This window comes from Dunckerocampus dactyliophorus, chromosome 7 (assembly GCF_027744805.1).
Source record: "Dunckerocampus dactyliophorus isolate RoL2022-P2 chromosome 7, RoL_Ddac_1.1, whole genome shotgun sequence".
Classification (NCBI taxonomy): Eukaryota; Metazoa; Chordata; class Actinopteri; order Syngnathiformes; family Syngnathidae; genus Dunckerocampus; species Dunckerocampus dactyliophorus.
In genome coordinates this window covers 14261722-14331398 of record NC_072825.1, presented here as the reverse complement: position 1 = coordinate 14331398, position 69677 = coordinate 14261722, and the positions used below count along the sequence as shown (strand labels likewise).

General features: G+C 42.2%; 2 protein-coding genes and 1 long non-coding RNA gene across 5 annotated transcripts; 2 read left to right on the top strand and 1 right to left on the bottom strand.

Moving 5' to 3' along the window:
• Nucleotides 1–12730: 12730 nt before the first annotated feature.
• On the bottom strand, nucleotides 12731–16984 carry LOC129184783 (prostaglandin reductase 3-like). The gene is made up of 2 exons (XM_054781088.1): nucleotides 16033–16984; nucleotides 12731–14341 (listed from the first exon to the last, which is right to left on the bottom strand). The coding sequence occupies exons 1-2, from the start codon at nucleotides 16317–16319 to the stop codon at nucleotides 13411–13413; spliced, it is 1218 nt and encodes a 405-aa protein (XP_054637063.1). The 5' UTR covers nucleotides 16320–16984; the 3' UTR covers nucleotides 12731–13410.
• LOC129184782 (teashirt homolog 1-like) lies at nucleotides 15702–53202 on the top strand. Of its 3 annotated transcripts, none has more exons than XM_054781085.1 (3): nucleotides 15702–15913; nucleotides 17593–18099; nucleotides 47703–53202. In XM_054781085.1, exons 2-3 carry the CDS (start codon nucleotides 18060–18062, stop codon nucleotides 51236–51238), a joined length of 3576 nt encoding a protein of 1191 aa, XP_054637060.1. In that variant the 5' UTR covers nucleotides 15702–15913; nucleotides 17593–18059; the 3' UTR covers nucleotides 51239–53202. The 3 variants fall into 3 exon arrangements, with proteins under 3 accessions (XP_054637060.1, XP_054637062.1, XP_054637059.1); XM_054781087.1 differs by lacking the exon at nucleotides 15702–15913 and adding an exon at nucleotides 16155–17435; XM_054781084.1 differs by lacking the exon at nucleotides 15702–15913 and adding an exon at nucleotides 16155–17439.
• A 9735-nt stretch (nucleotides 53203–62937) lies between these two features.
• LOC129185458 (uncharacterized) lies at nucleotides 62938–68488 on the top strand. Its single transcript, XR_008572073.1, has 4 exons — nucleotides 62938–63018; nucleotides 64466–64573; nucleotides 65610–65661; nucleotides 67789–68488. It is a non-coding gene; the product is annotated as an uncharacterized LOC129185458 (long non-coding RNA).
• Nucleotides 68489–69677: the final 1189 nt, after the last annotated feature.

Here is a 69677-nt window from a genome sequence, read left to right as displayed (position 1 = left end):
GTGCAGCACTGTTGTGTCTATCACGCTTAACATCTCTCTTTCACCTTGCATCTGTGTAGTATCGCCCAAAAATTGGAAAATTTAAGGGTTGGACATTAGTCAATTAGATGTCAAAATGTGTATAATCCAGTGGTTCTCAGTTTTGATCATGACCGCCCTAAACATTTACAACAACTTCACACAATATGTAACATAACAAGACTGGTCAGTCTGTGTGATTCTCGAAACAGAGAAAAAAGCGCAAATTTTTTACAGCAATGTGCATTTTTATAGACTTAACACAGTAACATTCAAAACTACTGTAAACATTGGACCGTTTCATCAGCTTATCCCTTTTCAAAAAGCTATATGACATTGTTTTTTGGTGCAAAATTTGCAACAATACTACTTGCGTTATATGAGTCTCATTTGCAAGTATGCATTTACGTTCAGTTTGTCCGAGCAACGTGCGATACCATTGAATTCCTTTCCAATCCCATACTGAGTCAAATTCAGGCTACACCTGAATACACCTAATGTGTCTGGTAAATTTAAAAAAGTCACGTATCTCAAATCATAGCACAGCTCATAGCATGAATAATTCAAGACACCAGAGTCATTTCTTTATTTTAAACTGAAGTATATTGAGTAGCGGTGCGATTTACAATACAGCCAAGCTTAAAAACACAGGACAGAATCATATCAAATATGTGAAAATGGTATTTTAAACAATTGCAAAGAAAGTAAGTAAAATAAATGATTCATTATTAGGAACTGCTATAAGAATGAATTCTCGATTCTCAATTTGAGAATGGATTTTAGAGCATAAAGATCCATGTTATTGGAACGTGCAATGTGCCAGCCTGTCTCTTGTTGAGCCTTAAAAAATGTTTGCCTGAAAGTATGTTATACTTTTATGCATCATCTGTTAATGAGGAATGTACATTTTAGATGTCTGGTGCATTTGTTTTAATGCATTTTATTTATGTTGAATGTCACAGCGAAACAAACAACATACTATCTATCCACTTAAAAATGGCTGAGGACTCAAATGTCTGGAGGATAGTTTTATTTAGGTAAGCACAGAAGCTGGATGCTGTTTTGTACTAAAAGTAAGGAAACAATTCTAGATTCAAGATGTCTGCCTTCTTCCGCACCTTCTCAAGCTGTCATTTATCCTCTCACCTCTGTGGATTGCGTCTGCAACAGTGGAGGGATGATGGAGATGGAGAGAGCAGAGAGAAGGGGAGGAAATGAAGGATTATATAAAGAAGAAGCAGCACTTGACGGTAACTGGTTGAGATTAGTGCCTTAGGGGTACAGCAGTGGCTGTGATTTTGATACTGCGCCCCCAGCTAAACGCTGAAGGCCGCCTTGCCTGGAGGAGTCTGCCTTCACCCACAGGCAGTCAAAGATTGTTTTCTTACCATCTCCTCCTCCTCCTCCTCCGCCCCACAGACACCTGTCATCTCCAATGTCAAAACTCCACTCTGAAAGGAAAAGACATAGGAAGGAATAAACAAAAGAAACATGCTGTTTTAAAATGGCACACTCTGCATACAGATGTGTGAGGGAGAAGCTTGCAGGAGCTCAACGCAGCTCACCACAAACGGTGCCCTGATGGCTAGTAGGGGTTAGCAATACACAATTAGAGCATGATCGATTAGTTTGTTAAAAACTAATGTCATCGTCCATGGACCAAAAAGTGGTCTACTACACAAATGGACAAAGACGGTGCTTTAAGGTTTTGTTTTTACTTTTATGAGCACCTCAATCTGTGGCCCACACTCAATTTAGTGTCTCATGACACACGTGCACGTAAACACATAAATTAGGCCTGTCACGAGAATCAGTAAATCAATTCATCATCATATTTTTTGTTTAAATTAACAATTTTGAAACATAAAAATGGATAAATGAACTAAAATACAAATAAAGTCCTGATAAAAATGTTAAGACCAGTTGAAAAATTATAAAAATGTACATTTTGCAACTGGATCTTAAGGAGGTTCTAAGGAGAACTTCAAAATACAAAAATAAGAAATGGGAGTCAAACCAAAAAATGTTGGCGTAAGCGGTTAATTTCAAACAACCATTAAGGTGAAATAGGCTGTTCATCAGCCGATCAAAAGATTAAAACCACAGCCTTTAAAAGCCAAAATCTTGGCAAAAATGTGGATTCAATATCATTTTGATGGCAAAGGCAAAAAAGCTTTCTCTCTTTGAACGCGGTCAGATTGGACCTGAGTCAGAGGATCCGTGTCTACCAAGACACAGGACGATGCTCGGCCCAAATGAAGGTTGTTACTGGTGCTAAATGCAATCCAATAACCATCAGACGGCATCAGCGAGAGAAGGCTTTTAAGAACAAAAACGTCTTCAAAGGCCTTGTCTCCTTCAACGCCACAAGTGCGGCCTAGGGTGTCCTGGTGCCAAATGCACATGTGGACACCCTTATGCTCGAAGATACTGTCTGTTATTGACAATCTGTGACGAGCACAGAAGTCCAATAACAAAGCACCGCTCGGGTTAAGATCAGGGGGGCCGTTCCTCCCAAGCACGCCTCTCCAGGTCTCACTGTCGCTGCCAACGTGAGCATTGAAGTCCCCCAGCAGAACAAGGGAATCCCCTGAGGGAGCACTATCCAGTACTCCCTCGAGAGGCTCCCAAAAGGTCAGGAACTGTTCCTCCACCCGAAGAACGAGGGAGACTACCCTCTCGTTCACCGTTAAACTCTAACGTACAGGCCACAAGCCGGGAAGATACAAGAATTGCCACCCCTGCCCGTCGCCTCTCACTGCTGGCAACGCCAGAGTGCACCAGCACCAGCTCAGGCTCCTTCCCTCCCAGAGAGGTGACATTCCACGTCCCAAGAGCTAGCTTTTGTGGCCGAGAATCGGACCGCCAAGGTCCCCGCCTTTGGCTGTCACCCAGCTCACTCTGCACCAGACCCTTTTGGCCCCTCCCATGAGCGGTGAGCTCATTTGAGGGTGCTGTAAAATGTTTGATTTATAAATAAGGAATGCTATTTGGCTGAAATTCACTTATCACAGACGGGTCTGGAACTTATTAACTGCCATAAATGGGGGATTATTGGACATTCAATGTTAATACAGTGGAATTACCCCTGATGCCCCCGATGTTGAGAAAATCTGTTTTGGGATGACCACCAAATAAAAACATCCCATTGAAAATAAGGGATTTTTTTGGTGTAGGCGTCTATTTTTATTGTTCCTTTTTCACATTTTTCCTGTAAATCCCGCAAATAAGCCACAAAGAGCCAAAGAAAAATCAAATCTCCTCTTGATGCACACTGAACTGAGGTCTTGTGAGTCAAACTGAGGTCATGACACTGATTCAATGCACCTCTCAGGGGCATTTGACTTATGAGCTTGTTGATATGTTCAAATAATCCCAATGATCTAAAATCATGGTTGTGTACAGGCACATTTTTAATGAATTTATCCTCAATTTCTCATTAAAAATGGAACTCACTTTGGCCGGTTGAAATAGTACCTGTATGGTAAATCAAGGATCAGGGACCTCGGCCACCTTGAGCAAAGACAACAAGGCCGACAGTAAGAAAAACTTGGCCCATCGTGATGGTGAAGTCGGCCATGTCTTCTTCGCAGACGCACAAGTTGACGTGACACTGGCAACCTTGCCAGGCGGTGTTGTAGCAGCCAATGGGGGGCAGAGGACACCACGGAGAGTAATGGCTGCTACATGTCATCAACCTCACACTGATAACAACGCGCCGCTGTTTCGTCTGCTCTCTTTTTCTCCATTTTAATTCCTTCTGTTTGTTTGTTTGTCGACCTTGCCATGTCATCTGACCTCCCTCCATCCAGGGCCGTGAAAAGAGGAGGGGTACGCTGACATTTCTGCAAAGAGAAGGAACAAACAGCACATACAAAATGCCCACAGCCCCTCCCCTCTGATAGATTCACTCCAAAATATGTGCATGCCTTGGATGTCCGTGACTGTCCGGCCGGTTCTCTGCTGCCATTGCCAAGGAAGTGTCAAGGTATTGTGACAACTTCAGCGACTGCAGAGACGATGGGTGACCCTCAGCCAGCGGAGGGGGGGTGCTGAATCCCCCACCCACCCTGGATTCTGACAGATGTCATATACCTCCTCCATGGGCACCTTCTGTTTCCTGTTCACCTTTCTCCATCCTGCAGCGTTAGGGCTCCTGTCTCCACCTCGTCAAAACGCGCACACACCAACAAACACACAAAGAGGGAAGGAGGGACACGAACATACTTCAACATGGTGTTTATTTTTTAATTAACAATGATAATAGAACATTGTTGGCAAGTTATTCACAAACAATGAATATTTCCCATTTCAATCAACATCTTGAGTGCACAGCTGCATCGCCATATACTTACGGACAGCATGTTTTTGATAAAAGCCCAACATTGGCTTGATGCTTCCATTTCATTCTGTTCATCTGTTTGCACTGAGTCTTTTTCTTTATTTATGTGTTTAAATACTTGTTTTAATAGACTGTCTTGCGTCTGTGCTCTCTGGCGTTCACATCGCCTTCTCGGGGGTCGTTTCCTGTTATTTACCAAAGGATTTTCGCTGAGAACAGTTGGTATTTTAGTCTTAGCACACCCCACTCAAAACCTGTTTGCACAGATTTTCCCATCATCCTTCAGGCCAGTTTGACAGAAACACTTCAACAAAATGAGATTCTGCCTCGTTACATTGTCTTATACTGTTATATCAAATGTGTCGCCTGCCCACTCTTTGAATAACAAGTCCAACAAAGCAAAATGGCTCATGATATTAGATTTCCATAAACCTTCTGTTGGCTGCCTCCTTGCAGACATTGTGCATCATCCACTCCAAATGCTCTCCTAGATGGAAATGCGCAGACTAAATCAGATCACAGCGCTAGATAATGTTCACTTGTCACACCCGAAACACTGACACGGGGTACAAGACGAAGGGGATCCTGTGACTAAACCATCAGTCATGCTGACGTTTTGCACGAGTGATGGATATTCTAATTTCCATTTTCCATACAGGTACGAAGGATTGATGACGATTACTGGTTGGGCAAGGTTATTTCAACCAAACAAAGGAAGATGCCTCCAGTGTCACTGTAATATAAGGAGCGCCATTTTCCTGAGCTTTGACAATGATACTGCACGTTTGGGAATTGATTCAAGATAAATGAGCTAAGACGAAGTAAACCCGCAACAAAGGTGACAAAGGTGTTGCTAACACAACAATTGCCTTCCCTCTGAGGGGACTTACGACGAGTTCTACCGTCACTTTTGTGATGGGCCTTGACACCCTCACCTTATTTCACACAACCTGTTTCTCACATTCTGTCATTGCTACCACCTCCATAATTATTTTTTTTTACTTTCAGCTTCAAACTGCATAGACCGCAGTTTATTTACCACAGCATCCTCCTCAGGCCAACTCCTCCAACGCTTATCTGTCAAACTCTTCAAAGACAGAGTTCTGCCAGTGATGTGTTTGATGAAATCCTCTGACATATCAACGCTGCAGGCTTGTAGAACTCTCCACAACAACAATTTTGAACATTTTTTTTTTCTTTTCATGCTTGACTTTCACTTACAAAAGTCTCTCACATTGGTGAGTTTAACTCTTTGAGCACTGAATATGCCATGCTGGAGAATACATTATTTCTAGAAACTAAATGGTCAAACATAGGGACGTCGACGCGCGAGTGATGACGTCACGCTCCACACAGCAACAAGATTGCTACCTCAGTATGTCCGCCGTCTGGATTTATCTGTTTCGCCTTTGGATTGTAAATATCCAATTGACAATGACTGTAAAGCGCTGCAAGGGGGGAGTTAGGCATTTACCTTTAATACTTCTTACCTAAAATACGTATTTTTCGTTTTCACTGACTGTATTAGTCCAGAGTTTCATACTTTGCACTTTACTTTGTTCTTATGTGGATGTTTGTGCCACACAGAAATGTATTGTTGCTAGCCTTATTCTTATTTGTGAATGTATTAAGGCGAACTACGTGTACTTGTTATTTTTGTAACTATTGGCCATGATTTTTAAAAAAAATGATGTTTAAAATAAATATGGCACTTTTTCTATCACTTGTATTGCATATTGCAGTTTTTGTCTGACTTTGTACAAACAGTGTTTATTTGTGAGATGCATCCTGTGGCATCACAGTGAAAGAAGCGTAATGTGTTCATTCATTACACGAGATGTCACCTGACAGCCGTTTGCCTATGTCGATATCGGTAATGAAGTGCTGGACGATATCAGTATATTGGATATCGGTAAGAAAGACAATATGGAGCATCTTTAGTCAAATGTATTTAAAAAAATAAAAATATAATGAGCTATATAATCAGATTTCGGTCACACATGGATGAAGAGGTTGTTGACATTTCTACTGTCTTCTTCTTTATATTGTGATCTATTATTAACAAAATGGAATTATTTTTAACCTCGTTTCAAATTGTGTTGTCCTTAAGTGTACGGAGCTATGCAAATGTTTTCTTTTCATGTACCGTATTCCCACGTTATATATTGACTTATGGTGGTAAACTGGACCGAGCTCCTTTGTTGGACAACAGCAGCAAAGCATTCCATTTGTGAGTTCCAGTTCTTCCTTTCACAGCTGAATCTGGACATCAGCGTTCATAAACCATTCTGCACTCGAGACTTTTCATAAGAGTGAGAGCTTTCTTCCACCTCTGTCCTTCCGCCTCTCAGTATCGCACTTTATCTCTCACTCTCTGTGCAGCCCCCTTCCCACCACGTCCCTGTCCGATGCTGTCCTCCCAACCATCTGTCATGTAATGTTTATGGGCCCTTTTGCTTTTGTGTCTTGATGACCACTGTCACAGAGACCTACCCATTACCGATGCGGCCTGATGAACGATGTTACCCAGACGCGAAGCTGACACCCTTGTGTCCTTGGCTGCAGAGAACGCTGTCTGGCTAGCCTTCTCGGCCAGTAAAGAATGAGGACAGGGGGACCTGGGGGAACTGGACTGAGGACCTGTCCGTTATCCTGACGACAGGATGCTCATATTTCTTTCCTCCTTCCAGCCCCGTCTCTCATTTCCTCTTTATCCGGCCAATGGAATGATGGGGCTGGTCAGCATGGCAATGGCAATGATGCTGTCATTAATCGTAAAAGTGTTGAATAGTGTCCTTACCTCTCACCTTAATGCATATCTACATCCTCCACAGATGTAGTGTGGCATCCCCGCCCCCCTCAAGAGGCCATAGAAGTTGCCAGATAGGGTTAATGTAGGTGGGGAAATGATGAATGCCATGTGCGATTTTATCTGTCAAATGAAATTGTTTGTATTTGTTTTGGTCTTTTTGCAGGCCGTGCAGCCAGCTGAAAGTAAGTTTTATCTCACCGTGTTATTGAATATGATTCAGTTAGCATGCACTTGTATCATATTATTAAAATGCTCTGAAATGATCTAGACACTCTTGCACTTGACCACAACCACCCCAACATCCTCGGTTTTCCTTTTGACAAGTTTGAGATAGAGACAATTTAAGTTCTCATCACAACAATGGTACAACAATGTAAGACTATTCAATGATCACACTTATGCATCCATTTTCAACACGGCTTGTCCTCAGTAGGATCGTGGGTAAACTGGAGCTTATCCCAGCTGACGAGAGGCAGGGTACACCCTGGACTGGTCGCCAGTCCATCACAGGGCACATATACCCTGTAGATGAGCAAACATTCACGCTCATATTCACACCTATTGACGATTTTTTGTTTTGTTTAGTTTAGTTTAGTTGAACATAAAGGTTACAATGGAATACATCTCATGAATCATTTTCACAGTTCCACATGTCCAAAAGGAGTAGGAAGAAGCAGAGCTTATTTAATCCCCCCCCCACTCCCCCCCCCCCCCCCACCCCCCCATCTATTCTACATCTAGTACAGTACATGTTGTTCACTTCCTGCATTCATATATCATGTTTTCTGTGATAGTCAGAATAATACATAATCCATATCGGTAAGTCCCAAAAATAAGTAAATAAGTAATAATAGTAATAATAAGTGATAATAAATAAATAATTAGATAAATATGAGTAAAGAATTTTTTTTTCTTTAAACAAAACAAAACAAGAAATAGCAAACCTGACAGAACAATCATTGTGATAATCAGGACTCTTCTTCCTTGTATTTAGCAAACACCAACTGCTTGTATTGTTTTTTGAATTTACTCATCTCTGTACTTTGTTTGAGTTCCTTACTCAATCCGTTCCATAATTTAATTCCACACACGGAAAAGCTGTGGGTTTTCAGCGTAGTTCTCGCATATAAATGTTTTAAGTTTTGTTTTCCTCTAAGATCATATTTCTCCTCTCTGATTGAGAAATACTGTATGAGGTTTTTGGGTAACGAGTTATTATTAACTTTCTGCATTATTCTAGCGGTTTGAAAATGAACTAAATCTGCAAATTTTAATATCTGTGATTTTAAAAATAGAGGGTTTGTATGTTCTCTATACTTGGCATTATGGATGATCCTCACCGATCTTTTTTGCAGTACAGTGAGTGAGTGAAGATTACTTTTGTAATTATTTCCCCATATCTCCACACAATACGTTAGATATGGTAATACTAAGGAACAGTACAGAGTGTGGAGTGATTTTTGATCAAAGACATATTTTGCTTTATTCAATATAGAGATATTTCTCGCCACCTTTTGTTGTATATATTTAATATGAGATTTCCAACTCATTTTTTCATCTATTATAACCCCAAGGAATTTATATTCTTCCACTTTTTCAATATCCACTCCATTAATTTGTATTTGCTCGTACATCTCCCTTAGAGATTTAGAGCAGGAGTGTCTGGACTTCTTCCTCAGAGGGTCGCATATTGAAAATAAAGGATGCGAGGGTCCACTGTGATATTTTTATATATTTTTTATTTTGTAAAAAGGCCAACAAAAAACTTCATATATATTTAAAGACAAGCTTTATTTTATTATTTGTTATTAGTATCAACACTTCAGATTCTTCTCTTTACATTTTGCCTTTTTGCTTTCTTTTTTTATTTCTACAGTGTGGCGCGGGCCAATAAAAAACACGCTGCAGGCCGCATTCAGGACCCGGGCTGCACTTTGGACACCCCTGATTTAGACTTTCCAATTAGCCTAACGTGCATGTTTTTGGGATGTGGGAGGAAACCAGAGTATGTAAAGAAAACATGGAAAGAACATGCAAACTTCACACAGGGATGTTCCAATAAGAAAACCATAAAAAAAACACTTTGTTAAAATAATATCTGCATATTTTGATATTGTTGCTGATTCCATCTTTGCATTTTATTGATGAATTCGACAAAAATGATTTTGTCCCTGTCACTGATCAACTAGCAAATATTTTTGAGTTTTTGTAAAAATTGTTCTAGTTATTTCCGGTAAGCGAGGTGAGGTATATCAAATCAACGGGGACAAATTTGAATGACAATTATTTATGTAGTTTTTGTGTAATCCTGTCAACTAACTAACTAAACAGCCAACAAACCATGATCAAAATATAACCTCTAACAACATGCTTGGCAGTTGTAAGAATTCTCATAAGTAGTACCTCTCAATATTATGCAATGCAGCAAACAACAATTACAATAAACATTTATTAAATGAACACCTCTCGAGTGTCAATTAACATGTACTTATTATATTTTAATACATCATTTTCATATTTGTAATGAACCTCATCATTTTACGATGGTGTGTGCACATATTTCTTCATCTTAAATGATCCAAGGTATCACTTTAATTAGTAGGTTTGAGCTCCAAATGCACGAGTCATGACTTATTAGGGCCCGAACGCACAGAGTGTGTGACGGCCCTTTTGTATCCATTGGGTGAATTATGTAATGCACAAAAAATCCCTAAAATTTGCAGGCGCGTCTGCAGGAAAGGCGAAAAATGGTCCCGAACACGGATGTCTAAAAGTCACTCTGAACCGGGCCATATTCACTTTTTGCTACATTTGCCCCTGCAACCTGTCGTAACAGGATGAAAAAAAAAAAAGTCAAGTTTGAAAACTCACAAGAAGCCAGCTATTTTGGTTAGAACCGGTCGTTTCAGGTCGCAGACCCGGGTTTGCATTTTGAGAAAACTCCTACAAACTTTGACCAAATGAGCCCAAATCGCAGACGTCGGTTGAAGAAAATAAAAAATCTCAGTTCATCAGCGGGGCCCTCTGCCGTCACATGCTAGACCTCCACACGCCTCCCCCTTCCCTCTCCATCTCTCTCTGAACATCTTCACCGGCTGCTAAGGCCACTGATGAATTCTTAAGCAGATCACACTGATAATTGTATTTCATAACTGTCACTTGTATGAAGGCTGCCAGTGTGGCCAGGAGCTATTTGCGTCTCAGTGTGTCTAACCACCCCAATCACCCCCCAACATCACCAACCTTCCCCACTCTGTCCAGCACCCCAATCACCAGGGATGTGTTTACTGTCTCTGCCGCTGAATTACTCAATCAGGGGGACACATTTATGGATGACACCTTTATTACAATTAATCAGGGGAACTTGATTAAGAAAGTTATTTCTCCCCTTCATTGAGACTTACACAAGTGGCGCCGATGAATATTGTAATTTATGTCCCACTGAGCTCTCAATGCTGATGATGGACAGAGGAGCTGACGGATTTCCATTCGTTCGGAGACATGTAGAAGTGTGTGTATAAGAGAGGGAGAAAAGAGATTGTGTGCACATGGGGTGGGACCCTCACACCCATGCAGAAATGCAAGCGGGGCCACAACAAACGCATCCCCAGTCATTCTGTCATGCACAACTCAGCAGCTTTTGCAGAGTTTAATAAATGACTTTAATTGGCTGTAGAGATGTGCTCACTAAAGGAGGCTGAAATAATCCATTTCACCGTCTTTCCTGTCTCTGTCACACACACGCTAACTCTCTCACACACTCACACTCTTGAATGAAGCCATCTCTTTACCTTTACTCACAGTTCCTGGGTCTGCTGTGGCTAATTAGTTGAGTGGGGTTTTAGGTTTGGTAATTAGACAGAGGCAGGAGTGACGGGGGCTGTGGGAGTTGGGGAGTTGAGGGTGTCTGACTGACTGCAAGGAAAGAGAGTGGACTGTCTGGATCCTGGCAGCACCAAGCAGCCAGCCGGTGTCCCTTAGGCATCTGGTGGTGGAGCACCAGTCCACACAACAGCAGTGATGTCTTTGTTTTGCGCCACATGTTATAGCAGGCGGAAACTGTGGGGGAAAAACAGGTTTGTAGAGTAAAAGGAGAGACCTTTGAGAATTCCGCTTGCTTTTGGATGGGACATCATCATCTGGGACTGGAAATTAAAACGACGTGAAAAAGCTGTCATTTTAGAGCTGTTTAATTTGGAACGTAAATGCAAAACCTTTTAGATAAGACTACTATTACTCTTTAGATAAATACAACCCTGTGGATAATCCAGATATGATGGTCAAAACATTAGGTACACCCACAGAATGGGATGCAGTATTGGAAATGTATCTACCGGCTCTGAATATTTATATATATATATATTTAATATTGAAAATGACACATTATGATGCAGTCCAGTTCTGCTGCAAATTGTAGCTGTACAAAACAAACTGTTGTAATAGCTCTTTGACATTGTCACTCAAAACTGTTAGCACAAAGATAGCATTTCTGATTCAGCTTATTAGATAGTGCACCTAATGAAGTGGCATGTATTTAAAACTAAGTGAAAGTGGCGTGTGAATTAACCTTTTATGGGCAATACAGCAATATTTTTTAAGTAAATGACAATTAGGCTAAATCTTTGAATCAATAAGGACACAGAGGCATACAAAAACTGTCCCAGGAAAAGACTTTCTCAGTCTTTAATGTCTTGTTTACTCCCAACAATTCCAGGTTGCTTCCCTGTTGCCGGTAAGGAGCCTCAGACTGCAACACAATCCAATTAAATAAAGAGTGTTGTCTCTCCAGGTTCCTGTGTTCTCTAATTGGGGCTGTGACTGCTCACTAATCAGCCGAGGTACAGGTGGGCCCTGGAGGACACACAGACAAGGCTTCTCCTGTTAATTGAAGAGATGCTATACCTGGCCTTCTCATTGCCATGCAACATAGATGCAAACAGAACTGTAGCATGCTAAATTTATCTAAACATCCCCGTGCATCATCTCCCCTCTCACCTTTTGTGTGGCTGCTGTTTTTGTCTTCATAGAAATACACGCACAAACAGTGGTGTTACAGAGGTGGTTGTGATAATTAAATGATCACCTGTGCTGTTGATCAAATAATCTTGTGTTTCGACCTTAATTATACTCTTTAAACCAGTCAGAAAAGGACATTTTTGACTTGATGGTAATTATGCACATGAAAGCTATTAGGGGCCTCAAGGACCCTGCAGGAACAATACTTAATTTTAATTAACCTCTGTTAGTATTTCCACTTTTTTTTTTCTCCACAAGCGCTGACGCCATCTTGGCCAGGTGTGTTGGTGATTTCCTGTCCCGTCTGGTGATAGTAGCTGCCGCGCATGCTGGGTCACACCTATAATGTACATCACGCTGAGTTATATTGTGAGTGGCCACCTGGATGAGGAAATAACATGTCCGCAGTACGCAAAGTCTACATCCATACTTGCCAGGTAGGAACAGTTTTATTCACTACTTGATTGGAAACCTATTTTCTTAAAAAAAAAAAAAAAAAAGAGCTTGGTAACTTTTAAAGTGTAAGCTCTCAATACTTGTTTCAAATACAGTCAGTGGCCTTTATGCAGAATTTAGTGTGGTTTGTCTATGTAATGATAATAAATAAAGAGCAATCCACAGTAACCTTTTTTTTCAGCATTTTGAGTGCCAGTTAGGTGGACACACTTTTTTTTATTATTATGTACAGCTTTGGGGCATGTGAAGGCAAAGATTGATCGTGTGGATTGTTTTCCTGTCAGCAACACACAGGCAATAAAATATAAGGCACACCTGGAGCAATACTAACATTTGACATACCAACGTGAGCCCCTAAAAGACAAACAATGAAGTCTATAAAACATTTATGGTAGATAAAGTGCTGTAGAGTGCTAAAAGCAAGCAGAGGGAGGCATCTGGTCTGAAATGAGTGAAAGTGGGTATGAACATTAAGAAAATGTTGCGGCATCCACTGTAAAAGAGGTTAGCTCTATAAATTAATGAAACACTCGTCGATGCACATTTATCTATAATACTAATTTGTGATTGTACAAAGAAAGGGAAAACTTTACAAAATGTCTGACTCACTTTTTTAATTGCAATTATATTCTCAGTAGCACAAAATAAAGTTGTCATTAAAGCCTTGCATGGCTCTTGTTAATCTTGCAAAAATAAAGTTATGCTGATTTACATCATCAGATACCTTATAAAAATCATTCATGATTTTAAAGTGGCGCAAAGAAATTTACAATTTACTATCAGAATTAGAGGGAGGTGCCACTTCCACTACAACTTTGCCCAGGTTCTTCCCTGCGTACATGTAGTCTACTGCTCTGAAGACTGACTCCAGGCCAACAAACCTCCCCTCTTGAGCCAAATCCCCATAATCCACCTCACACACAAGCTTCCCCTTGGCAAACATCTGCATCATGCTGGCCAGAGCCTCCTTGTAGTCACTGATGAAGTGGGGAAGGAAGAAACCTCGAATGCTGGCTGATTTCTGGAGAAGTTTTATGGGTAAAGTTGCTCCTCTGACCTGGGGGATCCCAGACGCAGACTGGTATCCTGAGATGAAGCCAATCGCTATCAGCCGTCCTTTTTGAGCCAAACGGTTGACCGCGAGTTCGAAAATGTTGCCACCGACTGATTCATAGACCACGTCTATGCCTTTTGGGTACTCTGTCTTCAGGATCTTGGCCAGGTCCTCTGTTTTGTAGTTGATTGGCCTGTCGCACCCAATAGATTTAAGGAAGCCTGCTTTCTCATTGGACGAGCAGGTCCCGATCACGTGACAACCGACATGTTTGGCAAACTGCACCGCAAACTGTCCCGTTCCTCCTGCAGCTGCCGTGACCAGAACTGTCTCGCCCTTTGCCAGGTCACCCAGACGTTTCAAGGCAATGTAGGCAGTAGCACCGCTGACCAGAAGGGTGAGGAACTCAGGCCTCACTGAGGGGACAGGCACACTTATCTTGGCGGGAACCACGGTGTACTCAGCAAAGGCGCCGCTGTTGAAGTAGGCCACAGTGTCCCCGACGGTGTAGCGGGAGCTGGCACTGAGGCCGAGGCCGACCACCTCGCCTATACCCTCAAATCCAGCATCGAAGGGAGGCTGCACAGACGGATCATAACGTCCTGCCGAATAATTAATATCAGAGGCGTTGATTCCCACAAAACTGAAAGACAATGAAAGAAACAGAAAGCTTGGAATGAAAGATGAGACAGAAATAGTTGACGTGATGACCCGACTTGATCTGCACTTAGATTTGTTCTGGCAATGATATTCTTTTTCTCTTGAAAAGAGTAGCAAACGCCACTGACAGGAAATTCTTGTATCGCCCAACACAATGCATGATATTGTGATTCATTGCCTTCAGACACCCACAACAAACTGCACTTTGGAAACCATGCATAGTTGCCTCAACCCGAGGACGACTGTTTTCATCTTTGGCAACATGATGGAAAAAAACATGCGAGAAAAGAAAGTGTATAAATAAACCATTTACTGTGTTACATCAGTATTGGGATCTTATTATTGTGCAAGTTGCATGCGCACTTCGAGCCTGCAGATAATGCTTCTGCAGATGAGACATGGGTCACAGTGAGAAAACAACTCCGTTGGACCAACTTAAATCTTGAAATAAATTTAATAAAACTATTACCATAAAAAAATGGAAAATACTGAAGTTAAATGAAATCAAATAAGCAGATAGTTATAGTATAGTTTGTTTCAAACATACACTTCACTTACAGCTTTAACAAAAACCTGTTATAATTCATTGGTTCATCAAACATACACAACAAATACAAATCTTATTTATCCAAACACTATTATAACAATTATTATATTAATTTATTTTGGTGGCTCACTGCGATATTTGTTTTTAATTCGAAATTGTGCTGCGTATCATCACAATGCTGAAAAAAATAGTGATTATACTCTCACATTGACATCATGTATTTAGCATTAATACTACTTAATTTGCTTTCATTAAAAAGGGTGCAAATGTTGATTCGATTTGTTGTAAATACTTCTCAATTTCATCACTACTCTACTTCCTCACTCCTTGCCCAGTAACATCTTCCAAGGTACGTAACTTTGATATCGTTGAGACCAACAACCGCCGAGTAACCTGATGGTCAAAGGTCTTAGTTTACAAGCAAATAATCACAATCCTGCAAGGCTATAATGTGATCTTCACTCAGACTGGTGCAAAACTACATTTTATTGGGCTGTAAATGCCACAATATAAAACCTAAGCGGATTGTGAAAGGCGTATTTAACATAAAACCCCAGGTCAAGCATGCATATCTAATAAAAAGCAAAAGGTAGGATATTGCTTTCAGCAGGATTTATCACTTCAATCCTACTAGTGTGTTTAGTGCTATCATCTTTTGACCTAAATTGTGGAAAAAAAACAGGTGCTTAAATTGGCTTCAGGCATATAACCAGTGTTCTGCCACTTTGAAGAGGAGAGAAGACGGTGCAGCATCTCCTTCCCCCCCATCATTTCATCTGCTGGTACCAGTGGGCCCCCCATGACTTTGTGTTTGCAGGTTGGTGACGTACACAGACATGAGGACAGAGAGAAAGGGTGGGAGGGAAGAGAGAGAAATGCCGAGATGGATTGATAGACAAATGCAGAGAGGGCGGAACTTGGAATTACAGTACAGCTCTTATTCCTCACGTATTTTGCCATCTTGTGATGAGGATGATTGCTGCTTCTGGCGGACATATCTGAATCGAGGTAAGTCAGGCTAAAACCCGTTTCCTCTTCTACAACTTCTAAACAGCCACCAACACACACCTAGTGAGATTACACCATACGGGTGTTTGTATTTAAAACATACAAATATGACAACTTACCGATTTCTGACGAGCAAGTCCGCGTCCCCGGGTGTCGGAACCGGGACTGTTTGCACCGATGCAGCCTCTCTAAAATTGGGACTCAGCTTGTTTACAACCACCTTTTTCATGCTGCTCGGTATGGAGGATCCTTTAAAATCAATGAAGTGCGCCGAGTAGGACATGTCGATGATAGGGCGCCTCGGAACCGGAAGAAGTCCACAAAGTGAATCGGTGCCTCTCCGTCTGGAACCGAGAGAAAACAACACCGCTCTCCTAGCGTTTCTTGCCCATACTAGACCGGACATTGCCCCCGAAATGTGACAAAGTTCACGGGCAACTTGACGTGCTATTAGCCTGCTAGAGGCTCGTCCTCCGCGCTTACATCATACAGGCCCGGGCCGTGTTCAAACAAGCCAATTATTGTTTTCTGCTTCGAACCGAAAATAAACGTGCCAATACCGATGGTTTGTAAACGAGTCCACAGTGGAGTGGAGATGGAGTTAAACCCAAAACGTTTTGTGGTGGTGAAGCCGCGGAGAAGAGCACAGCAGCGCCACTGACTCGCTCGTCGTCGGTGTAGTCCTGTAAAGTCCCTCCCCCTTCCTCTTCTTCCCGGACACAACATTCACTTCCTAGTAAGGTGAAACAAACCACCTCCTCTCCAAGACATCAACAACGGGACTAACATGCTTAATAATATTACCACAATAAAGAAAAAGCGTGTTCAAGTGACGTCTTTGAAGAGTTATGTGGCGTTCGCGGTCCCATGTACCTGTAACCTTAGCTTGTATCGCTAATTGAACGGGCAGCTGCTAGCATTTGAGATTCACCTCACATACATAAATATATCGTTTTAAATCACATCGTAATGTAGAATGTGTAACGAAACGAACTCAGACTTGGTCGCTGCCTTACTTTTCTGGTGTTCTTACGAATATGACGTGACATTATTTCAATGTGGTTGTCGTTGCTGTGCTTTTAATGGCTACAAGAGGATGTGCTGTGCCGCTATTGTCGGCGTTGATTTTTGCAGCAGGGAGAGAGAGGAGAGTGTTGGTTGGGTAAGGGGACAAGACAATTAAAAAGATTGACAGGTAGCCTCCTCTGTCAGGGCTGACGCTTGTGGAGAAGGGGAGGAGTAAAAAATGTAGCAGGAAAAGCCACTCGATGCGTCTGTCTATCAGTTGAGACGGTCTGAAACAGCTTCTGGATCCATTGCGTTTCCATTTTGACTTATTTTTTTTTAGCAAGGGGGTTAGAGCTCGGATGTGTCCCCCTCCCTCCTTTCTTTTAAGAGACAAACGTGTTAGTAGTCCATGTCGCCAAAGCTTTGGATGCGTCTCAAGTGTTCCTTCTCGCCGCATCAAACAGACTCCGTCCTCAAGATGCAATGAGATAATCATTCGCATCGTTCCATAATCGTAGGTAAGAGATAAATATATTTATATTTGTTATATTTTCTTAATTGGAGAGAGGGAAAGTCCGAACTAGGGGGCTGAATCCGGGATGAGGTGGCGTAGTGGTGACTGGACTGACATTAACCCATCTAATGCCTGTCTGTCTTGTATCTCTTTTCAGGTTTCTGACTCATAACGGGGACAAAACGGACTCGCTTCTTATCAGATTGGACTTATTTGTTTTGTTTAGTTATTTTTGAGTTTTGTTGCGCATCAAAAGCGTAGCAAACTATCGCCTCTCAACAACTCCAAAGATTTTTTTTTAATTCAAGCGGAAGTGAAGGGAAAACTTTGGCTTTTGAACTGTTTGTTCTTCTTTCCATGGGGAAAATGAAGGAAGATGACATTTGATGGACAAGAATGTCCTCCGAGCTGCTCCAATCCATTCGTAATTTTTCAGCTCCACGTCGCTGGAGCCGATCCAGCTATTAAGTCTAAAAATATCAGCCAGTGTGAAGAGAAGACTGACTTTTTCAGCTCTGAGATCAAAACGTGCTCCCCCCGAAAAGGGATGATTTTTCACCACTGACAGACTTCCAGTTCGTTGTAATTCCTGCATGAGAAGCACCGTGGAGGCTGACGGTCACTATGCCGAGGAGAAAGCAGCAAGAGCCGCGGCGATCAGCAGGTATAACCCGCCCCCTTCTCCCAAATAATTTCTCACCCCTCGAGCCAAATAGCTTTTTATTATTCATTGGTGCTGTCTATTTCCTCACACACTACTTTCTTTTGTTGTGCTGCATGCGTCAAATCATATGATTACGTTTGATTTACAGTTGTCATACTTTTAACTATGGGACTATACTTTAACCTAACCTCTAGTTGCAATTGCACAAATGACACACACGTCGATCCTTACACATTCAAATCACAGTTTTGTGGATTAAAGGGATCTTTTGAGGTCCAAGAGTGTGCGTGTGTGATGAGTGGGGGGAAAACGGGAGAAAACTGGTGAGATTTTTTTTCTTTGTTTTTATTTTATTAGAGGATTGCCATCCTTGATTTGACTGGTGATTGATCGCCTGTCTTGTGGACTCTCTCATCTAGTAATCCCTGATAAACTACAATAAATTCCTGCATCAATACAGGCATGCCTCTGTCAGGTTTAGCATACAAACCCTGTGATGTCTCAGCCAGGATGGGAAAAAAAGTTGTGCATTACAGTTGAATTTTTTTTTTTTATTGGAAAATCAAAGAAAATGATGGTGTGTGTGTATTGTGCAGAAAATGTACCTAAACAAACTAATTTTGGCAGGTTACAGATCTTTTACTCTTAGTTATAAATGTTGAGGTTTTATGTGTGCCTTCCCATCCAGATTCACCCCACATCCTTTTCAAGAATCAGTCTAGTATCGTAATCGATATCCAGTGCTGGAGGGGAGTCTAATATTTACTGTGTGGCCAGCTGATAAACCCAGGTGTTGGCAGAGGGCTGACACCATTGACTTCTAGTGGTTTGGATCTGGACTCCCCCCTTTTTTCTTCTCGTCTCCCTGCAGCCTTTAAACAAATGTAAATGAGTGACAGGGGTTTCTACCTCTGTGCTAATGAGGCCGACTCTTTGAAGTTAGGCATTAACAACTGGAGTGAACAAAAGACAGTTACAGAATTTTAAAGAGATTTTGAAATATGAGGTGCAAAGCGAGTCGAAGAGGAGGGCCAGCCGACGAAGACTTTGAACTCGGCAGGTTTTTATCTTTTTAAGCGTGGTGCTGCTGGTGATGTTGAAGAGGAGGAGGAGGAGGAGGATGTGAAGGAGTAGAGAACATGCAACCAGTGCTCGCAGTCGACTTATTTTTCTTGTGCCTTTCTAGCAAAGCTATGCTCAAGTGAGTTGTGGTCCATACTTCTATTTGGATATATGTAGGAAGACTTTTCCTTGAGTATTGTGTGCATGTTGGAGTTTTGGTTGTTCCGATATACCACCACTCTGGAAAAGGTCACCCTGTTGGAATCGGAGTGACTCTCATTAGCCTTCTGCATGAAAACATGACATCTCTTTGACCCCTCCATTCCCCACCATCCTGCTTCCCTCAATCCCTCCCTCTCTCATATCACACACCCCATTGATCCATCACATTGTCCACTCAGTGCCATCATCTGTTACTGTGGTCTATCACAACTTGGCATACAGGGTATGTTGTGTTACCCCGTCAAGACAACAGGCAAACAAGCTATCGTCTGATTTTTCCTTCATGATCCCATTATCTGCAAATAACCGCTACACACATGCGGATCTGACACATTTTCCCAATTGGAGCTGGTACTGAACTGTGGCTTCTGCTTAGTACATTGAAGACAGTGCTTATGTGTAGACAATGATTCTAAATCAGAGCTGAAAAGTCAAAATTGTCCCTACTTTTCAACGTATTTAAAGGATATTACTGTAAATATATGGGAGTGTCAGAACTCTTAATTCATTTCTTTAAGTTCTGCAGTCGAACATTTTAAATGTGTTCATTACCAGTATTACATTTATTATAGTGTATGTTAGTTTATCTATATATACCCATCATGTCCATCTACTCTGTGAGAACTCGCTGGCCAAATGTACCCTTTAATTTTCTAAAAATATTATTTTTATTTTTATTTTACAGGAAAATATATAAGACATTACTGCAAAATAATATATTGTATCATAGTTTCAAAGCTGTTGCGTTTTCATATATCCGTATTGTCCAAAATAGAGATTTAATTTGTTGACGTGATACTGCTTTCTTGTCATGTAAATTTTTTCCGCTATGAATTCAATATATACATATAAAAGTGCATCAACAAGTGTGGCAAATGAAAACAAAAAAAACTGCAAAAAATGTATTTATTTCCTTAGAGGCGTGTGTGTGCTAACAAAATTATACACTCAGTGCATCGTCGAGCGACTTTATTAATGAGAAGGCAGAATGAATAAAACAAAATAGAAAGATCAGAGCAATGCTGTCGTGCACTAGGGGTCAGTTTGTTTTAAGGGAGTTGGATAGCAAGGTAAGAAGGACAGATAACACTTTTTTCCGCAGAGCATGGTGATAATTATAAGATTGTGTGTGTGTGTGTATTTGGTATAGGGAGCGATGGGGGTAAGGTTGCTTCCGTCGGCTTCATTAGAGAGAGCCCTAATTATCTGTGTGGCTGATGGATTTGTGACAGGGTCTAACGATTAATGCTGACAAATTCAGTAAGGTGTCAAGTCCGCAGCTGCCTTGATGTAATCAAGCTGATATTATACAGTCCCCATAGCCCCTAGTGCAGCACCAACTCAATTTGCCTGCACAGGTGACAAATGGACTTTGCTACCTGACTAATCACGTCAAGAGACAATGCCAGTTAATGACCTTTAGTAAGCCCTCCCCACCCCCACCGCCACCCCTCCTATAACCTTGTAATAAGCAAGCCGGTGCGACCTTAGCACAACGCAGTGATCCACTTAGACTTTCTACAGTTTTCCTTTAAATGCTTCCATTTTCAAGGCATCTTTTTGAGTACAAGTAAAAGTGTGTTTTCCTTTAATGAAGTGAATGTGGATGAAGATTTCCAGCCTAAAAGTTTTTCATTTTTGCATTAATGACCACTTCGAGCTTCTTGATCTATATGCATTTCTGTGCAATCCTGTGGACCGTTTTAAAAATACAGGCATTCTGTTAATGTGTTTACAGTTTTTGCGTGCGTCGTCCTCCTTGGAGTAAATCACCGCCACATCATAACACGGCCGCCATGTACTTTGACTGCATGAAAGTAAAACTGCGTCCCGACTCAGTTCTGTTGCCGCCTTGCTGAAGGCCTCCTGTTTATTCCCAGCTGGAGGCTCGCTGTGCTCAGGGATTAATGATTTTGCATGCTTGGGGTGGCTAAGATTACACAGCGACCTTTATGCTCTTACTTGACGGTACTGTTATGTGATATTCTCCCCTTGAAATGATCAGCAATACCCAGATTTATGTACCCCCCACTCATCTGTCCACACTGGTGTCCTGAAGAGCGTATCACCTATAGTTATGCCTGTTCCTTTTGATAGTGAATATTATATATATTGTTTCATTAAAAAGTACATTTTTAGCGAAGGAGCCGTCCTAAATTTTAGTGACCCAATGTCCGAGGCTTTACAACTTCTAAAAAAAAGTAAGAACAGAAGGTTCTATTAGAATTAAATGCTAAACGTGTGTTTATGTGTGAGAAAAGTGCAAACTTAAGTTCTGAGAGTGTAGTTTAGTGAGGTGTTATAAGGTTAGTAAGGCAACTATTGGCGTTAGTTTTCCTGGAATGAATAACTTGATCGGGTGGAAAGGTAACCACACCACGTTAGTTATCATCTGCAGGAGGACCCATTTTCAGAATCATCCCCTCCCCCCTTTTTTTTGTTCCCCCACCGGAGCAAAAAAAACAACCTCGAAGAGGAGCTCCACATATTTTACCTCCGACTGTAAAATCTGTTGACTCCTCCCAATCAAACGGGAGCTAGAACACATATTGATCCACTGCCGCCTGTTTTATTTCCCTGCTTTAGTCGTACAGTGTGTGTGTCCAGAGCGTTACGTCTCAGTGTGTGTGTGTGTGTGTGTGTGTGTGTGTGTGTGTGTGTGGCATTCAGACTCAGCTCGAGGTTACTATAATTGGAGCGGTCGTGTTGTTAGCAGGTGGCATTGATCAGCCTCATCGATAGCCACTTTTCCTCCTGGGTCACCTCACAAATAAACTGTTACATTTACATGCGGGGTTCAGGCCATTCAAAGGTGAAACATTGTCGTACTTGCATATCACCACAAATGTGTGTTTCCATTTCTCTGCGCTCGCTGTGCACCGCTAGTAAAAATGATTAAAACTATAGTATTGATTATTAGTGACTAATGGTGGATATTACTGATTTTTTTCATGGATAATGCAAAATATTCATTAAAATACCCCTCCTTGTTCCAGGGCATCCTTTACCCATAGCTGCCCCCAGGCCACTGCCACCACGACTAGTAGTTGTGTTGCCCGTGCTGCACTTTACATACACAATGACAGACAACAATCCATAGACACAAACGCAGACACCCCTACCTAATGCTAAAGTGGAGCCGGGACATCTCTGTGGGAGGTCATAATGGAGGTGGGTTAGTATGATGGGAAATTGTATCATTAAAGTAGCCAGATGTGCCTTGCAACACACAAAAACACTACCAAGTCATGGGATCCTAAAAAGAAAGAGGGGAAAAGAAAGCTGAGAAAATCAAGTTTCATACGGATAGAAAACTGTCCCCAGGGTAGGCTGTAGTCAGGAGTCAGTCAGGAGTAAGGCTGACAAGCAGCCTTACTCCTGACTGCCATAAAAAACAGATTCCTAAATAAAGAATTTTGTTTTCATATTTCAATGTCGCAGCAGCAGAACTAAACTTTTTTTTTACTTTGGTGAAATTTAAGATTGGATTGAAACTTTTGATAAATGATCTACACTTGCTGTCATCACTTCTTTATTAACGGTTACTCTTTTTACTTTGTATCAACAGCGGAAGTGTTAAGATTTAAGCTTCTTTAAAAAAATGTTGATACACTGTTTTTTTACCCCCCCCTTTGGCTCTTAATTTAAGACATGAGCAAGATAAGAGGGGAAGCGTTCAAGAGAAGTAGTCATGCAACATTTAAGGCGCAAAAAATGACATCTCAAATTTTCTTAAGTAAAGTATTACATTTTTGTAGCCAGGGTACATTTGCTCTCTTGATCAGCGCTTTGGCCCCTCAAGAGGCTACGTGGAAGACAGCTAGAGCCAAATTTAACATGTTGCTTCTATCAATAAAATATGAGCAATTACAGAATATTTTGTCTAATAAGTATTTGAATTCCTCAGCGCAAGCAAAAAAAAAAAAAAAAAACATGTAGCTTACCCACTCATTACATCAGTGAGCAGGGGGAGTGAGAAGCAGCGCTTTGATGCCAACAAACAAACAAGACAAACAAGACTGGCCCTCTACAGAAGAGTCCTATCCAGGGACACCCAAACCCTGCACACTCCTCCGTCTCTTGATCCTCTAATGCTGCTCTGCCTCTCCATCTCTCTTTCCACCGCTCAGCTTTTCTTTTTCCTCTGCACTTCCCGCTCCCTTTTTATTCCTTGCTCTTTTCCACTCTCCTGCATGTTTTTCCTCTTACATCCCTCACCCTGCCGGATAAATAGTTGTTTTCTGACACTCAAAAACAGACAAAATAGTCACCAGGCAGCCAGAGCATACGGTAATTGAAATACAGAGATTTAGATTGAAATGTGTTTAACTAAAAAAAAAAAAAAAAAAAAAGTGCCAATTTGCTGGATATGGTTATGCACTTATTATTGGGGATTATTTTAATACTATCAAAAAAAATGTCATGAAATCGTAATCTTCTAGACATTGTTCACATGTGTACAACAGTTAAACATTGCTTAATTTAGCATTACTGTTTATAGAAGGGATGCGAGATTTATGATGGCAGATAGTGTCGAGCAGGAGCATCAATGAGGGCTTATGGTTGGATGCCATTGAAAAGGGTGGGGGGGACAGCTTTTAGGATGGGTATTAGCTCTGACAGATGAATGAGACGATGGACAAATTCTCCCCCAACAGCTGTGACTGCCGCCATTATCTTGACAGGTGTCAATTAAGAATTACTGCTGGCCAAATGCCTCCACCCCACCAACTCCTTCCCCACACACGTACACACATGTAAGTCCCTTCATCCCAGTAACACGACTGCGACACACATACACACAAACACACACACAATGTCCAGCTGTCTATGTGTGAGAGAAATAACATTTTACCCTTGTCAGTGTTGTCACAGACCCTGAAGCCTTACTCCTATTCCTCTTTGAAGCAGCAGCCAGTGGCAGACGCTCACTGATCAATAGCTCAGTGTGCTTGTGATCATGAGGATGGTTTTGTCTGTCTCTGGAGGGGTGGGGTTGTCGACTTTTTGACCCATCATGGCCAAAGACCTCGTCTGTGTCCCTCTGCTTACTTCACCAGAACAATGCAAATATGCAAACGCATACAGTGGAACTTTGGTTAGTGTCATTAATCCGTTCCAGAAGGTGCGACTCAAACCGAAACGTACTCCAACCGAATCAACTTTCCATTTAAAAAAAAAAAAAAAAAAAAAAAAAATCCAATCCCAATTAATCTGTTCCGGACACCCAAAAATGTTAACACAAAACACTTTTTTATATTTTAACAATTATAGTTTTACATGCAGATGCATATAAATGATGAATGAAAGGGATAAATGAACTCTTAACCTCACTTTTACCTTGACTGAAGATTGGAGCTTGTTGACAAAGACGACTGTGAGGCAGCGCAGCGAGGGACGAGCAGCAATCCACACGGACACCTTTGTGCTTTGCTATGAGCTATTTTGTGAGTTCAGTAGTGTCTCTCACTTTATTGATCAAAAATGCTAACCCTTGCAATTTTCTTTGGCTCCATTGTGGGTTATTTTGTCAGCCGTGATCAATAAAAAAATGCGGCGATGTGATGTAACTGTGTTTAGTTAGCAAAGAACTACAGAGTCATGCTAACAAGCTGCTAACAGAGATGTTTTGTGATTTAAAACAAACAAAAAAAAACTTTACGACCATAGTTGGACTCACTTAGTGTATTAATAACACAACAAAACGTGCACCATATGATCACAGGAAATGTATGCAAACCGAATTTTTGATGTAAACACCAAAAATATGCTAACCCAGGTGTATGCTAACCAAGGTTCCACTGTATAAACAATGACGAAAATGTGCATCCACAACATTATGACCACCCCCACAATCTAATGAAATTAAAAATGAGATAATATTCGGAGAGCTATTATCAATGTGTGTTTTTTGTTGTGTGTGTGTAATTTGTAGTGTAGTGCAGATACACTACCAACCTTTCACACTCACATTCACACGTATGGGTAATATGGGAGGAAAACGGCATGCTTGAAGAAAAATTCCACACAAGCACAAAGAGAACATGCAATCCCCCACACAGACGTCCACCACCGTGCGGCCCAAGTGGTCATAATTGCCGCTTGATGTACCAATTAACAAATATGTTTTTGATATACAGTATATGTATGAAAATTAACCTGTAATAAGACGTGAGCTGAAGGCCATTCTTCATTGCTGCAAATAATAAATAGGTCGTGGTGCTCATGTTTTCCCAAACTGCAGTGTTAGAATAACAGAGAAGCCACTTGCCTCCTGTTACCCACCATGTTGGTTTACACATGGCTGCTGTAATTTTGCATTCTCCATATACCATTCTACATTTCCAAGTTTCAGTTTCAGCTGTGGCACAAGGCTTCATGATGCCTTGCTTCATCAAGGCGCAGTGAGTGTAAAGCCAGCAGACGATTGGCTATTGTGGTTGTGTTGTGCGTAACAAATGGACATGATATTTATTTACATTTTCAATTATAGAGCACATCACATATAAAACCTTTAAAATACATAATACTGTATTTTAAAGGTCTTTGGCACATGGCTGTTGGTGCTTGAGTTCTGTAATTAATGTAGTGCAGTTCCAATACAGACTAAGCATGAGACTGGTTTGTAGAAAAAAATGGCACAGTGAAAGAGTGACACGAGTACAGAAAGTTTGCTAGGAATACATACAAGGATTTGCATGTTCACTTGGGAGTTTTGGATTTCTGCCTTAGAAATAATATTCCTCACATAAGATAGTATTGCTGTTATTTTGCTGCTTGTACTCAATTTGCATATCACATTTCAAAATAAGAGAAGCCCTTAAAGGGAAATTTGCGCTGTTTTTAGAGTTCCTTTCTGCATCACTGTCTTTGCCCCCATAGAACAAACCAAACCACGTCCTTCCATTTTGTTTAATTCTTTCTTTAAGCCTATCTCTTCTGTCTCTTCTGCTCTGGGTGATTCTCAGACCTGAAAATATTCGCCATCTCCATGCAAATCACTTAGCATGCATGCTCTCTTATCATTCTTGCTTTGCTCCCGTTCACCCTAAACGTTTTGTGTGTAATCAAAGTAAACGGCAGCTAAAGCTAAAAGGGAAACGCTCTTTGTGGAGATGGATGGAGGGATTAAATATTAACCGGATGCGGCTGACTTAAGGCAAGTGTTTTACATAGCTGCTCTTGCCGCAGATGCTGTGCATTGATTCCATCTTTCTGGCGCCCTTACTCATTTGGCTGTTCGCCGTTCATTTTTCACTATCATGGCTGGGCTTTTAGAACAGAAAGGGAGACCAATGACTGGTTCACTCGTCCACCTCGAATCCCCCCACTTTATTGTGTAGGGGCAGGTGAGATGGATGATAGCAATTTGAAATTTTGTTTGTGCGTGTCATCATCGAGATTGTTTTTGGTATTACCATGGTATAACAATTCCGGTGATTAATAGAGGTGAATGTGTACAAGTGGGAGCACAGAAATAAGGGGAGACTCGATGTTCGCAAGTTCTCTGCTTTCCCCCGCTCTTGACTTGTGAATGTGTTGTTTATCAGCTGACCTTGAGGTCTGACACCGCTGCCTCTGGCCTTGCAAACTACCACACACTGCCCTTCTTGTCATGTCACTTCCCTCATTTCCTCATGCGGCTTTCTTCATCTTGTTCAGCTGTGATTATAAGAGAAAAGTCAGGCCAAACTTTTGCCAAAGAGGAGACTAAATGAAAACAAAATGCCCACAGTGGTTTCAGTGTGTATGTAGATATCAGAGGTACGAATGCTCTTCCAAGGGCAGTGAGCATGTATGTTTTCAATGTGTTTGTTGTCTACATGTGTATGGCAATATCCTGTGGGTCACAGAGGCAGCTTGTTAACAGGGGGTGCATACCAGTGGTGTTTCAACCCCCTCTCAACTAATCACACACACACACACACACTTGTACACACTGCCGTTGACAGCATTGTGAGGGCCTTCTAGTATTTTTAAATACAGTGTTGGTGCTGCTATACCCTGCAGTCGTCTGACATCGGCACCACTCATCACTCAGCCCTAATGATGCCTTGTCCCCACCCTCATGCACACAGTCCAACCCGGCCAGAGAACACATCTGACGGGGTCGTGAGCAGGTCACGACCTCCAGGTGGCTCCAGTCCGGACAATCACTGAACTCCATGTTGTGTTTTTTTTGTTTTTTGTTTTGTTCTTTTTCTCTATTTGGCTTAGCTTCTTCCTCCTCAACTCATTTAATGTCTAAATATAGCATACATCAATAACTTAGGTCTGGAAGGTGCACATTATAAATCTGTCTGCTATTTCACCAAGAATCCTATATAGTATGTGTTTAAAGCCTTACACCAGTTTACCACTTATATTCCATCTATTTTTCATACTGCTTAAACAGTGCATGGTCACGGAGAACAGTGGTCCCCAACCTTTTTTGATCCACGGACCGGCTTGCGTTCCCACAAATCTCCTGCAGACCGGGGGGGGGGGGCGTCATACATTATAGCGATCAAATTTATCTTATTTATTATGTATTGTGTAAAACTAAGACATGAATGACATCAAATTAAAAGCACAAAATGAATGCCGACCCACCATCCACCAGTTCAAGCCTGGAGTTTTTCCAGGGAGATTATTACATCGCTGTTTGATGTGTATGGTAAAAGGCAGTGCGCTAGCATGAATTAACTTGAGACAAATGTGCACATTATCACTCAATAAGTCATCAAAACTTACCCTTATGCATTCCCACATAGTATCAGCATTTGAGACCAAATATGAGGCGGCCCAGGGGTTGGGCATCACTGACGTAGAATACAGCCGGTGAGAGTAGTTGATTATGTATTACTTCAAAAACAAACACAAATTCAGTATTCTTAACTATGGTTACTTGGAAAATAACATACATTTAGAGAGGAAACCTTCAAATGGGGCTTGTACTCAACTCTTTTTTTAAAAATACATTTTCACGAGCATCCCTGGTCCCCAAAAGTTATTGCTGGATATGACTGAGTAATTGCCAGTTATCATATATGACAGGGGTCGTCAATTAAAATTGAGTAAGGTCCGTTTATGCATATTTTTTCACATCGAAGGTCCGAACCTCATTTTGCCTCAAATTGCACCAAGCAGGCGAGCTCATATGAATATCAAATGTAATGAAAACCTGCATATCTCCCTATTGTTTCAATACAACACAATTAACTTGCCACCTGCATTGCGTTTTAAAAGAAAACCGGAACAAATGTCACATAAATAATAAAAGGTTTGACTGTACAAACAATACAATAAATAAAAAATAATAACACATAATAATTGAATAAGTGTCACTTTCAAATAAGAGCAGCAACAGTACATCCTCTCAAAGTTTCAGATTTTCTTGTAATTGCTGCAGTTGCCATTGGGATTTGCTTGATTTTGTCACACTGTGATTTTGTCCTCTTTTTATTTACCTTTCGAGTAAGGTCTCTGCAGCAGAAGCGCTGCTTCACAACTCTCACGTCAGTGAAGGAATTTTTTTTTTGTCCCAATAGCCACACAGTCTTTAGTGAGCACTCATTTGCACATTGCTGTGCTGTAAATGAATGTGTTATGACTCTTGCAGACTTTTCACACTGGGCTATAAGCTACGTTATTATCCTTACTCTCACATCAGACTTCGCCTCGAATGATCTGCGTTTTGTCTCGTAATGGTGCGTCACATTCCCGCTTTTGACCAGCGCCACACTGGATTCTGGAAGAATATATCCATCCATTGACTTTTAAATGTTCAGTCTTCTATGTCAACTTTTCTTATTTTGAAGCAAGCTATGGTTCTCTCATTCAAGTCTCGGGAAGTAAACAAACAACTTCATTGGCTTATTTGGAGTGGCGTCACCGCGTTTGCCGTCACATAACCGTAACTGAAGTCATTACGCCCGCAATGGCCTGCGGTCTGTCCACTTGCATGATCATATGTTAATATTATTATATATATTATAGTTCCCATTCACTTTAATTGGTCATGGGTCCGTAAAGGGCCATCACTGGGTACGCATCCGGACCGAGGTCCGCTATTTGGTGATGGCTGATATATGGGCATGTGCTTCCCTCCAAATCACAGTGTTTGTCTTGTTGTATTGTGTTAATCAGGTTGGAACTTTAGAGGAATCGCTAACAAACATCTTTCGGTCACGGCTGACTCGTGCATGTTTTTTTCCTCCCTTTTTGGCTGTTAAATCTCCAGAGCACTGATAACAGGTCAGCCGTTGAGAGAGAAACTGTGTGTGTGTGTGTGTCTCAGGAGGGAGGATATGATCAGAGAATGAATAAGCAAGTGCGTACAAGAAGAGGAAAGACAGAGATTGGTCTTATTATACTTTAGCCCACCCATTGTGTGGGCGATGTATGCAGTGGAGGGGTCAATCGGATGCTGTCATAGGCTGTCCGCCAGGAAGGCGGGTGGGGGCAGGTCTCTTGAGAACAGCTCATTGGCTGGATCCTTTTGCACTACAAAATAACATCTCTACATCTTTTAAGTGTTTTCATCGTTTGAAGATTGATGGTGCAGGCTTCTTGCTTTTCAAGTGCTTGTGTTTATACTTTGCCTTTGCGTGTGTGTGTGTGTGTGTGTGTGTCTGTGTGTGTGAGTGGCTTACTTTTCTAAGTTCACCCCCAGTTCCTGTGGGAGTGTGTGTGTGTTGTGTACAGTTTAGCTGCATGTGCTCATCCTCCAGTCAAACACATGGATGACAGATGACCCAGTGGGAAACATCAATCATTCTGCACAACTGGAATTTTGTACCCCCCCTTCTTCCTTCCCTGTTCACCTCCCCTCCACTTCCTTGACTGCAAAAATTGTTTTCCTCTGTTTTTAGCCACAAATCCTTGATTTTACTGAAGTTCTGACTTTGTACACGATCATAATAGCACTGCCACTTGTTTGGTTTGTGTACTTGTGTACAAGTGAAAAGGAACTTTAGCCTAAAACTAGCTTCATGCATGCCTCTCTATTACTGTAGGGGGAGAGAGGAGGTGGGAGCTCACTCGACCGGGGGAAACCTAAATCCTCATATAAAAAGGCCATGCACTCAGCGCGGGCTGAGAGGAGGAGGGAGAAAGCAGAGAGAGAAGGGACGAGAGAGTCAGACGTACACGGGGAGAAGGAGAGAGAGAGGGGAAAAAAGTTGATTTCCTTTTTCAGCAGAGCCATACATCACAGGGCCTCCCAGCTGCAGTGTCACAAGCTGACAGAATGACATGTGTCATTTATCAAAGGGGCCAGGCGGGGGCCTTGGGAAAGGCGCACCACAAAGCCTGAGAGAGTTCATTCCAACACTCAACCCTCCCTCTCTCCCTCGTTCCCTACCTCCCTCATCTCTACTCCCTCAGCCCGCCCCCGCCGTTCACTCTCCTCATTTTCTCTCCTCGTTACACCCGCCCTCTTTCCCAGCGACTACCTCGACCCTCCCTGTTCACTTGTGCCAAAAATTGGCCCTGTACTGTTTTTGTCTTCTCCGTATTCACTACAGCTGTGTGTACCTGCGTATTGCTGTGACTGTGAGTACGAGAGCCCACAAGTATGTATAGCATGTTGCCTGCCAGTCCATCTTTTCATTGAAAACCAGTTTATATTTTTCAACAACAATTATCAAAAGCTCTCCCAATAATCAACACCACTTTATTCCCGATGCTCCTGAAAACACGTCTGCTTGAAGACAATTTGGAACCTTTTCTCCCTACAACATTGTGCGCTTGCATTGACATTCTACAGTACATACCTGCCACAAACGTTTTGCTTGACAAGGAGATTACTGCTTTACTGACAAGCTAGGCCCTCACTGAAAGTCTGAAAGGTCACAGATCTGAGCCCTCACGGCCTGTTAAAGAACATATTACATTGCAAAACAGCATGTAAACAGGAGCGCCTGTTGTAACTGACATGTCAGTTACAATATCCATGTTGGTCCAGTTATGGCATGCCTATACACAATTTTTGGAGTTCATGTCTTAGTGCTGTGTATTCACACCTCTTCTAGCTTCCTCTCACTCATCACCTGCTCACCTTTCATCTGTAGCCCTCATCCGCCCCCATCATCAGTTCCTGCCAGGGTAAACTCCATCTGAGCCACATCCACAATCATTAAATCAGCTCACATGGATATCCTTTCTTTTTTATACCTGTGTTAGCTTTACTGCTGCAAAGATTTATTGTGATATACATAAAAATGTATCGAGAAATCATTTTTTTGCGCAGTTGCAGAAGGCTAGGAGGCAATATGTGCGGACAGGTCAGGCAGTCTGAAGAAACTCTGTTTGAGATTGTTCAATAATTAAGACTAAGTGATGTACCTAAAAACTTATCGAGAAATAATTTTTTTGCACAATTGCAGAAGGCTACTAAAGAAGAGGCAATATGTGCGGACACGTCAGGCAGTCTGAATAAACTCTGTTTGAGATTGTTTGGATTGATAAGACTAACTTTGGGCGGCATGAGGTGGTGAAGAGACAGAAAACTGAAAGAACAAAACATGAGGGAGCCTTCCTGACAGTATAAGTGTTTCCTCGCTTTGTCTACGGTGGTTAAAAAACATTATATGTCATGAAAGTGAATATTCAGTGGCAGTGTCACTGAGGGATGACCCTTCCTACAGGTCATGGATAGTTCATTCTTTTTAACTCCCCAGTCAGTCCACTAAATCCTTCCCGCCCCCTCTTCTGTACACACAGCCGAAGGTAGTGTGTCATGTGGGAGTTCCAATGCTAAGATTTTGAGTCTTACAATAGCCAAGAAAAGCTTTTGGTCTCAAGCAGTGTTGAGTGTTTAGCTCAATGGTGGAACTAGACACTTACTTTTGGCCATTACTGACAATAAGAAAATAAGGGGTTAGGTCCCCTCTTTACAACATTTTGCTATGTGTCTGTGGGATTTTTTTGTCCATTCATTGGTAAGGTTAGAAGTCACGGTTGTTGTTCTAGAGGACCTGGCAGCCCACTTTCATTTGTCTTCATGATCCTATTTATTTTTTCAGCCAGATGTAAGCCGACAGAAATCACTCAATGGCTGCCTTTAACATTGCCCATCAAAACCCTACAGCAAAAAACGCATCCCACCCTCCATATTCCATCCTCCCACTATGAGGTCAGGCAAGAATACCCCCTCCTCCTCGCCACTCCTCCTTCGACCCCTCTTGCCCCACCATCAGCATTTCAGAAGATGGATGTGTCTTTAAAGCAAAGATTGATTGTGGATATCAGTTATGGCACCATACATCACCGCTGATGTGATTCAGACGAGCAGGCTTGAACAAAAAAGGTGGGACTCCTGAGCCCATGTGTGGGTTCTAGTGGGACAGCATGGACACAGTTTAACAGCTTGGAGATGACAGCGAGCGCCTTGGTCTGTGCGCTTATGCACACATACTTGCTTGTACGTCCACAGGTCGGCCTTGCTTGGGAATTCTGGCATGTGTTTGTTGCGTCTGGCTGTTTCTCATCTTTACTTATCTGTATGCGTATGTGTGTGTATGTGCATGTCTGCATTGATCTCCTGTGATGTGATCTGCTTTCAGAGTCTTTTCTCATCTGACTCTGATTTACGGCTTCATTAGGATCCTTGCACTACCGCCCCTTCTTTTTGTCTCCCTATTTCCGCCAGGTCACTCTTGGAGACACACACATGCACACACAGTGGCATGAAAAGCTGCAACTAAAGGACATTTCATCCACATACTTTGTGTAGTTTACTCCTGTTCTGTTTGTCATCTTTTTGAGTCATCTCTCATTCTTCAGTAAGGCTTTGCACCTCATTGTGCTCTGCAAGTTAAAGCACTGTGTCGGTTTTGGAGTTGCTTCCCTACCCCCAGGCAGCCCCACTCGACTCAAAAGAGCTCTCATTGTGTGTATCTTCTTTTATGGTGCTCTCTGAAAGAGAGGGATGCTCTCCAGTCCACATTCAAATGCACGTGGTAAAGCAGCCAACAGAGCAGGACAAACACCACAGGTTGTAAATGCTTTGAAAAGGTGTTTTTGTGTGTCGGGGGTTGCGCGTGAGGATGTGTTACTTTGAACGTGTACGTGAGTGTGCAGGCTTCAGCAGGCTTTCACTTTCAGTACATAGCCAGCTTCTTTATTCTTTTTTTCCCTCAATCCATCTGTTGTCTGTAGTTGCCTGGAATGACTTTCTTTCCACCTCCACGAAGTGATGAAGTTTTGCTTCTTATATTTTTTTCAAACCTACACCATTATCAGAAGTCAAGTCATGCAGACATGTAAAAAAATGAAGAAGAAGGTAATCACACTTTGTGCTGGTGCTTTTGTCGTCAGTCCGTGATGGAAACGGGTCTAAATATGAGATTAGAACCTGCCGCTGACTGATGCTATTAGGCAGATATGCCATAGACTTTACTATCTCCCATGAAGGATTAGTGCAAATTATACCGGGAGACAGGCCTGATTTCTCCTCTGCCTGCCTCGATGTGGGCATTTGAGGCACTCTAAGTTGACAGCGTCTGTCTCTGCTTAGTTCTCCGAGACAGGTTGTGTGACAGCTGATGCCAAGCGAGGGCTTAAAAAGTGCGTATGTGTGGGTGTCTGTTTGTGTGTAGGAGGATGTTTGGTCTGTGTGTGCACGCGTGCCCGAGTTTGTGCCAGTGTGTGTGGCTATGCGAGTTGGAATTAACTGACGGGAAAGTGTGCAGTGCATGAATGACATTTTTTGCTTTTTTTCATGAGGAAGTTTCTCTTTGAGAATGCCAACAATCAAGGAAGGCTCATTTTAGGCTCAGTAGCTTCTTCTTTAATTCTACGTACTCGTATCTGGCTTTCTTTTCAATAATTGAAGTACCTTTATGACTGGTCAGCGATGCAATGTTTTGATGAGGACAGAATCCTGACCTAGTGCCTCATTTCAGTATATTTGTAGGCAGCCTAATGAAAAGGGAAACGTTGATTAAATAACTTTATTTGTATTTAACCCGTTTCCTCCGTAAAAGTCCTCCATAACAGTGAGTGTGTGGCATCTGTCATTTTGCATTCTTCCTCAATCTGAAGTGTTTGAACTCTAATTGATATACCTGGTTACATTGTCACCTCTGAGGAATGCTTGAAGAAACATGCAAATGCTTCCCGTTTCAGCCATGCTGTCTCCTCTGGGCCTGCTGATTTAGTAGGGTGACCTGCCCTTTAGTGTTTGGTTGTAAACCGGGATGGATTTATAGGCCCAAACCTTGTTTTCCTCCCTACTGTCTCTGCACTTTTGACAACAGACCAAGCTTCTCCTTCCCTGCCCTTAAGATATTTTATGCTCCAGCTGTTAGTTAGCCATTTTATTTGTGACTAAAGCAACCACTGCAAAGCTTAAATGCAAAAACAACAAACAACCAACAATAAATCATTTTTTTTCCCAAGCCCATCTCTCAAAACACTATTATTCCCTACTTGACCTGAAGTCTGTCCTTCCTTCTAATTGTAGTCAGATATCTGCTCTCACGAAATCCTCTTCTGTGCTTCTCCTGCTTAGTTGTTGAGCTGTTATGCTCAGCAGTGCAGAGTCAGCAAAACGCAAACAGTTCAGTGCAGAGGAACTCCAACTGAGAGGACACTTGATTACGTGCAAGCGCGAAGCCAAATTCTGCCTTAAAAATAATAATAATAGTGTAATCAGTTTGGAATGATATTGTTACCAATATTTAAGTCTTTTATTTTCCATTTAATTTGCACTGTTGTAGTAGACCTACACTACATTATACTGATGTGTTTCACACGGCACATAAAACCTCAGTTTTGTTTGGTTCTACTACAAACACACAGACTTAAATCAATACATACTAATGATGTCTCTCACTTTATTCAGCCCGCTGACATTGGCTTTTACTTTTATACGATTAGGACATGGTGTAAGCAGGTGAATTGGAATGTCATGTTGCCAATGGCTGGTGATCTGTGTGAAGGGTTTGGACATCTACTGAAACATACCATCTTGACATTTTTACTCTTTCAGTTTAATCTTTCAGTATGATCTAGAAATAGTAATTTGTTTAGCAATTTTGCGCACAATCTGTATTTTTTTTTAAAGGGAATTGCGGGTGGAATTGAATCCAATTAAAACGGATTCTACTGTTAAACACAGAATATCGCGGAAATGGACATGGTCATTGTGAGTAGAAGGAACGTTTGTGTGGAGAAATATTTCCCTAGCGCAACGCTCAATCGTGGCGGAATCTTCTCACAAATAATGACCTGCCCCCTCCCAAACTAAACATGTATATTGCGGCCTCCTTGTACCTTTTTGCCGCTGAGAGGGTCGGAATGAGTCCCCCGTGCTTGATGACGCGCTTAACAGAGCGTCATCAACAAAACACCTTGGTGTGGTGGGTTTTTTATAATAAGTAGCTCCGATAGTGATCAGATCAAACCGGGAGGGCAAACAAATGCATTGCATATGAGAATGATGGCAGATGGCGAGCAGCAGTGTATGGAAAATGTCAAAAAGCAAGTAAAGAATGCGTACGAAAACAGTCAACAAAAATTCCCAGCTGTTCCTCTCTCCTTCCTCTCGCCCGGCACAAGCAAGTGCGCACCATTTATGGTTTCTGTGTATGTAAGCGTACACAACCACCTGCGACCACATCCTTCTACACCCGTGCAGCCTAAACACACAAAATTATAATGTCGAAACGGCGACCTGAAACACTGGTGAAAGTTGGCGAAAAAACGTCAAAACTCATGTCTTACAGAGTGTGAGTGGAAGTTGGCTGGGTCAGCTTAGTTTAGCAGAGCATGCTAGTGCAGCTGCATGAGTGTGTGTACGCAGTGTTTTACAGCTTGTTAATGGAAGCCAGCGTTTTGAGATGCCTGCTGATGTCGTGCAAGTTCCGAGTGAAATAAGGACGAAAACCCACGGCTGCAGGGGGCACTTTTATATCTGCGTCCAAGCTCGTCTCACTTAAGTCAAGAGACATTCTCAACACACAAAATGAGGGTGTCATAAACAACTAGCTTCCATCAATAACGCAGTTGGAATTGCATCGGTGACTACGTCTTCTTTAACCATAAACACAGGCATTACAATGTGTGCAGAGGCTGACATCCCATTCGAAAAGTAGCCAAGCTACTCTGTCTCTGAAATACTAGGTAAAATTGTCTAACGATGTATTGTATCAATAAATGTAAGGATTTATGCATTTAATCAACTGACGTTTTATTCACTAACCCAAACAGCATATTCTCTGTGGTGGTAAAACATGTCTAAAAGGTAAAAAAAAAAAAAAAAAACGGAATTAAAAAAAAAATGTAAATAGAAAATAATTGAATTTGGGAAAAAATAAAACTGATTTCCTCGGGAATGTTCCCCCTAATTTTTCAATTATCTGAGCATACACAAAACAAGCTGAGCATTCCTTGGACCTCTTTGAGCGCCATCATACGTGCACACTGTAGTGTCGCACCTCTCTGAAACCTGAGAACTTCCATTCTGTCATATTTTGTATATGACTGGTTTCAAACAGACAGCAAGGAGGATTCATTCATGTAGCTTTCTTTATTTTTAACTTCAGACAAAACAAGCTAAAGTCTCATACAATTAACCATCTGAATCTTATAGAAAACCTCTAGTTTATCATTTCATTGTCCATTTCTTTTCTTGTTTACCATTTGTATTAGTAAATAGGGATACTTTAATTTCCTAATTTGACTGTCACTTTCTGTTTTGCAGCAGCCTGTTTTGGCACTATTTTATCCTGGAAATGTATTTGAAATTGATGCCATATTTATTATTTATTGTATATGTTTACTTTTGTTTAAATAAAAAAAAAATAAATAAATAAAATCAACTCTCAACCGACCTTCCGGTCCCTTCAGCAACACTTGCTGTATCCGATACATCCGGCCATCAAAATAAAAGCACGACAGTAAAACATGCATATTTACGCCACATATTCAGTCCACACTTTTCACTCCAAAAACTGGCTTCCTACTTTCTCATTCGAAAAAGAAAAAATCTCCCCCAGTTTCACCTCTTGTTCTTCGGTTTGCACATGCTCTGATAGCCAGTCCATCTTAGACTTTTTTTTTTTTTACTTTACTGTTGCACTGCCAGTTAGTTTACCATAATACAGGTTAGCAAGCAGCATTTAGCCCTCTTAACTCCGCTAGAGCATTAGCTATATGCTAACCTGCAAAGCAACGGTATGTACTACGTAATGCGCTGTTAATTAATTGATTGGCTGCGTAAGTAAATACCTGCAAACAGGAGCTTATCATTGGCTGGACAGTGTCCATCATTGTGTTACATGTTGTTATCGCTTGTTGTTCCCTGTCACTCACTGAGTTACAATGCAAAATGGTACAGAATACATGTTTATTTCATTTAATGTTTAGGATGGAATGTATTTTGTGCGCTGCATGGATTTGCAGTGCGCTGAGAACGCGAGAGCAGTGTGCGATGGTGCACGCGCGCAGCTTAGAGGGAGCGTTGTTCATCGGGCCCTATTTTCTTTGCAGAGGATGCATCAGATCAGTTCTAGTTTGCTTCTGCCAGCATGGGATTCAGTGTTCATTTATTTATTTCCACAGCTCTGTGCTTTTATTTCCCCATATAAAGACAGTCTGTGTCCGAGCGTGTCACTGCTTGATGGATTGCATAGTCCTCTCCGCTCAGGAGAAAAAAGGGGGATGGTGAAAGCAAGAAGAAGGAAGGAATAGAGAGGAAGCACTGAGTAAGTGAACGAGGAAGAGTGGCGCGGTGAGGTGCAGCAGTGAAGGACATGGCAGCTTAGCGCTGGCCAAAAAGACTGTGCTGAACACCTGCTCCTGTCTCCAACGCCCCTTCAACCTCCTCATTACCTGTCAATCTATCACAAGGCAGCCGGATCAAATGTCTGCAGAAGCGAGGCTTCGCACAGGGAGGGAGGAAGGCGAGGGAGGAGCAGTGAGGAAAGAATGGGGGACAGAAAGTAAACAACCTTTCAAAAATCTGATGAAAATGTGCATAAAAGTTTGCTTGTAGCCCTATTATTTATAAATGTAAATGCTTGTGTTATTGGTGAACACACTAGTAAATAGTAAATACAATAATAAAGTCACAGTGGAGGAAATTAGAAGTGAACCAAATACATTTTGGAAATGTAGATTAATTACACTGACCAAAAATGAAAGCATGAAAGCAGTCATATCCATTTAGAAGTAGTTTGCTGTTTTTTTTTTGTTTTTTTTTTAGCAGTTCAGCACTTTCTCTTGTCATCCCACCCCACCGTTCCCCACCTACTGGCCTTTGATTGGCGCCTCCGTGTAAAAGCATTGAATCCTCCGACAGACGTGCTTCAGTAGGAGGTGGAGTCTGCAGTTTCAGATTACAGCGATAATACAGCCAGAGTATAGCTGCAGGTGGACGTTTTTGTCTGTTTTGTACACTACTGAAACATGGTATTTTCCATTGTGGCCATGCATAGATTAATTTTGTGTGGAGTGTGTGTTGATAGGTGACAGAGTGCATTTGCTTACTAAAGACTAAATGTGTGTGTTCCTCAAAAAGCAAATTAATTTTAACTCTTCAAGGTGCATTAGTGCACACATGACTAGTGCTGGCCCCGCTCTCTCCTCCCTCCCTACTATATCCTTCTTTTCTCATTCTTTCCCCAGCTCTCCCACCTCTATCTCTCTGTTGGTGTGTGAGCTGTGGTGATTTACGGTAATTATCCATCGTTGGGTCATGTATCAGGCTGGCCGTTGCTAGGAGATGGAAGCAGCTGCTACTGGCTGTTGTCTTGTCCTGAATTGTGTGTGTGTGTGTGTGTGTGTGTGTGTGTGTGTGTGTGTGTGTGTCTGTGTGTGTGTGTGTGTGTGTGTGTGTGTAAGTGTTACAATATATCTAATGTTTGTGTGTATTGTGTGGGATTTGGTGTGTGCTCGGGGGGTGTATTTGTTGTCTATGTGTGTGATCAGTAGAGGTGCATGATAATTATCGGGGCGATATGAGGAATTACGACGTCATACCAATAAATCCGATAACGGTAAGAAATAGTTTCAATAACCGACAATTTAAAAAAAAAATGCTTCAATGAGGCGAGATTACTGTTCTGTAGGGAGAGAGTGTGTGCAAATCAAGCGCACTTTTTCTCCGACGTGTGACGTGCTGTAAACACGTGTGGTAAACAAACATGCCGTCGATCATGTGGGACCTCCCGACTGCCTCACACCTCACACGCTAGCCACACCAAATGCTCTGCAAACACTTTGCGACGACAGAAAAAAAAAACATCGACCCTCAGCAACACACCAAACTCCCCCAGCTAACCGACACGGCAACATTGCCACGACGGCGCACCGAAAGCTCACAAAGACGCCTGCGCAGCCAAAGAAGCTGCAAAGAAAGGTCCGGGGCCCGCTCCCATCGCCGTGGTGTCCTCCACCATAGCCGATAACACCCAGCACCCCCGTTGGCCAACAAACCACTCTGAGCCATGGTGTGTACTTCTGAGCTGCCACTATTTTAAAAATGTTTTGTTAATATTTGTGATATTTAGTAAGAACAAATCTACACGTACAGTTTGTCAAATCCAACTCTGTTTGAGTCGCTCTTACCACTAGGTGTGCACAAATCGGTTATTGGTATCGTTCTTGTGAAGTAGGAAGTGATCGGTATCAGCTTGGAAAAGAATATATTGTGCATCTCTAATGATCAAGTGATGCAGGGATTTGAAAAGTGCAGGTGGCTCTGAAGAAACGAGTGCATGGTGGGAAAGGTTATAGGAAGGAGGGATCACTTGGGTGATGATGGGGTCAGAAGTTGAAAGAGGCCAGTTGGAATATGAGTCTGTGTAGTTAGGGAGGGGTGAGCAGCGTAGAAGACACAGGTTTCAATGTTTGAGTGTGTGATAGAAAGCCGTGCTAAGCCATACTCAAAATTACACTTACACTTAAATAAAATCCAATACAATAGCTATGTCTGCTTATAGGAAGATAAATATGCTCTTGATTTGCATTGTCAGGGAAGCACTAATTTAAAAGTGTAGTAGTATTAGTTCTTATTGCGGTTGTAGTTTGCACTGGTGTCGACACAATCACGTGAAATGTATTCCACATTTTGGTTACCCACTTTAGTTTAGTAAATTCTACATCCCTACAGATTAACATCAAAACAATAAGCATACACCAAAAACGACAGGTTTTACATTCTACTGAGTATGCAGGTGTTATGCCTAATTAAGTGTATAGTGGTTGTATGTTTAATATGTGAAAGCAGTTTGCAGTTTTAAAAAAGGAAGTCACACCAATAGGGAGTTGTTTTTGATAAATAAGACAGAGAGGGCGTTAAGGGGTCAAAACTTGAGTGTATTTTCTATTGGCAGGCCGTCATCACACAGATGGGTGCTGGGTCAGGTCCCCTCAAAGGGACCTGTTTGACTTCCATTTCATGTTGCAATCCACCCATTGCGTTGAAACTGTTTCAGGTTTCATGATGTACACAAGGAAGCAGACATGAAGTCCAGCATGTAGCCCACCCAAATGTTAGGGACACACACAGTGCAAAATTTGTGTATTTAAGCCACATGTCCATATGACACAGCAACTGTAAATACAGCCTCCACTCTCCCATACCAGCCTAATTAGCACCAGTTAGCATTTGTCATTGCGTTTAGGGGAGAAGATTAGGAACACCTCTCAATTAATCTGCAATCAGTCTGTTTGTTAATTAGCTAACCTGTTCTAAGTGGCCTTCAGGGCTCTTGTGTAATTAGCTGGGCTGCTGGGAAGCAGGCCTGCATGTTGACATTGACCTGAAATGTACACACATGCACGCAGACACATACACACACACACACACACACACACACACACACACACACACACACACACACACACACACACACACAAATACAGTTCATCGTATGTATGCTTAACACACAATACACATTTAAACAGAAAGCAGAAAATCCCGCATTACTGAAAAACATTCTTAGAAAAGCAAACAGTAAATGCGGTATATACTGTACTCCCCTTGCACATACACTTTCATATATTTCATCCTTTTCAAGTGCAACAACATTCGCCAAATCGAATATCTATGTCAGTGTTTTTTTTTTTAGCTCACTTCAAAGCCATTTGTTTACTCTGCTGCCTCCTGACATTGTCTATGGTAATTAAAGGAGCGCCCTGAAATTTATGGTTTAATTATACAGGGCTTGTTATGCAGAGAAGACCAGGATGGAGCTGATATGCTCAATAAAAATAAATAAATTCCTCACTTGTTTATTGAACCTTCATTCCCATGGAGGCTGCGGTCCTTTCAGACGTTCAGGTGTGTTACTGCGTTTATGTGCTTATGGGTATGCCTGTGGGTGTATATATGTTTATTTATGTGTTGTGGCGCGGCGATTCTGTACATTGTGAGAGTGGGTGAGAATAAACATGTAAAAAAAGCCAGATGAATTACTATTGATTGCTGTTGGTTCACTGTATTGATCCCCGGCATGTTAAAGCCTCCTGTACTCATGAAGAACACTCAGTCAGTCAGTGTAGGCAAAGAACAGTCTCGCTCAACTGACACACAGCAATATAAGCTATGAATACCCCCATGTATTGTTATTACATGCAAAAAAGAAGACACAATATATCTTACAGTACCAAGCATGTGCGTGTGTGTGTGTGTGTGTGTGTGTGTGTGTGTGTGTGTGTGTGTGTGTGTGCATGCACTGTAATTGAGAGTGATCTTGACTATGGCCCACAAGCTGCTTCTCTGAACCGGTCTTTGAGGTGGGTATAAATAGTGCTTACTCTATAAATAAAACAGCAGTAACTTTCACACTTTCTTTCTGTAATCTCTCTCCCTCTCTCTCTCTCTATTTGTCTCTGTAAAACACACACATCCGCAACCACATGCTAACCATATGCACATGCTTCTTGGATTCCCACCTGTGTACACACACAATCCTATACACAAATACTCTTACATAGACGGACCTTCCGTTAATCCATAAATCACTTTTTAAAGGTCAGGTGGAAGGATGTCTGTGGGACGTATTGATGTATTTACATTAGAGCATGACCTCTACAAGCTTAGCACTGACTACCTGTCTGACCTGTGACTCCTTCTGCTTGACCTACAGTTGTGTATTTCCAACATTAAGCCCCAATGGATACATTTAGGCGTGATGCTTTTGTTCAAGGTTAGCAAGATGCTGATGGAGGACTTTCCCATTGCATTAATAGTAAGACAGCTGTTTAAAGACATTCAACTTGAGCCACCTGTGGAGATTTTTATTTACTTTCTCAAACTGACTTTACACACAGGTCTATTAGCAAACTGTTATGACTGAATACGTGCCAGTATGGCAGAATTTCCGCAATAATCCTATTTTGCACAGCGCTTATTCATGTTCACATTCACACACCACTTTCTGCTTAGGTCCATTATGCAGCTCTATGTATCTGCAGAAGAACATGTCCCATCTGCTGCTATCTGCTGAGCTCAACTCAGGCTAGAGGTGTTTTGAAATGGGCTGGAGAGAGGGGTGAGAGATAAATTGGTACATCGAGCTGGAATGCTGCAGCAGTTATTTAAGGCCCTGTAGGTGCTGCCTAGGCCATATGCTCCCATTATTCCGCTTGGGAGGGGCTCATATGAGCATGTGAGCATATCTGGGGGAGAGGAAGAGGATGATGGGAGTAAAAGAGAAAGAGGACAGGATGATGGGAGTCAAAGGCGGAAAGGTAGTAGAGGTGTTATTTCAAGGAGAGCCCGCTCGATCTAGCTTTTTTTTTTTTTAAGAACGGGATACCGGAAGACGGCTGCAATGAGATGAAAACGAATTAGTAAATGATCGCTTTCAGCCTCAATATCCGACTCTTTCACTGTCGTCTTTGCATAATTAATCTCATCAAATGTTGAGGTGTGACAGAGTATAACTCATGAACTCATGAACTTGTAGCTTGAAAGCTGCTCGGTGGATGATGTATTTCAATCATATCCATATCATCAAAGTGCATTAGAATCTACGTGACGCATGTATTCACCCCAGTTTGTTTTTATTTTGAATCTACTGTACGTAAAAATGTAATTGATGACTCGGTACATTTCAGGTATTTAAAATGTGACCAGTGACAATTTGCTCAAGAAAATAGTGTAAATATTAATATCCACCCTGTTGAGTATTTGTAGTGGGGTATTAGCTTCGCAGATATTTGTCACTTAAGAAAACAAAGCCCAGGTACAGCTTTGTTATGAGCTTCATATCCCCATCTCCTCTCTCTGTCCTCTGCCTTCTCGATGCAGTCTCCTGTCAAAATGAGGCCTGTGTTCTTGAGCAGGGCATGGCTCTCATGTTAGCCGCTTCATGGGAAGCACATCCCAACATTCCGTCTGACACGCCGGCAGCAGCATTACCATAATTGGCTTTTCTACATGACGGGACAGAGGAAATAATAATGTCATTTTATTTACAGCCCTCTTGTCCCAGTCCGAGAGCTATCACCCCCCTCGCAACCCTCACCACTGCACTCTCGCTCCTATCTGCCATACAAAACTCCTCCTCTTTTTTTATATCACATCTCCCTCTCACCCCCCCCCCCCCCCCCCCCCCCCTTTTCCCTCCGTTCAGGGCGCGTCTCTTTCTGCCACCGCTTGTAGGTCAAGTGATGGCTTTTTGATCAGCTCCTGTCCAAAGCCATCAGTGTTGAGAGGCACGTAATGGAGAGCAGGGTGACAAACAGAATCTGGGGAAGGAATAAGACTGCCAGTTTCCTATTAGGAGCCATCCTAAACGGCCTGGGTCTATGCCCCCCGCCACACACACCCACCAACCACCTCCAGCAGCATTCTCCACAGCAAACGCACTCTTGCACTGGCTAAATCACATGAGTGAAAGGGCCTGTGATTGGACATTAGTGCTGCAAATGACTACCGTGATTGCCCCCTCTTCCCAAACGCACATCAAATAAATAAAGAAATGTGTGCAAATAAATAGAAGAAGGGGTGTTGGAGAATTGGGGCTGGTGAGGAGAGGCTGACTGGTTTCATCGCTTTCTTTTCACTCTTGTTTCATCGCCTTTCTGCCTTTCTTATCTGGTTTGTTTGGCTTTGACAGCGGCCAAATGGTGAAGCTTTGCAAGCCTGACAGAGAGTGTTATTGATTTAACAACCAAGCAGACTCTCTGCAAAGGAGAGGAAGAAAGCGGGGAGTAAAGGGATGGGTGGAAAATAGATAGAAAAGTTTTGAAACTGAGTGATGTGTTGTTTCTTCACTGCTTGCCAAAATGCAGACGTGTACTTTGCTTGGATTCAATGTGGTATCGTTTACAGAAATCAAGTCATAAAAAAGTCAAACTGTGTTTGGGAGAGAATGTTTTAGAGATGATCTTTTCATAGGTCAAGCATGTTGTCACACTGTGAGGCCCAATGTTATGTTGAGGCAGAAAGAAGGGCGCTCACTGCCACATATGACCAACTGTCCTCTCTGTACGAGGACGGGACTGCATACTCGCTCTGTAAGAACCAGTTTTAATTACATAGCATACTATGATGCATTGTACTGTATTTACTGTATAGGCATCGATGATTTCTTTCCTTTTTTTTTTTTTTTAGAATAATAATTGCCTGATCTTTCAGCCTCTTATGTGTCCTAAGCCCGAAGAACATTTTGTAGTCTGGGACATGAGAACCTACTTCATACAAGCGTAATGCGTGTGTCAATCCATTTTTGCATTATGCTTTCCAAAGGGTCTTTTATGACATCCAGAGGGGCTACTAGAAACCTTTTTAGTACTTAACATATTTCAGATCCCGCTTTGTAGCAACTATATGTGTAGAAACTGAAGATGAGTGATTCACTGGGATGCAAATATCCTGCCTCTTTGGTGTGTGTTGCTGGTGATCTCGTATGGCTGGTGGCAGAGCTTGATTGCTGCAGTTTGTGACAGTCTGTCTGTGGCGCTATCCTGGCCACACTGCCGCCTGTCTCCTTGATGGCGGCACGTTCCCGAGCAAAAGTGACAAGCGCTTTGGTGCCCGTGCAGATGGCCCTACTCACAGCCATCACCCACTCTGCAAACCAAACCGCCAGGGATGCCAGCCTTATCCCACCCTTAGCCCGCCCCTTCCTGCTGGTGTAACATTGCATATGCGTGTCCAGAGCACAAGGGCGGGGGGGTTGTAGGCTTAATCTGTTTGCCAGTTAGAATCACACATCTTCAAGTGGCAGTGATTGAAGCGACACGTTTGATATGAAGCACTTAATATTTTTACCTCCTCATTGCCAATTCAGATTTCAGCGTCCTGTCAGATGAGCATTTCAAAGGCGAGGCAGAGAGCATTCATTTGAGGCTAACTTTAACCATGTTTCATCACTAATGTACATTTATGGTTTGCAAAACAATCTGGTTGCTGCCTATGATTTTTACAGATGTCTCTCTCTGGCACTCTTTTGTCTCCATGCTTTTGATAGCTCCCTCTTTGTTGTTTCCATGACAACATGGCAGGACAGGCATTGATTGACAGGGATCATCAATGGGTTCCCTGGCGACCTGCTCATCGCTTGAAGCCCCTCCCTATTGCAGTCTGTGTTTTGTCACTCATCCGCAGATTTTTCTGCTCTTTCTCTTTTCCGCTGCAGTGTTTGTGTGTGTGTATTGCTAAATATTGGGGTGTAGCTATTTTTTGGGGGCGGCAGCTGACGCAAGTGACTCAGCTGGGTAATTCCTACTGTACGTTTGGGTGCATGATAAATGGATAGCCTTTCTGCAGGATGCATTTTATATTAAATGGCTGATATGCATTGATAGCCACATTCTCTGGAAGCAGGTTAGTGTGGGAAGGCACCCTAACAGAAGACACTGAAGACGTGCAGATGTGTTGTAGAGAGTACATCACATAATGCTAATCTGCTGTGTTAGGGATTTTCAGGAGTTTTAGAAACTGTCTCGGTTTCAGTCTGTCAGTGGGATTGAAGCGTAGCCAGGTTCTCCTGTAGTGCTCTCATTTCACTGAAATCCTGTCAGGCATCGGGCGGAGTAAGTTGCTCATTTGGAGAAGGGTGTATCAGCAGCACACAGCACACTCAGATTTATAGACAATATTATGGTCGGCCGTCTCACGTTTGCACTGTAAGAGCAAGCTAAGTATAAGCTGCATTGTGAAGGTGAGCGTGCAGGCAAACGTGCGTTACCAAACAGGCACTTACTGATGCGCTCACATGCACATCATCACATAGTCACAGTGCATGGTGCAGCTGCTCACCTCCCCCACCTCCTCCACCCATCTCCTCTCAGGCAGCAGTAAATGGTGCCAGTGTATATATATCAGGTATTATGTCCACTTAGATTATGATATGACAGGTTAGCGTGCCGTTTGAAGCTGACAGCACATCTGTTTCATCAGGAAAGATTGATACTGGCATCTAGGACACACATCTCACCATGCAGGAAGGAGATAAAGGAAGAAGCTAGGGGGCTGTCTTTCCTGTCTCCCTGCCTCCCTCACCCTCTCTCTCTTTTCTTTCGCTCGCATCCCTCCCCCCCGCCCCTTGTCGCCTAGAAAACCCACCACTTCATTCTTACTTTTCCTTCATCCCCTATGTCTACTTTTCATTCACTTGTTCTCCCTCTAACCACTCCATGTCTTTCCTACTTACGGATACTTGTTGTGTTCGCTCTTCCCAGCATGCAAACACACATACAGTGTCTCCTGTTCCACTAACTGCTGCTCTTTTACATTTTTTCATGAATATATTGTCTGTCTGCTCCATATTCCTATCCTTAACAATCACTTGCAGCCTGATTCCAAACACCATTGTTTTGTCAGTTTCTGCGCTTATTATCTCAAATGGGAGTGACCTTCTGCTCAATTTAGTGGGTTAGGAAAAGCTGCAATAGCATCCAATTAGTGTTTCCAGATCAGCTGCATAATCTTAACATTTGAGGAGTTGAACTTCACGTACTGGATGATTGAGAGGCAATAAAACTTAGGGAACAGAAAAACAAAAAGGAAAAAGGGAGTTAGACATGCAAGCATGCAGCTGGCTAACAAGGCCAAACAGCCAGTCATTTCCCGGGGAACATGAGGGATGTGTGAAGGAATAGGGAGTTGGGTAGGAAAAGGACAACTGTCAGAAGCGCAGTGATTTATATTTCCCTTGGAGGTTTTTTCACCATGTGTTTTCAGAGCCACATGTGTGTAAAATAAAACTTGTGCAAGCATACGTGGAGACACAGACAGACAATTGCAATGGTTAAGAATAAAATGCCCACATTTCCTATCAAGTGTTTTTTATAGCTCTTTTTAACATACTTTGAATCCTTACATTTACCCTGCTAACCACCACCCTCTTCTTTTCTCCCATTTTGTCTTCTAGCGTACATGCCCGAAGATGAACTTAAGGCACCCACTCACGATGACGAAGAGCACCTTCAGGATGACGGCCTCTCATTAGATGGTCAGGACACTGAGTTTCTGTGCAATGAGGAAGAGGAAGATGTAGAAGGGGGGCAGCCACCGAGTTACAGAGACTCGCCACTCAGCAATGGCACCAACCCTGATGCCGGATACGGGTCCCCGCTTAGTGATGCCAGTGACCGACTTACCGACTTCAAAAGCACCTCCTCTCGGGATGGTCAAGAGAAGGAGGGTACAACGTTGCCCTTCTCACCCAACAACGGCCTCTCTTTCCAGGATAGCCTGGCACAGATGAAAGCCGTCTATGCAAACCTCATTTCAGATGCCTCTTGGTCCAGCATTACAATGGACATCATGAAATCCAAGTCTGCTGCAGCTGGCAGTGTCAGCAGCGTCCTCACCAATTCAGAAGCTGCTTCTACTGCCCCTGTCTCCGCAAACACGACAACAACTGCAAATAAGAGCAATGGGATCAACATGATCAACAGTCACCACAATGGCAGGAGTTCCAGCGCCACTGTCAACCACACCGGCACCACAACTGTTAACACTAATAGCACAGCAGCTAGCTCAGTTGGCAGCCACAGTGCAACCAGTAGCAATGGGAGCAACAGTGGAGTGGCTAATAACGGCAGTGGTGTGGCCTATGACTGGCACCAGGCAGCACTTGCAAAAACTCTTCAGCAGACCCCCTACCACCTTTTACCAGAGCCTAGCCTTTTCAGCACCGTGCAGCTCTACCGCCAAAACAATAAGCTGTATGGCTCTGTCTTCACCGGTGCAAGCAAATTCCGCTGTAAAGACTGCAGTGCTGCCTATGATACATTAGTGGGGTTGACGGTCCATATGAATGAGACTGGCCACTATCGAGATGACAACAAGGACAAAGAGGAGGATCATGGAAAGCGCTGGTCTAAACCTCGCAAGCGCTCCCTGATGGAGATGGAAGGGAAAGAGGACGCTCAGAAGGTGCTGAAGTGTATGTACTGTGGCCACTCATTCGAATCACTGCAGGATCTCAGCGTTCATATGATTAAGACCAAGCATTACCAGAAAGTGCCTCTCAAAGAACCAGTGCCAGCCTTGGCCACTAAACTCGTACCCGCATCCGCTAAAAAACGAGCAATCCAAGATGCTATAATATCGCCGTGCTCCCCAGACTCTATCCATACCGGTGGTACCGGTGGAAATGCATCACTTGGTGATGTTGGCAAAGATGCAAAAGCAGCAGCTAACCCTTATGTAACAGCAAACAACCGCTATGGCTACCAGAATGGCGCCAGCTATACATGGCAGTTTGAAGCTCGAAAAGCCCAGATACTCAAATGCATGGAGTGTGGTAGCTCTCATGATACGCTGCAACAGCTTACTGCTCACATGATGGTCACTGGTCACTTTTTGAAGGTCACAAATTCGGCATCTAAGAAAGGGAAACAACTGGTGTTCGATCCTGTGGTGGAAGAAAAGATTCAGTCTATCCCACTACCACCAACCACCACCAGACTCCCTGTTCCTAATAGTGTTAAGTCTCAGCCTGTGTCCCCTGCCCTCTCCTCTGGCTCAGAGGAAAAGCGGGAAGTGAGTGAGGATGAGAAAGTTGAAAGTGGGGAGCCAGTGGAGAAAAAAATAAAGGAGGAGAAAGACGACACGGGTGAAAAAGTTGAGACTGACGCCACATCATATAAATATCTTAGAGAAGAAGATCTGGAAGAAACTCCTAAAGAAGGTCTAGATATACTTAAATCCCTTGAAAACACAGTGTCAAGCGCCATTAGCAAGGCTCAGACAGGCACTCCCACATGGGGTGGATATCCTAGCATTCATGCGGCTTACCAGCTCCAAGGTGCTATAAAGAGCTCTACTGCTGTTCTGCCCCCCACCATCCAGAGTGTCCAGATGCAGCCAATGTTTAACAGTGGGCTCCGGAGCCTTGTGAGTGACCCCAGTTCAGTCATCCACTCACCTCGTAGCCCCTCTTCCCCTACTCCCCTCAGGAGCAACGTCACTGCCATGGAGGAGCTGGTAGAGAAAGTGACGGGGAAACCTACCAGTGTAAAGAAAGAAAAAGAGGAGAAGGTGGTGAGTGTGGACAGAAGCCGACCTCCATCACTAGTAAAATCTCCCTCTCCTGCGCTGAGAGAGCAAAGAGAACAAGTGGTCTCTCCAAATGACTTCACTGGGGGTAAACCATCTAGTATGAGGAGTACCAGCCCAGGCAGTGTAGAGTCAGAGTTTATCTGCAAGAAGGAGCCTAAAGAAAGTCTTGTGGATGTCCATAATAGCAATTCAAGGAATGGCCCAGAGGCATGCCAGTCTCCGGTAACTAATGGCAACAGTCTCGGCATCATCACTGATCACTCACCGGGAAGTCCTTTTATCAACCCTCTCAGTGCACTCCAGTCAATCATGAACACACACTTGGGTAAGGCCTCGAAACCAGTAAGCCCAGCTGCAGACCCGCTATCTATGCTTTACAAAATCAGCAACAGCGTGATGGATAAACCAGCCTTCAACCCGCCATCTCAGGGCAAACCCGCTGAGCCCATCAACCACTATCCTTTGTATGAAAACAATGACCAACCCATGGACTTGAGCAAACACAAGTCTAGCACTAAAAGTAACAGTCACAATAACAACAGCAGTAGTGTGGTGAAAAACATTGTAAACGGTAACAAACCTCTCATTGCCCTTGCTGACACCGTTTCTTCCCCTCTGAGAGAGAATGCTCTAATGGATATCTCTGATATGGTAAAGAACCTCACTGGGAGACTTACTCCCAAATCGTCAACTCCCTCCTCAATCTCAGAGAAGTCTGATGCTGATGGCAGTGCATTTGAAGATGCTCTGGAGGATCTCTCGCCAGTGCAGAAGAGAAAAGGGAGGCAGTCCAACTGGAATCCCCAGCACCTCCTTATCCTGCAGGCACAGTTTGCATCCAGCTTGCGAGAGACCCCAGAAGGCCGCTATGCTATGACTGACCTGGGCCCTCAGGAAAGGGTCCACATCTGTAAGTTCACTGGCCTCTCAATGACTACCATATCCCACTGGCTAGCTAATGTCAAGTACCAGCTGAGACGGACTGGGGGCACAAAGTTTCTCAAGAACATGGACTCATGCCAGCCTGTGTTCCTCTGTGGTGACTGTGCTTCCCAGTTCAGGACTCCCTCCTCCTACATCAGCCACCTGGAGTCTCACCTGGGCTTCAGCTTGAAGGACCTGTCAAAACTGTCAACTGAGCACCTACGGGAGCAGCAGGCTGCCTCAAAGGTGATCACGGACAAAATGACATTTGGCAGTCCTCTGTCAGCTTTGACCACGCCAGAGGACGACATTGGCTCCGTGTACCAGTGCAGACTTTGCAATCGGACATTCGTCAGCAAACACGCAGTCAAGCTGCACCTCAGTAAGACCCACGGAAAGTCTCCCGAGGACCACTTGGTGTTTGTCACGGCTTTGGAGAAACTGGAGAAACTAGACAAAATGGAAACAGTCTAAAGAGGGTCTCAGTGATGGACAGCTATGGAACTGACTAGAATTTCATTGCACTAAAACAACATTGTTCACCATTACTGCACTGGGCCGAACTGAGCCAACAGAAAAAACATACACAAAAAAAGAACTCTTATTTTCTGTTGTGATTAATGCCTGACTGGACCATGTTGATTTGTTTTGTTTGTTTTGCCAAACCTTTTTTTACACTTATTTTGTAATATATTTATATGCTATTTGTCTGATCTGTGCATGTATTTTAGTGACTGAAGGTTAAACAAATGATTTTAATATTCTCATTGCAAAACTACAACTACTGCGTCAACGGTAAAAGTGAAAATGCATTGGAAGAATGGAAATCTGTATAATACTTGAGGAAAATTAAATGTATACACCAAAATAATTAAAGAATACCCCCGAAAGACTGAAGTAGCACCTTAGATATTTGAATTCTGCATTTGTAAAAAGAACATGTATTGAAACGTCCTGCATTTGAGATTGATACCTCCCCCCCATCACGTTGGGTTCCTTTTATTGAACTGTTTTTGAAGAATGGCTTGCTCATTTATTTATATATATATATACATATGTATATGTATATATATGTATATACATGTGTATATATATATATGTATATATATATAGGTGTGTGTGTGTGTGTATATATATATATATATATATATATATATATATACACACACACAAGATTTTAAAAGATTATATGAACATTTGGAACAACTGAATTGCTGTTTCCAGTGAGTCAAAAGTGGCCATTGTATGCAAGTTTGCTCAAAGAAACTTTTGTTGTTGTGAAGTACCACCTATTGTCACATTCATTTCTGTTCAACGCTTCTTGTTTTCCTTTTTTTTTTTTTTTTTTTTTTTTACCGGTGTTGCTTTCAGCTGTAAAAAGAACAGTTGTAAATGATTACCAGTGAAATGTCAGTACTCCCATAACACCTCCCATCATTTGAAATGACTCGGCAGTCTTTGTATCTTAAGGTGTGTGCATTCTCTAACTTTTATATTGTCATTTTATGTACTTAAATGATTAAAAACAAACAAAAAACAGATTGTGTACATAGATATATGCTGTAGAGCTACAAAATGTCTTTTTTAAAGAAAATACAAATTTAGCTTCTTTGGCTTGGTTTACAGAAATAATTTTAAGTATACTTGCATCCAATTTGATGCATGGAATGGTGTGGAAAATAAATAAGCGATGCACAATGACTGTACATTTCAATGTTGTATCAACAATATTGTAAAAAAAAAAACAAAAAACAAACGTTTTTAGCGCCGATTAGATTGTTTCTTTCCTTTCTCAATTGTAAAATAAACCCCAAAGCAGTTGTTAACGGTCATGCATTTGTGGTTGTGTATTCATTTGTCATGATGATGCATCAAGTTCAGCATGTGTAAGATACTATTCTGTAGCATCCTCGTTGCCGCAAATTAAAGGAATCACGGTAAAATCCACCACCTAGCCCAGTGTAATACATTTTTTCATTGACTTTTGAAAAATATTTGACATTCCCTCCTGGCTAGTACTATTTTATTGTACAACAGATCTGCTTTTCTCTTTCCAAAGTTAGAGTCAGAAAAGCAGCTGGTATCATCATCATACAGCTGATGAGAGAGCTGCATCATACCACCAATGATAAGAATAATAGTTAAGATGACAGGAATGATAAGCTTGTAAAGAGTGCCTATTGTGCTGTAAGAAACCCATGCTAGGCTTGTGACTGGCCTTTGGAGGGCATGCTCTGAAGGGCCAGTGTTATATTAATGACAGCAGTGTACTCTAACCAGTGATCAGATCAGATGGGTGTCTGTTCTGCTTGATGTAGCCTCCTGACTGGTGACACTGAAACAACTATTAGAAAAAATAAATACATTTTGATGCTACACAGAATAGAGGCTGCCTTTTTACTCTGCTCAGTTCAGTTCAGTCGTGTTTTTGTGGCAGGGATACAATAATTAAGACACATTTCACACAATTGCATCAAATAAACAGACCGGTGAGACACGACTCAAAGAGTAGTTAGCAAAAACTGACCGTAAATATTGTGTCACTTGAAAATTCTGCATAGGATAATTCACATGTGGTTGAGTATCAGCATAGGATGGTGTTATAATTCACATGTGGTTGAGTATCAACATTGTTTGCTTTGTGTATGAAGAGTCATGACTGTATGCACGTTTATTCCAGATCTGATTCAAATTGCACATTTGACACAATTTAATATTACATTCATGGACTGCAATTCCAGTTGCTTTCAGCAAGGTGCACATATTGTATGACACCAGGAGGTGGTACACTGAATTCAAAGCAGATGTTTTTTATGCGCAGATCGTAGGTTAAAGATTTATTTGGATAACATTCAAATCTTTATTTATTTTATATGTATCGCACATTAATACTATTTCACACACAGCCTTCTTCCATCTTTGCAACCTCTCCCGACTCCGACCCTCTCCCTCCGAGTACTCAACAGAAATTCTCATGAATGCTTTGGTCACCTCTCACCTTGATTACTGTAATGCCCTTCTTGCTGGTCTTCCACAGAAACTCACCCATCAACTTCAGCTTATTCAAAACTGCGCTGCCAGAATTATTACCAACACTAAATATTCTGACCGCATCACATCCGTTCTCTCTAACCTCCATTGGCTTCCTGTCCGACAACGCAGTCAATATAAACTCCTCCTCATAACCTTCAAAGGGCTCCATAACCTGGCGCCCCCGTACTTGCATGACTTGATCTCCCCGCACATCCCGTCCGTCCCCGCTGACTTCGTTCATCATCCGCTGCCCTGCTCGCCTCTCCTCGTTTTAAGATGACTACGTTCAGTGCTCGGGCTTTCAGCTGCTCAGCACCCAGACACTGGAAGGCTCTTCCAGAACGCATCCGTCTACGGGACTCTGTAGAGATTTTTAAATCACAATTTAAAACTCACCTGTTCATAACCGCTTACTCGCTTGACCTTGGATTTTTAGTATTGAGTGTCTGGCTGTTCCCCCTTTGTGTTATTATTTTTATTTGTATGTTTTATTGTGATTATTTTATTGCATGTAAGGTGATCTTGGGTGTTTTGAAAGGCGCCAGCAAATAAAATGTATTATTATATATACATATTTAGATTGACAGATATATACCTGATTCTTTATCACTTAAAGAAGGTAAAGTCCCATCCAGAATCAAAAGTCCTTAATCCAAGGGAACAAAAATGTCAATAATGCAGTCCAAGTAGTAGCAGTAATGTTTTAGGGCTGTAACAGTACGCCGTCCTCATGGTTCGATGCCTACCTTGGTATAAAGGCCAAGCACATTTTCGTTAGTCATTTGTGTAATCCGGGGGTGGGGGGCATGCCCCCTTCACTGTAGTTTTACCGTCCAAAAACACACTACACTATATTAAAAGGAGACTGGGTCAAGCACTAGGACTAAAATGGACACTCAAGCTGAAGCCTATTTCCCTTCAGACTGCCCAAAAAGCTCATTGATTGGCTAGATTTACTAGTGTGTAAATTGGCCATCCCCGCTATCACTCCATGAGTGCCTGGACTTGCACACCGGTGTTTTCATTAGTTAGCCATTGTCCACATGTTGGACGTTTGTCCTGCCTGGGTCACATCAGCTAGACGCATTTCAATATCATTTAACATAACATAACATTTGAGTGCATATGTGTGTAAAACAGTGCAGATTAATCAAAACAGCAGAATCAAAAAGGAAATAAGACAGTTTAAGTAAGTGAGTTTTAGCTGAGACTATCCACTATCTAATCTCTAACCCTAACCTAACATAACTTTAACCCTATAATAACCCTAATCCTAATCCTAATGTGAATATTGCATCCTTATTTTGTTGCATTCCTTGCGGTATTTTCTTATGGCTTCTTTATTTTCACTTTCTATTCTTGGCATTTGTGACTGTGAATGTACACCACTGACGTAAACACTCAGCTTGAGAAAGAGCAGACGGATTCACTGTACAGGGACCTCCAGATGACTCCCAGCAAAAGGTAGAGTAAGTTGAGGGGTTTTCTTCTTCCAGTAGGCTTTCAGGTAAAGCGTCTGGATCAGGAATTTGATCTCTCATTTCACCCCGGTGTCTCAAGTTTCTGATAGAGTACTTACAGTAGCAGTCGAAACCATCCTGCAGTGTTATGACTTCCATTGCTCACTCTCACAACGTGTTTCACTTTGGTTCAGTCAGTCATAGACGTACACTCTCACTCCCCCGGTTGTATTAGCATGAGTGTCTGTGTGCAATTACTCGACGGGGCTTCACCTCACTGTGCTGATACGTGGATTCAGTGACAAAGGAAACACAGGCAGAGGGCAGATTATCCTGCTGAAGATGCAGCTTCCTAAAAATGGGCTGCTTGAGTTGGATTCTAAAACAAGCAACATTTGGACGAGATAGTGTTCACTGCATACCCGCAAAAAATGCCTTGCAGGTTTAATTCCCTACAGCTAAACCTGTAATTTTGCTGTGGCGTCAGATAGCTGCTGAGCCGATAGAGACTCTTCTCTGCTTTGTTAGAGATCAGCGCACTGTTTCCTGTGCGTATTCTATGTAAATTACATGCGATAATCGCCACGCACGGCACAATGCAGGTTCCCGTGGTGCGAGCGGAAACCGAAAGTAGATAAACGCAACCTGGGAAGATTTGCATAGTCTTTGTGTTTTGGGCACTGCGGAACGTGAGCCCTAAGGATTGGTAGGGCTTTCCTCTAGGTTTTGTATAAGTAAATGCCTGCTTCCTCTCAGGGCTGCAACCATTATGTACAGCAGACAACACTGGGTGGAGACCGAGGGCACGAACAGAATAACAAAATTATCAAGTCTGGTGGGAACATGAGGAGGGAGTAATAGCCCCTTTGCTGTGGTCTGCCTCTTCCTAGAGAGAACTCAGATACACTCAACAGGACACATCAATACTATTCAGTACATTATTGGACCTAAAGAGCCATGTAATCTGTTCAAGATAATGCTCAAGAAGTGTCACTCAGATGTGAAGGGGAACCACAGAGGGCATGTTAATCCATGTTGGGTCTTTTTGTCAGGAGCTCCGCAGTGTCAAGGTGCGCATTACCCTGAATGCATATTTACTCTGAGAAAAAGACAACGCTTTTATATGCTGTTGCTCCTGGTTTGTATATGATAGCAGTATGACGATCATTGTCACCATGAAACAAAGACAAAGCTCCCACGGCGTATCTTGCTGCGTGTGTCTATAAAACCTCCAACTTTGGAGCACACAACCCCTCCCCCCATGCATGGTTTAATACCCTTCCAAAACACTTCCAACCAAACAAACAATGTCTGACAGAGAATCAACAAACAAAGCAACAACGGCTGAGAGACTTTGTTCTGGATCTGAAACTAAAGTCTGGGAAATCTGTTTGGCTCGTGATACGCTTCATTGTAGAAATTGCATTCAGGGACAAGTTATCAGTATTCACATGTTCTACCTGCCTCAGTCTATTTTTATGTTGATTTAAGTCGGCTTGTGGACTTGATTCAATTACGTTGCCAAGCCTCCTTCTGTAAAATGTGTTGGATCTGTGCACACGACAGAGGGTTGCTTTTATTCTTGAGGCAAAATACTGTCTTGATCAGCTTTTAGATGCACTTTTAATTGATATTTTCCCCATAATGAATGTTTCCAAAACAGACATTAAAGCATTGAAATCAACATACAAACCATACCTTTAAGTTTTACCTTATTGGGGAATGAACATTGAATAATGTATGCAGACTTCTTATGGCCCTGTCACACCTTGACGATTTAGCCAGCGCATGCCCGACGTGATCATTTTGATGGCATACGTTGAACTGTCGACGTTTTTTTCAATTTTGGGCGTGTACATAGCGTATTCATAATGAGTTAGACGTGACGTATTATGTTAGTATACATGACGTATTAGTAACTTATATAGAACGTTTCTATAACTTATAGACAACTTATACCAACGAATGCGTAGCGTGTTGCCGGCGTTCACAACTTATGCCCGACGCCAGTCTAACTTATGCAAACCACACGGCAGCGTATGGCCGACGATCACGTGCCGTAGCCTATAAAAAAAGCTGCCCCTTGATGACTTAAATCATAACCTCACTAGACATCGCAGTGTCAACATCACCATCATGCCGAAGAAAATTTCAAAGACCGCTGCCAAGAAGTGTCAGGGCAGTGACGGAGGCCCAGGGCGAGGACGTGGACGTAAGAAGGATCCATCACCACCCACAGCCTCCCCGTCCCACTCTCACTCTGATCTAGATGACGCAGGTTCTAACGCCTCTCAGGCATCGTCAGTGGTATCGGAAGCTGCTTCCCCAGTGGCCTCCATCTCCTCTCAGCCAACTCTTGCCAAGAAGAGAGCCAAGAAGACACAGTTTTATCTCAAGGTATGTTGACGTATTACGACTTGTGCGTAACTTACAAATAACGTGTGTGAACGAGCGTCAACGATCGCATAACTTATTGCCCGCGTATGCGGGATGTATGAATCACACGTTGACATACGTCGAAAAGTTTTGTGCATGCACAAAATTTTTGGACAACTTGGACATACTACGACGTATGCCGGCGTGCTTCAGTGTGCTCTTAACTTATACAAAACTTACCCATAACTTATTCGACGTACGCCAGCGTATTGGCCAAATTTTTCATACGTTGGCGTGTGCTGGCTAAATCGTCAAGGTGTGACAGGGCCATTAAATATAATTTATTATTCATATGTTCCTTTTGTAGATGTACACACTCGGCACAACATTATACATCCTCACAATCTAATTAGAGATTTATGAAAAAATCAGCGTTTATAAAGATAATAATGATCGTTTTAACACCAAGCACAGTCGAACGTGTTGAAAGTCATACTGTACATTGCAAGGATGAAACTGAAGTTGCTGGAAAAATATGCCTTTATCGACTTACAAGCATCATTGTGGCATCGCACGAAGCATCGGCAAATCTCACACGACTTTATCTCGGTGAGCTTCGAAAAGATTAACTCCACAACTGTTTTGCTTTTCTTTGGATGTGTTGTCTTTTTTGTTTTTCTTTGTGATTTCACCACCAGGCACACGTATCGTAAGAAAAAAAATATGACCATAAATGCTTGTGCTTTTGTCCACTACGAGCTTGCCATCAGGGTCATAATTAATAACAAACAAAGCAAAACAAAAGTACTTCCAAAAATATGAAGGATGGTGGAGGACCTTCGATTTCAGGTATATTTAAGGCAGGGGTGTCCAAAGTGCGGCCTGGGGGCGATTTGCATTTATATTGGCCCGTGACACATTGTAGTTTATCCTAATAACTCAAAATAACTTCTACATCTTTACAAAATAAAAAAAATATAAAAATAAAAACAATATAGTAAACATTAAGCTGCATTGTCGAGCGAAGATCCTCAACATCAGAAGTTGATCAAATAAATACACAATTGTGTATCGTTCGATTCATAAACCGAGACCATGTGCACTGTATGGAATGGTTCAGTATAGATACATGTAGTGCTGTATGGTTTAGGTGGAGATACACCTCCCATGCACAAGCCACTGTGACATTAAAGTTAGCATGATTTGTTGTTTATGTGTTACTCTTTGGCACTGAACATCTTTCAATCCCCATTTCCCAATCTGGAGTTTTTAATGTATTATTTTGACAATAGGACTTGATGGACACTGTGCCAATAGATGCTAATCACATGAGGCGTGGATGTTGAGAGTGGTGGGAGAACTTTATCTCAACCATGGGAAGGATGTCAATTTTGGGACACATCATCCGTAGTATACCCTTGAATCGGCCTTTCAACACTAGACACCCTCATCAAAGGCGGCCAACTACAGGGTGATCAAGCCTGAGCCCAATCATGAGTAAAGTAGTGCCTGGAAAGTGGGGGGGAGAAGTGGGTGGTGGGCAGTGAGCTAGGCAGTAAGATCCCGACCTGGGACCAAAAACTGCCCCGCCTGCCGTGTCGTCGCGCAGCCTCTCCCCTTCCCCCCCACACCCTACCCTTGGGTAAGGGCAGGAAGGAAGGGGGTGGGTTTCAAACTTCTTTCGGCCGCTTCAGAGACTGATCTTAATGGCTGTGTCTAAATCCGGGGTCTGCAGCCTACCAGTCCGCATTTGTGGGCTGCATGACATCATCGTCCCATGCGAAGGCTGTCCAAATTAGAAAGTCGGCGAAGGCTCCTCCAAATGCGGCCGACAAATGTGTCCTCCTCCTCCATAGAAAAGAAGCCTGCATTCAAACCATCCTTCGTAGCCCATCATATCCCAAGATTCTTTGTGCGCGCTTCCATCCAGCCCTTAAAAATGTCAACATTACGGTGCAAAGCAGGAGAAGCGTAAGTATTGATTATCAATAAATATTGGTTTGGAATCGGAAGTATTGGTTTATTTGAGCAAGCAGGCAGTTTGATGTGCGGAGCCTTTGGATGCAAAATATTAAGTCTTTCTACGACTACGACTAATCTTACTACCGTGATTATGTAAATACATAACACTTAATATTCCATACATAAATGGAAAAAGAAGTCATTTTGTGTTTGTGTACATCACGTACATGTTTTATTGGGATGTTCTGTATGTTAAATTTTCCGAATGTTTATACTTGTGTTAATGTGATCTTGTGTTACATTTCTCTTGCTTCTGTCCTGAGGGCAGTCTCGGAGGAAATGCATGGGCTCACAAGCACATACAGTAAACAAACAATAAAAAAAATAGAGTATGTACGAGTTTAGATGATAATTTGGCAAACAAAATGATGTTTTCAGTGTTTAACAATAAAATAAATAAATTAAATACAGTAAATATCGTGCTGAAGCTACTGCTCTTGTGATTTTCATCTTCCCATATTCATTGCAAAGATTGAGGAAAAGGGAGGATATGCTGCCTTACAAATGATTTACTGTATTCGACTTCATATTTCCAATCATTTATAACAAGGCCTATAGCTTAACTTATAACTTAGCTTTGCTACATTGTAGACATTAATGAAAATACAATGACTCTTATTAAACATGTATTCCAAATATGATGTGAGTATGACTGCAAGGTGTTCCATCAACAAAGTCTTGTGTCTGTCAGTGGGACATCATGTGGACTGGTGCATGTCTCCACTGTCCTAATCATCATTTGTCAAGCGGGTGTGCAAGGATGATCTCCACTGCCATGTCACTAACCCTTTTCAAAGAAAACACTCTTTCTCAATTATGTAAACACAAAAGATGACCATTCATTTTATAAAGAACACAAATAGAATAGGATCGTTTTAAACTGCTAAAGATGATCATGGTCAGGATGGAGCTCCAGGACAGCCAGATATGTGGTACCACCATGGAACATCACTGATGGCCTCCAAACCGTCTCCTCCTTTGGCTTCCTGCACCTCGTCATTATTTCACCTGCCCTGCAGCTTGATCTGTGTAGGATGCTACATTGTTTTATTACATCAAGTCATACATGTGATCAAATAATACATATATTAAAACTTATAAATACGATGCAAGTTGGCGGAGGAATTCAAATGATCCTTTAATGCTCGCTCAGGTTTAGCTCTGAGCTGGAGATAAATCTGCCGACGGAGAACCTCTCTTCTTTCTACTGTTAAACCTACATTTAAAAAAGGAATAACTTTGCTTCCATAATGTCACATTTTGTTTGTTCTCTTTCACTTTAGTTAGGTTTCCGTTCTCCTTTAGCGGTTGAAGGCCGATATCATTCTGTCACGAAGTCAGGGTAAAAATGAGAACACGTAACACAACCAGGAAGTGAGAGGAAGGCTAGACCGTCTGAATTCACAAGGCTGGTTCACCGCCTGAGAAGGAGCCTCCGAACGCCTGGCCTTCGCCGACCGGGTAGGCTACTGGCATTGCAGGCTGCAGACCCTTAAATTAGACACAGCCATTGTCTGTCGCAGAGCCTGTCCATGAATGCCAAGGTCTTTCATGAGTCTGATGGTAGAGGAAGCCACATAACCTCTGCATCCTACGTCGGCTGGATAGACGTTGGCCTTCCATCCTCATTGTTGTGCATCTGTTGCCAGATCTGTGTAGCGCAGTTTCTTTCATTCACAGGCCTCTTCGGTGGAATCCTCCCACGGGACCGTGAGCCCTACTGATACTTTCCAATCAGGCTTTAGGCACCACCACATCACTGAGACAGCTCTGATCAAGGTGACAAATGATATCCGTCCGAACACAGATGCAGGCAAAGTGTCAGTTTTAGTTCTGCTGGACTTGAGCGCTGCCTTTGACACAGCTGACCACGTGATCTTATTGCAGAGGCTAGAAAACTGGGTGGGAATCTCTGATACTGCTCTTAAACTGGTTCAAGTCCTATCTGGAGGACAGGAAATACATTGCTGGAATTGGTAAGTGTGTCTTAGACCAAATGGCTATGACCTGTGGGGTTGCCCAGGGGTCAATCCTGTGGCTGCTATTTTTCAATCTGTACGTGCTTCCTCTAGAGCAGCTAATAGGCAGCTGCAATGTGCCCTACCACAAGTATGCAGACGGACACTCAGATCTACGTGTCACTGACGGCAGGTGAACATGGTCCTGCAGATTTACTTTGTCACTGCATCAAACAGATCAGTGTGTGGATGCAAAACAACTTTCTCCAGCTAAACTCAGACAAAACTGCAATCATTGTTATTATTTGGCCCACAGAAACAAAGAGAAAGTGTTATCAGTCACCTTGAGACTCTTTCTCTAAAACCTAATCATAGAAATCTAAGATTAATAATGGACTGAGATCTGAACTTTAACAGCCACATTAAATCAATAACATTATCAGCTTTTACCACCTAAAAAACATTGCCAAAATCAAGGGAATAGTGTCTCAACCAGATTTAGAGATTTAGAGAAACTATTCCATGTCTTTGTCTCCAGCAGGCTGGACTACTTTAACGGCCTTCTCGCCGGGCTCGCTAAACGAGCTGTAAAACAGCTGTAATATAGCCAGAATGCTGCTGCTCGAGTCCCGACTAGAACCAGGAAATATGACCATATTAGTCCAGTACTCAGGTCTCTGCACTGGCTTCCTGTCGCTCAGAGAGTAGACTTTAAAACAGCTCTGCTTGTGTCCAAGTCTTTTCACGGTCTTGCGCCAAAGTACATCTCTGACATGTTAGCGCCACATAAACCATCACGGGCTTTGCGAAGGTCAGGGACGGGTCGCCTTGACTTTCCCCTATGATGTTCACCACCTTCAGTGAAGGGGACAACAGCACCAAGTCTGGTCTGAGGGTGGTGGTTGCAATCTCTGGGGGAAAGATTAGTCGCTTGCCAGTAGCGTAGTTGGTGGTGTCATTGGGGTACCACTGCACAGCATCATAGAGCTGTTCTAATGCTTGTAGTATTGATCAGCATAGGATCATATTAAACTGTGTTTAATCCAGTGTGGACAGAAGTGACTATCCATTTAACACATGTTGCAATATTGAAACAGCTTGTGTTTAACTATCAAGGTCGCCACTTCACAATATGACGCTAAGGCTGATGTAACAAGTACAGCAGCTTCTTGTGTGAAGAAAAATATTAGTGTCATTTTTTTGATAGACAGACGGCAGTTTTTCCTCGATGGTGTGTTTATTGAGTGGGAGTGTTGATATGACAGACTTGTCAGTGGAGACTAATAGTGTTTGACAGCATCAGACTTATGGATGTAGCAGATCATCTCAAAGGCATTATTAGCTCTGTTCAGGTTGCGGATGGGAACTTCAGGTGTGTATTTCAGTTGAAACCTGGACAAACTTGGTGAGTAAAAGGGATCAAATGTTAGTGTTTCCTTTTCAATGCATTTTAATGTGCTTTCTATGTTTATATACTGTACACCAGTGTTGTTTTTGTCAACGGACAAAAATGTGATGGTGACAAGCTAAACACGGGTCTTTGATGACTAAAACATGACGAGTCGTGTGTGAGTTTTTGTTGACGAGACATGACTGGATGACAATGTTAGTGGGTGGTCTATCAGATGTTTAAAATACATGACATTTCTTCCTATTGCGTGTGTCATCTCTCAGTCAAAAAGTTGAACTTTGCAACGCATCCTAGCTCAGCACGCATTGCACCTTATGCTCAACACGCCGGTGGCCGGTGACGTGGGCAACGGGAGCACTTTTGGTGGGAAACAAGGCAATGATTTGTGGATATACGTTAAATATAATCAGTGTTGGCAACGTGGCGACTTTGTCGCTAAATCTGGTGACATTCCAAACACTTTTGACGATATAATTTCTCAAAGGTGACCAAAGACAAATCTAGCTGCTTTTTCTGGCGTCGTTGGAGAGATTTCTGGTATCTGCGGACTTAAAAGCGAAAGCACACATTGATCTGCAGTTTGTGTTCTCACTGAGCAGCAGCGGGTGCTCCTGTGACGTCCGTCCCGCAGACACAAGCCGTCAGTGCACTGTCGGCCGAGATAAAATATTACAATTATTTTATTTTGATGAAGCGATCAAATGTATTTGTAGTTCTAAACAGTTCAGTTTTTTGCCTCCGCTACGAGGTTCTGCTTTTTTCCTATTGGGACTTTTGTTCTGCATTCGATTATGACTGATATTTTGACTTTATTCCCGTAAAATTACAGCTGTTTTTTTCCATTTTTGCTTTTTCTTTCCAACGATTTCATTTCAACTTTCCTCTTGTAAATTCTCTTCTCGTAATTATAACTCTGTATCTTTTAAAACAATAATGTATTTTTTCTTTATTTCAACATTGTTACTAAAATGATATTTTTCCTCATTTTACAAGTTTATTCTCATAAAATTCAAATTAGAAAACTATTTTTTCCTCTTAATATTTTGACTTTACTATAGTAAAATTTCTGCTCTTGATTTTTTTTTAAATATAATTTTCCAAATATTTCAACTTTATTATTATTATTATTTATTACAACTCTATTATTTTGACTTCTATATTTTGACTTTATTCCCGTGTTATAAATTTTGCGCCAACCTAAATTTCCAAGAATTGCAACTTTATTTGTTGTTTTTGACTTAATTTTCTTGAATATTTCAACTTTATGCTACTAAAATGATATTTTCCCTCATCCTATTACTTTATTCTTGAGAAATTATGGCTTTTTTTCTTGCTAGATTACAACTCTTCTCTTGATATTTTGACTTTTGATCGATTTTCCCATTTTTGCTGCTGTTGTTGTTGTTTTTTTTTAAGTTTCCTTGTTAAATTACATTTTTAGACTGTGCAGTGGGCCGATAAAATCACAGCCGCGGGCCGCAAATGGCCCTCGGGCCACACTTTGGACACCCCTGACCTAAAGGCTCATCACACTGATATTCTCTGGAAGGTAAGTTACAACACGTTGTGTTAACATATCATATACATACAATGTTACTTGACAATTGACTTGTGATAAATTTCATAGCAAGCCTAAAGCTTTCCACGTAAGTCCTGGCGCAAACTTAGCGATAGCTTCAGGCTAACGTTAGCCTTGTTGTGCTAATGTCAGTTCATTAGTTTATGTGTGTGTTGCTGTTACATGACAAACATGCAGGGATTTTTGACCTGTTGCTGTTCCTCATGTGTTTAAATGAACATTGAACTTCTGTAAAGTTAGCATCATGTTTTGCTGTGTTTACATTCAGTGACGGTGTGGCCATCGTTTTGTGTGTTTATGTTCTGCTAGCTTTGGGCCATAAGCCACAAGGGTACGTCAGTGACGTCAAGCAGCTCCAACCCTGACCTGTGGCGTTTGTGTTGCGCCACAGGACACACACAAGCAAAACAAACGCAACACTTATGTTTTTGAAGATAAGCTATACCTACATTTGATTTTGTAGTCACCTGTCAATCTTTACAGGGGGTGTACTTAGTATACAGTGATAGAGTAATTGTATCCCCAATATGTAGACATACATCATTATTATTGTTGTTTAACTAAAACTGAATTCTGTTTTTAGTTTTTTTTGACTAAAACTAGACTAAAATGTTTTTATTTTTGTAATTTTCATCGACTACAACTGGACTAAAACTATCCCATATAGAACTGACTAAAATGTGACGAAAACAAGAAGCGTTTTCATCCAAAAGACTAAGTCTAAAAATGAAATGGCTGCCAAAACACATTCACTGGGGAACTACCGTATTTTGCCTTTCTTTCCCAGCACCCGCTCGTTTCTATACATCGCACAAAAATAAAACAATAAACACATCATTTATTCTGTACCATTTTGATATGCAGGTTAGCATATAGCTACGCCTGCTGCACCACAGCAGCGTTAACAGAGCTAAACGCTGCTTGCTAGCCCTGTATTATGGCGAAACCAACAGGCAGTACCACATCCACTCTCCATGCCAAAGTAAACAAAGGTGGTTCTTTTAAGGTGGACTGGCTGTCGGAGTATCTGCAAATAGAAGAACAAGAGGCGAATCTGGGTGAGATTTTTTTTCTGTTTCGAATGAGAAAGGGCTGAAAAGTAGCAAGCTGGTTTGGAATGAATGTTTAGTGTGGAATGAATGTGTGGTTTAACCGTGCATTTTTATTTTGATGGCGGGACGTACCGAATACGGGAAGTGTTACGCAGAGTTTGCCCGAGAGGTGCCAAAGGGGCCGGCAATTTTTTTCAGTTGTAATTTTTGGTTTAATTAATTGATTTTAATTAATTTTTGGAATTAAATAAAAGTAAAAATATAACACATATGGCATCCATTTCAAGTACATTTCCAGGATGAAAGTTTGTGTGTATGCTCAGACATTTGAAAAATCAGTGGCGCCCTTGGCAAGATTCCATAAGGCAACGCCCTCCATCGGCGATTTACATACGCTTACATTGCATACAATTGTCTTTCATTTGTAAGATAACATCTCACCTAAATTACATGGTTAACAAAATAGATTCCCCAAAATATTACCACAGAATAGCCATCCATCCATCCATGAGGGTCGCTTGGGTATGCTGGAGCCTATCCCAGATGACTTATAGGCGAGAGGCGGGGTACACCCTGGACTGGTCGCCAGTCGGTCGCAGGGCGCATATAGACAAACAACACATTCAATCTCGCATTCATACCGATGGACAATTTGGCGACAAAGAGTTGCCAGTGTACCCGGGGAAAACCCACGCATGCACGGGGAGAACATGCGAACTCCACACAGAGATGCCCAAGCGGAGATTCGAACCCAGGTCTTCCCGATTTCCTGACTGTGTGGCCAACATGCCAACACTCGGCCACCGTGTGGCAAATAAATATTAGTAATAAATTATAACGACAACAATCAACAAACAATTTAAATAACCACATCATTTGCGCACAATAACTGGAGATATAAACTACAGTTACACTCAGCAATAACTACATACAAAAACTGTACAGCATACTTTAAATTTGTGTCAAAGCGTAAGTTATGCTAAATCTTTTCACAAAAAGTTGGTTTTCTTCCTGTTTTAGTTGGGAACTGATATTTTCCCGAAACTTCAGATTACTAAAGAGCAGAGAAAGGTAGGAAAAAACTTATTTCTGATGAAAGACGGGAGTCTAATTTTTCCTTTGGTAGCTTCCATGTTTATTTAACCATCCATCCATCCATTTTCTATATTAGGGTCGCGGGGGCATGCTGGAGCCATCTCAGCTGACTTTGGGCGAGAGGCGGGGTACACCCTGAATCACAGGGCACATATAGACAAACAACCATTCACACTCACATTCATACCTATGGACAATTTAGAGTCACCAATTAAGCTAACATGCATGTTTTTGGAATGTGGGAGGAAACTGGAGTATCCGGAAAACCCACACGGGGAGAACATGCAAACTCCACACACAAATGTCCCAGGGGAGAATCGAACCCAGGTCTTCCTGATCTCCAGACTATGACTGTGTAGCCAACGTGCTAACCACTAGACCACCGTGCGGCCCTCATGAACGGGTTGTCTTTTGAAAAATGGCTGGGATTGAATGAGTTAATATAATTACTATATTGAAGGTGAGTTTTTTTCCAATTTTTTAGCACCTCCTGGAGGCCATGGAGCCCTGAGCATCTGCTTATATTGCCTATTGGGCCAGTCGGCTCTCCGTAACACGTCCTATAGCCGGTAAAGCCAATCCTTCAAAATAAAAGAAGCACGCCAGTGAAATAGAGTAAAATAACCCGGTTGCATTCCAGCCGGCGCAGTTTTCAAAGGCAAATGTTGAGGTAAGACACAACATTGTGGAGTAAAAAGAAATCCTTAACCTTAATCTCTGAATTGCAATATAATGACTGCAAATTGACTCCATCGGGGGAGATGTGTACAGCGACAATCATCTTTCTATCAAAGATTCATGACATTTTGTATTATTCAGTGTATACTGTATCTACAGTACTATTCCGTCAGTGACCTCTCAGGATCGTATTTGAATATGAGAACGAGCATGTCCCTGTCATTTCCTATTTCAAATCAAAGAGGTCAACATGGAAAATGTCTCAAAACCAATTTGTGTTTCAAAAAGACCCTAGAGAAATAGTGGCTTGTGTTCTGTTTGATATGCACAAAGACACTTATCCCTTATCTATCTTTTCAGAGCAAAAGAGAAGAGGATAGAGGGTGAAGTGCTCCAGGAATCAGTGCTGCCTCTATGAGATATGATGCTGCTTGATTTTGATCATTGACATTTGCTTTCTCATGCATCCCGAAAAACAAAGCCTGCCTTCCATTAAGGAATTATTCAAATAACCTTCAACAGTGGATGTTTTCCTACAGTTTTGTTGCAGGAATATGAGAACACATACTGACATCTCAATTACTTATGCAACGCTGAGAGTAGGCCCAGTGGATGCAATCACCGTGTGTGCGATCCTCAGTCACTCCGAATCACAGAGGCTCCCGGACAGACACACATAATTCAGACAAGTCAGACAGGATTTGCATACAAAGACTGCAAAAAAAAAAAAAAAAACATAAATAAAAAATGCACCGTCTTGAGGGGGAGAGAAGACAGAGATTCAAGAGAAGGGGGATAGTGATGGAAGGAGGGAAGCCAAGTAAATTGTTTTAAAAAGGTCTAACACGTCATGTTTTATATGTAAAAGGCTTGCTACAGCGAGCTGATATCGGCCTGTTTTAAATCTCCACACAAAGCCGGACATAAATATTAAAAAGATATCGGAAACTGGTGTAGGATGTTCCTCGCTGGTACGTCAGCAGCACACTGGACCAGCTATTGTTGTCCATCTTGATTCCTTATAAAAAAAAAAATGTTCCCCCCTTCCAAATCTTCTGGAGGTGACACACTGTCTTGTCGCCGGGTGACGGGTGGGGGGGTGTTCGAGGAGTGGGTGATGGGGTTGCAGGGACGAGGTGCTATAGGGCAGGCGGAGAGAAGGGGTGGGGTGCATCGGAGGCTAACCCGGGATCACGTCATTAGCGTAGCACGGCGGAGATGCAGGGGCACCCTGACACATGTCACGGACAGCCAGCCGAGAGCCCACGTATGAGGCTGACACACTGCGCATAATTTATCCTGTGACATGATCTGCATGCCGAGTTGTTGATCTGTTGTGTTTGGTTTGGACATGGGTGCTGTGGCAGGGAAGGCAGGGTGGGGGTGATTATGCACGAGGCGGGGGCAGGAAGAGGAGGGCGGGGGTGAAGAGGTGGCAGGTTATGTATGTATGTGTGTGTTTTGTAAGGGCGCTGGGAGGCAGCATCTTGGTGTAGCCCACACTGAAGGGGCGACACGTTTGTCATGTCCACTGAGGGGCTACATAAACAAGTGCATTCAAATTCCCGAATACAGACACCCACTTCCTCACACACACACACACACACACACACACAGTTTATTCACGCTTTTGTGATATGCATGTTGAGTCACAGTCAAATTGCAGCCATAATCTTGTGCTTGAAGACATCTGTTCATGAGTGAAATGACTAATACTATTGAACTGACCCGCTGTCATTTTATTGGATGATTGTTTTCCAAGCTGGTGCTGCAGTGTGGTATTAACACGCGGCTGCCACCACTTCTCATCAGCTTCACATTATTTTTGCTCCAGTGATTCAATAAAACATTTCACAATAAATACATGAGTGTGTGTGTCTGTAGTGTTTTCTTTGAATGCACCTTAGAGGCATAAAAGCAATACTGAATTCCTATGACCATAAAGTCTATGGTAGGGTTTAATTGGAAATGGTAAACGGGTGTGTCTGGATGACTAATTAACATTGTAATGAGAACTGGTAATGGTTGGGTATTGTGATACACATATTTGTGTGCGTGTCTCTCATCCATTGAAGAAAAGCTCATCAACCATCAGCTAGTCCTTTGCCCCTCCTTGCTTTGCTCGTTTGCATGAATTATGCATACACCCAGTCTCGTTAGAAGAGCCCCTCCCTCACCATCCTCCTAATCCCTACTGTTGCCGAGGTAACCAGATTAGACATCACTGAGGTATAGTATGGGTCCTTGGG

Excerpts from the sequence above, each read along its gene's own strand:
- LOC129184783 (XM_054781088.1), bottom strand. The coding sequence starts at position 16,319 with ATGTCCGGTCTAGTATGGGCAAGAAACGCTAGGAGAGCGGTGTTGTTT. Across the intron at positions 14,342-16,032 it reads GACTTGCTCGTCAGAAATCG|TTTTGTGGGAATCAACGCCT; the intron begins GTAAGTTGTCAT and ends ATTGTCTTTCAG.
- LOC129184782 (XM_054781085.1), top strand. The coding sequence starts at position 18,060 with ATGCCGAGGAGAAAGCAGCAAGAGCCGCGGCGATCAGCAG. Across the intron at positions 18,100-47,702 it reads AGAGCCGCGGCGATCAGCAG|CGTACATGCCCGAAGATGAA; the intron begins GTATAACCCGCC and ends TTTGTCTTCTAG.